The sequence below is a fragment of the Strigops habroptila genome, chromosome 1 (genome assembly GCF_004027225.2).
Source record: "Strigops habroptila isolate Jane chromosome 1, bStrHab1.2.pri, whole genome shotgun sequence".
Lineage (NCBI taxonomy): Eukaryota > Metazoa > Chordata > Aves > Psittaciformes > Psittacidae > Strigops > Strigops habroptila.
This window is the reverse complement of record NC_044277.2, coordinates 135706656-135764870: the sequence shown is the minus strand read 5'-3', so window position 1 is coordinate 135764870 and position 58215 is coordinate 135706656. Positions and strand designations below refer to the sequence as shown.

Here is a 58215-nt window from a genome sequence, read left to right as displayed (position 1 = left end):
CTCGGTAGCAAATGTTACAAGCGAAGAGTTCATCTGGAACAACGTATTGCCTCCTATGGACAGCTTAATATCCATGCCTGAATACACACCCTTCGTTTTTCTGGGAGCTGCTGTAGCCTTTACATCCCCAAATATGTTTTGTGGCGGGTTTTATTTTTGGGTTTTTTTTTTTTTATTATTTTCTTTTTCTTAAAAGACAATACCACCTTCTCCTTTGAAAAGTAAACTAATTACGATTAACCCAGCATTAAATTGCACATAAATAAATTGCCAGTTTCAATTCTGAAAATACGATTGCTGTTTTCACACAGGTGTGTGACTCCCCCGATGTTTTGCTAAGGCCACTCAGGGTGCATTTATGCCTGAAGCTGCACACTGAGTGTTCACAGCGTTACAGCCTCGGCAAACAACCTTATTCTTTCACCTTTTTCTCCAGAGTCCTTAAAAGCCTGAGGAGCTTTTGCTTCCATCAAAGTAAAACCAAAGAGAAAAGTTGTTACAAAGTAGATACTGACTTTGGTTAAATGCCCGAATATTTGTTTACATTTCATGGTGTGTTTGTGAGGGTCTAATGGGAAAAACACTGCCCTATTCCGTACAGTAAGGCACCACTAGTATACATATTAAAAATACTTTTACTGCAGTTTCTTCTTGAATCCTCAAGAGCACAGCTGTCTTGCAATACTATGGCTCTTTTTTCCACCCCGCTTTTTACCTTGCTGCTCACTAGATAACCAGAACAGTAAGTACCAGCCTGTGGCTAGGGATACAGTTACTATAGTAACATTTATAAACATGAAATTCACTACACATGCAGAGCTATTGCTAGCTGGGAGCGGCTTAGAAAGAAATCACTCTGTAGCTGCAAACAGGTAAGTCTTTCTCTTTTTAAACTTTAAGCCTGATTTAAATCATTGCTTTCATCCTGTGCACAAACGTATTATTAAAAAAAAAAAAAAAAAAAAGAAAAAAGATGAAAAAAAGAAAAAGCTTGACTTTGTCTTAAACTGTTCCAGTGACAGGTAAGATATTACATTCAATAATAATGTAAATGAATAAGGAAGGAAAAGATCAGTTGCCGGCTGGATGGGACTATAACTTGGGCTGGTTGACTGGTGGCAGCTCCAGTGAATTAATTTGGCTGTAACAAGTTACACTAAGTTAGGAAAAAATGAAGAATTTATTCTTTGACATCTGAGTGTATACATATCATTCCCGATTTCATATATCCAGGCTGGCTTTTTCTGTTGACTGAATTAACACACAAGCACATGTTAATTTTCTACTTGCGATGCATGCGTAACTGAGCTCAACAGAATCACTCTGGTGCTTACATTAAACATGCACTATGAAGAAATTAAATTAGACTCAAACTCCACCCACTGAAAACCCCTCACCATGTTTCTCAGTTCCTGTCCTTCGGGGCATGTCAGTGGGTTTGCACAAGTGGAACTGGCTCTGGAACCGGTGTTTAGGAAGTGCTGGTGGGAGCTGAGTGAGCTGAGCTGCCTGCTGCCTGCTTCTGCGGCTCGGCTCCCAATCTCGGGTGAATGGTCGGCTGGCTTCAGGAAAACTATTCATCTGGATTGAATTAAGCAAGCCTGGAGCAGGATGAAACACGAGGGCCAGCTCCTGTGATTCTCCTCAAGTCTCTGTCGTTCTGCTGGTAGCCCCGAGGAGGTCCCTGCTCATTGCTCCCAGGAGAAACACATCTCACATTTGCCGCTCTCCCTGAATTCACTGTGAACACCCAACAGGCTCAAATGCAAGAGAGTGTGTGCTATTCCAGCAAAGGAGGCGGTTGCATTCTTGATGTCACAAAAGAGGAAATTAAAATGCAGTTTAGGGTGTGCCTGACGCTTGGTTATTGCCTAGTTGTCATTTAGGGCTTTTGGGGCCTATCTCTGTCACGTAAATTAAAGAATGACTCAACTAATAGCAGCCTTATGCTGAATGCTGAGATGGACCTCCCAGCCCTCAGCCGACTTCTAGGAGCCCACCCTTTTACCCCTCATCCCCATCTCCCAGCCTAGTTGGAGCCCTATGTCCCTCTCTTTTGTTCAAGATGGGACTTTCTTCCTGCTCTCCCACCTGTTTTTATTCTTGCCATTCAATGCAAATGTGAAAAGCGGAGCTCTTGTCCCTCAGGGGAATTTCTCGGAGTATAAAATCCTATTGTGTCCTTTCATTAACACATTCCTTGTGGGTGAAGTGGCCTCCTTCTTGGCCACCACGCACTCAGGACTGCTATCAGTATTTTATGAATCGCTGGAAGTATGAACAGTACAAAAGTTTTGTTCATTATGCTGTCTCCAGCATCTTGTCAGCTTCCCATGGTGCTTACATGTGACTAATAATGCAGATGGCAGACCTTCCCACCACTAAGCTTTATCTGTTATAGGGAACCTCACAACCTAATTACCCAATTTTTAAAGGAAAACATGCAGGAAAAATAATGGAGAAAACGTCACTGCAAGCCTCATGGCCGTTTTCGTAACACAAACTTCTTGTTAGCTGCAGAGCACTTGGCAGTTTTTATTCGCTTCTTATCCAGAGGATGCTCTTCCTGACAGTAGTCAGAGTAGTGATTTAACACAAACCAAGTGAGAAAACTAAAGGCTGGGCTCATGCAGCACAGGAAACTTACTGCCTTTGCCAGTAGAATGTGAGCTATGTTTACCAAGTTCAGAAGCTGCTTGTTAAAGTTATTTAGCCACCGAAAGTCACTGTGTAGGCTTATGCTGTGTTATTTTGTGGTAGTGAGAGCTCTAGATTGCTTCCTGCAAACATGGGATGTACTGTTTGAATTCCCCTTACTTTTTCTCTCTTCTGCCTCCCCACATTATTCATTTCTCTAACATCTTTTTCTCTGCTTCCTGTTACTTAACACATGGCAGAGATCCCTGCAATTCTCTGGGAGCCCATTAGTTACTTTGGCTGTGCTTTGGGGGTTTTGCCAACCACCCCATGCCTATGTAGGGCAGGTTAGTTGGTGCTGGCAGCCTTTTAGACCCCTGGGTGACTGTCACAGGCTCAGCTGGCAGGAGTGGGAGGGAGAGAAGGGGTGTCCTCCTTTCTGCTACCTGCACCCAAGTAGCTGCTGACCAGGCACCCTTGGTATGACACTGATTTAGGCAATAAAACTCTGCATAGAAAATACCTTTTTTTTCCTGTAAGATGAAGTTACACTGGCCAAAGCACATCCGACCATGCAAGCCACTCCTGGGCCTTCCCCATACCTGTGTGGGAGAGCACCTGGCAGTCCTAAGCACTAGGGACACAACTGCACGCATGATGGCTAACCGCTTGGCTAAGCTGCAGAGACTAAACAGGTTAAAACCTTCCGTTTAGGCCATCTATAATTGTGGTGTGTGTGGCTGGAAAAAGCAGAGGCACCCCAGGAGCACAGCGGCAACCCCAGATGTGGGCTTGTGGGATGAGGGAGGCAGGGTGTCGCTGGGAGGAGAGTGCAGGAGGCACAGTTACGTTATCTTTACCCATCTTCCATCTTCTGCCACAGCTTTCTCTTTGTGGATTCCCAAAACCTCACGTACCTCCTCTCTCCTCTCAATGTTTCACAGGCTCTTTGCCCCACACAGGGGCTGGGTTATGAACTGCCACCTCTGGCCCACCAAGACAGACTCATCTACCAGGAACGGGTGCAAGATATCTGGAGTGCCGAATGGTTTTGCCATTGTTCTGCTACTCCCATTTCCCAGTTCAATGCATCCTCCCAGCCGAGGAGCTGTGCTTCTGCCCAAGTGGACAGTGCCATAAATTATAACTCTCACCTAAGAAGACCTAACGATGGGGAATGCTTCCACTTCATAGAATGATGCAAAACCGGTGGGCCTGGAATCTCAAGATTCCAGTTTTGGACAACACTTAGGAAGATAAATAAGTAGACCAATTAACCTAATTTATTCCATAATTATCTTAATTATTAATTGCTTCCTTCTTTCTTGCCTATTATCAGGTCTAGAGGTGGGAGTGTTCCCAAGTCCTGAAGGCAGGCTCTGCCCCCAGCATGCTCCTGTGACTCACCAGGTTCATCTTTATCTCTTCCCACACCTTTCATAACAAGACTTCCTTGAAGCTGCAGCAGTGCTTCTGGGGATACAGTAAGTAGGCTACTATGCACACCTAAGTTGACTCACCTGGGAGATGTCTTGTTCCTTCTGCATCATACCTTTTGCAGATGGTTTTGGAGAATGAGGAGGCCAGCTCTGCTAAAACTGGTTGAAGGTATAGGGCCTGGCTGCTGGGTTAGCAAATGAATTTGGGTTTTCAGGCAAAAAGTTTTCCAGAGGTCTTACTACAAGTTTAAGAAAGGCTCAATAAGGGTTTTCACAAGCTCTTTACTGCTTTGGCCAAAGGTGACCATGTAAAACAGGGCATGCACTGCACAGCACTGTCAAACTGCACCACAGCAAATGGTGGCTGCTTGGCAGGGGCTGATGGCATCAGGCACACTGTGGCTCAGGGAAACAGTCCTGGCAATGCCAGGAGCCTCTGCCATGGTTTCTGTAAGCAGGTGTGAAGCATTCTCAAACAGTTTTCCAGGGGAGGTGCTAACTGTGTGGTAGGGGAAGGAAATCGGGAGAAGAAGAGTGGGGCTGAATGCGTGGAGGCGATGAAGCTGTATTGTGGCGTAACAGGCACATAGGAAAGGGGAGAACCTAGAGCGAAGTGCTGGCTGAGGCATGAGGTAAAGCGGGGAAGAAGCAAACGACAAGCAAGGAAGCCAGTGCTCATTCAGCAAGAATTTGTAGCAGCAAGGGCTGTTTACATGTGTTAGCTGATAATACTGTGATGAGAAGCTCGGGGAGACTGTGACCTCCATTTTACATCGCACAGCCCTTCTCTGCCTCCTGTCACCCAAAGGCAGGCAGGCATCTTCCCTGTGCTGGTTTCAGCATCTGTAATAGTCACCATTTTCTGAGACCACAAGTATGTAGCAAATAATAAGCAATAATAACACCAAATCTCACAGAGGAAGGAGTTCAGGACTAGAGATTGTGTAAGCTAAGTGCTGACTGTGACAACGGTAAGTGAGGAAGAAGCACGATCTGGGTGGAGACAGAAACAACATGTGTCAGAGGGAGATGACTGCATATGGGACTCTTCTGTTTGGATACAAATCAGATCCTGGATCCTCAAAGCTCAGTGACATCTTTGCTAATTAAAAAATGAGACTGTAGTGTTCGACTGCAACAGGCTTACTAGGGTGATGGTATTGAGCTCATATGAGCCCACTGCCATACGAGCCCATGGCCTGCAGCCTCATGCTCTGCCTCAGCTCTGCTTCTCTTATAGACAGGGTAGTGTACAGCAGAGGCAGAGCAGCCCCCCTTTCCTAGGAGCAGGACTAAGCACTTACCAAGAGGCTCTTTGTTGTAACATAAAGAGTAAATACGATATTTTGCCCTTGAAAACACGCAGTCTCAAACTGTGGTTTGCTCCCTATTTTTCTACATCTTCTAATTTTTTTGATCTGCTTCTATTTTCAGCTCAGAACATTAAACAGTGTTGGATTTTGGTTCCCTAAATAGGCACAGAGAAACTGCAGTGAGCTAGAAAGCTGAATTTTATTCTTTCTTTCTGAGGCTGAGAGTGCTTTAGCTTCATGTATTGTGCTGTCAGCCTCTCACTGTTATACCCTAACCTGACAGCAAAAAACTTGCCAATCTGTATCTGATCCTTATGAGGGAGAGAAGGAAACACAGAATAAACTTTCTACTTCATAAGAGATCAACAAAGGAAATGTTTCATTTTTTATTTCGTTTTTACAAGGTTTTCAGCTCTTAACACAAGCGATGTGTGCATACTATAAAAAATTAGGATCAGGGCTGCCCTTTTAATAAATATAAGCAAAATGATTGCAACCGAAGAGTTGCAGTATATCTTGTTGTTCTACATGAATTATTATATATATTATCCTGGTTATTTACACACTGTAATTAAGTAGGACTGTTTCGGTACTCTGAAATTGTGGTTTGTTAGCACTTACACTCACTTAAGAGATATAAACATCTATAAAGTATGTGAGTATAAACAATTAAGTTTACTGAAGTCAAACTAACATTTTATTGAAAGTTTTCCATTTCCTGTCTCTAATCCAAGGAAGTTTTATACACACTAAATGTAAAATCGGTTAATATTTAAAAGGCTGACTAAAAAAATCCCCAAATCCATTTGTATCCAGTAGGTACAGGTTTTATGTATGTATTAGTCCTAACTATTCTCAGGCCTGAATGCACCATCACAATGACAGCAGTGAAAACACTTGTGGCATCTCCCAGTCTCAAATCCAAACTATGCAGAATAAAGGAGAAGAGATCTATCCAAGCATCTCTTTTGCTGCTGTTTTAATCATGTATCTCCTTATCTTGCCCCGCTGAAGTGGTGCAGCATTTCTAGAGGAGGCTGATGCTCACCTCTTGGGGAGGTATGGACTTTTCCATAAACTGGTCCTACAGCAGATTTGAGAGCTGCAGCCACCTGCAAGCTCACCTCTGCAAGGACAAGGCATGTTACAGTGTCATAAGGGGTTTCTGAGTGGCTCTAATACTATAGTAGGTACCATCCTCTGCAGAAGAGATTTTCTTCTCAAAATATATAAATTGATCTACTTCAGCTGATCAGAGGCTTAAATTCTTTAATACACATTAATTGGGGCTGGAGGAGGCTGGGACTTTGTCTTCAGCAGAATTTTGTCAAACAATTGTCATCACAGTTAAAACATGGATTGAAACACAAATCACAGAAATGCTCATAATCCTCAGCTAATGAGCAGAGAGAAGAAAACATACTTCCCAGATGAAATCCTGGAAAACAGTTGCAAAATAGTTACTTTAAGTATCAAGTTTAAAGAGAGAGCCCCAGAAAAAGGATGAGGTTGAAGCAGGATGAAATTACCAAAGGCTACTCTTGTAATGTGGCTGTGGGATATTACTGTTGCCAGCTGATATTACCACAGCTGTTTGCTCTGGTGCAGGATTAACAGCAGGTAAAGATTAACTGGAAGCCAGAAATCTCTGAAGACAGAGTACAATAAAAACCTATAACATATGCTTTTTTTTGTCTGGTATTTGTCATCCATAGGCATATAAATACTAAACACTGAAATAAACATAGCGAACTTAAACATAAACACTGTGTTTTCATACTCAGTAGAGAGATGACATACAGGCTGGCAAGCTGCGCTTCTCACATGGTGTCAGGATTTTGTGTTATTATGGTGTCTGTATACGTGTCGTGCTGATGATCTAGGGGGAGAGGATGTTGCGCAAGCAGCTGTAAGGTTTAGCTATACATCATATTATAGGACAAAGCAGCCATTCAAAGAATCGTTTTCATCTGCTGCCTTAGCAATGTTGATATTTACAAGGTTTCTTTCCCATTTCAAATTACAGGTAGAATTATCAGTGCTGCCTACAAATAGGAATTTCAGTTTACATGTTTTCAGGAACTTGTAACTCATCTGCAAATATTAACTGTTCACACAGAAATTTTCCAAGCCTGAAGGAGAATAATTTGAAAAAATTCCAGGCAATACGGTTTAGCTGTTTCTATTATTAGAAAAATATGTTGTTTCGTATGTATTAGACCAAAATGCTAATAGCTATTTTGTAGAGAATCTCCGATATTGTCAGGTTTTCAGCTAGGGCTTGGAGATCTGTCTGAGATGGCATAAGTGGTACCCCTTTTATCATTGTAAATGTATCCAAAAATCAGAGCTAGTTACAATAGTTAAAAAGCAGCATCAGTTTCCCAGTGCTGAGTGGAGAGATGCCAGGGTGTAGGTGCTGAATGCAGGCAGCTCCCTCTGCACCGGCTGGCCTCCGACAAGGGAATGCCTTGCCAGGACTTGCTCTGCAGCTCTGACTCTTGGGTTTGTAGCACTGGGTGCCAGACCTAAGAATAGTAATACAGCATCGAGGAATGAAACTGAGGAAAGACTGAGCTGGGGAGGAAGGGGAGACTGGAGCAAGGAGCTGAAGTGGGAGGAATGAGGTGCATGGGAACAGGAGGAAGATACTAGCTTCGGCTGGAGAACAAGAAAAGATGTTTGCACTGACTAGACCCTATGATGTCCTTGCAGTACCTGGCCTTGATTCCACGTTTTCAGCCCCATTGCGAGCTCTGTTGCAAAGCGTGTCTCTCCTTCCCTCCTGATGGCTGGAGAACAGAGGGCGTGTGCTGCTGCTGCTCGCAGGTCTCACAGTTCAAGGAGCAGGGGTTACTTCCCACAGACCTAAAGATTCAAACGCTGCTTGGCCCATTTGATAATACTTTTGTTCTTCATTATGCTTTCTTGATTGAGAAACTGACACATTCCAAATCCACCCTCCATTAAAGGAACATGGAACACTGAGAAATCTAGCTCTTGGCAAGCAAGAAAAACAATAGAATATTGTCCACATAAATGTAATTTATGTTCTGTGTGCCTAAATACAATGGTATAAAACAGGGTTTTATTCAACTGACTCCTAAAATCCTCACCACTAAAACCAGTGGCAATCAGAGTGTGATTTGATTAAAGAGCTATACCAATGCTTCTGGCCCCATTTTACATTTCCTATGCAAAATTGGTAATTTTTTTTTTTTTTAAATCTTAATCTCGAAAATGGTGGGGTTTTTTTTTTTCCCCTCCCTCCCCAGTTACCCTTTACTATGTCTGGAAGGTGATGAGTAGATACAGAAAAGGTGATGAGGAATTACATTGTATGTACAGTTCTAACAGTGTGATGGCACAGGGCTATGCATTGAATCACAAGGAGGAAACAACCGACTGAAACCTCACTAGGTACAAGAACAGTCTGAATTGTTGTGAACTTTGTATTTCCAAACTTTTCACTTCTTAAATTTACTGCTGATTTTTAACATAGTTGTTAGTTATGATTTTTATATAATCCCACGTGGCTTTCCCAGTTTCTTGACCACGTATGCATTAGTACATAATGATGCAACTCAGGAGTTTATAAAGGAGCGAGAAAAAGCTTAGGTAGCATAGTATGACCTAATATTAAAATACTGAAATACAAAAATATGAGAACTCTTCATATATTCAACTCCTTTATAGAATGACAAGGTAGCAAAAATCTCAGGACAAAACAAACCCACCTGATTTTGAATTTTGTGGACATGAAGAAGATGACGTGCAGGTCAAAACTGCACTCGAGAATGATGATTCCAAGTACATTTAGTTTTTTTGCTCTGCATATCAACAAACTATACAGCCATAGCACCTTCTTTATCATAAAAGAACCCACAAAGCCCTAGTTTTGCTGGGCTTTGATAGCCCACAAAGACTGACAACAAAAAACTTTCGGCTTAGAGATACAAACTAATTTAAAAGTTGACCAAGATTCCTAAACATTCTGAGACACATTAAGCAGAAGGTTGGTTATTCATTTGAATTCCTTATGGATAATCACACTTCCACATCATATCGTGATCTTGCTATTATTAACAATCCTGCTACTTTTAAGAAAGAAAATAATTATTTACTAAAACCATTATCAATTTGCCAAGATAAAAATTCCACATGGCAGGGAGACAAGCAAGACAGGCTGCTTGTGCTCGACAACTATGGAAATAGATCAGGTAGATGTTTTTGGGGGTTAATTGATGGCTTTCATGGTGTGGCAGCTGCAAACAGTTGCAGCAGAGCTTCCACTTTTACTTCTTGACCAGCCTGCTCCAACAGCTTCCTCCTATGAAAGGATAAATGGCAAGTTCTAGATTCTTGTGCCACACTAATCAGGGCACATTACAGAAAAAAAGAGATTTTTCTCTGATAAACCAGACAATGACAAGACCCATACTTACGAATGGATTCACAAAGCGTATGCCAAACCCTTTTGGAGAATGCATAGACTTTTACCACTGGGAAGGAATGAGGTTTCCAAAGTTCACTGGAGTGGCTGTTCAGCAGTTACCTGCTTGGCAGAAAGAATCTCCAGCAAAGAGACAGACGGCACTGAGGAAAAAGAAAGACGACACTTCAAAAACAACAGACAGTCCATTAGCCAGGATAGCCAAAGGTGTTGTGGGGCACATAGCTAAGAGATATGTACATTCCACACCTGGATTTTGTTTCCTCCACCCAATAACAGGGAAAAAAAAAAATAAAAACAAAAATGGAGATTTGTTGGCAGTAGATATCTGGAGATAAAAAGCAGCAATTGCTTTAACTTGATGATGTGAAGAAGACATAACAAATTCCCTTGCAACTGATACTGGTTTTAAGTTTTAAGCTTATTAGATGAGTAGCCTCAGTAAATATTATGAGTTAAGCAGTAAAGTTAATTTACTAACATGAAAGACAGCTACCAGAAATCAGATTATTTTAGATCTGATAAATCTCTTGTGTCAATGAAACATGCTTAAGATATTATGTTTATTCATTTATTTCATGAGACTAAGTGCCACCGCATTTTGCTACCAGCAAACTGGAAACACAATCTGTGGGGATGTTCTCAATTGCTAATTTCTGAAATAGGAATTGGTTATTATTTACTGTTCTTAAGGAAGATCTATTCAGACCTGTTTCTTTACGACATAGAACCCTGCTTTGCCTTTCTATAGTGTAGAAAATCAGTTATTAATTACAATCAGAAACACTGATACTGCTTCTCCACCCAGCCCTGCTGCAAGCAACAGTAGGCAAAGCTCTTGCAGTTCTTAGCAACTCTAGTCATTGTATCTTCCCACTTGGTGATTTTTGTTACCAGTTATCTTGTGTATATTAGCTGTAAGATTACAAGCAAAATACTTGCTGTTCCATAAAGCAATATAGAAGCAGAATATTTTTTTATATATATATATAAAAAGCTGGTCAGTGAATAGTTTTAAATGGTTTTGTGTCTACAGTTATATTCTGTAGCATTTTCTAGTCTCTGCTGAAGCACATGCCCAGCACTATAATACTTTTCTATCACCTGACCCCCCAGCATTAGTAAGGAGTGTAACACTGCAGCGTGGCACTCCCTCCTCAGGTAAGTGTATACACAAAACTTGAAAGACTTCTTCGTATTTCTTCATATGAATTTGACTGAAATTAAGAGGATCAAAGATCAGTGGGGAAAGGAAAAACCATTTGAGAGGCTTCATGAGGCAAAAAAAATAAACGTATTCCACATTTGGAAAAACTGATTCCAGATTAAAATATATATATTTGCTTAACAATAACATGCAACCCTCTGCCAGTCTGAGGAACACTAGAAACCAACTTGAACATGCACTGACCCTGAACTATGTAACTGGTCTGTCCCGGCTCCCCCTTACTCTCCGTTGTCCCACTGCTTGTTGCTATGATCATTCTTTCTCTACCTCAACCAACCAATTTTGCAGCTACCTGAACTTTACTGCAGGTACCAAAACTGGTGGTTTAGCACTAGCTCAGATACTCTTTCGGGATATGCAGTCACGCCTTCAATGGAATATAGTATCAAGTCACATAAAAGATGGGAATGCTTCCAGATGCATTTGTTTTCATCTCATTGGGGAAGCAACCCATTCTTATTACAATGAGCTGGAGAGGCAAGATAAAGGTAAAAAAATTTGATAAAGAATTCACCCAACCTAAGTTTTCTGGTTCTAGTTACTTGCTTCCATCCTTCCCTCCCAGATGAAGTTTTATGCCGGCTGCAATAAAAGATACTGTAAACTCAATCTCTGCTAATTAGTTAAGGCTTGCAGTTGATAAGAGATACTTTAAGCATTTTATGATTAAAGTCCACATTTTTGAACCACTGCTAAATACACATTTATTTAATCTAATACACTTAATTTTCCAACTGTTATTACATCAGAGAAAAATTATACAACATCAAGCTTCATTTCCCTGCCCCCCCGGAATGTGTTCTTACAGAAATAAAACCACGTTCCTTCAGCACCAGGTAAGCAACTGAAGAGGATCGTCAGACAGGCAAAGCAGGAGATGGTGGCATTGGCCAACTTTGTCTTCTTCATTTAGTCCCACACTGACAGGTCAGCTAGTTTTTGTCAATTCTTTTGGCCTGTCTCTGGTTTGCAGAAAAGAGACTTGCATCCAAAAGCGATTAGATTTTACTCTTCCTTGCAGTCAAATTGTTCCACATGGGATATATTATGCCCTTTGTTAGGCTTATAGCTGGTGGTCTTACTCCGAGGGTTCAAATGAAATTTTAGACAATCTTCTAGCTCTCCATGAAAATCAGAGGAAGGAAGAGGGAGAAAGCACAAGGAAACACACACACAGTATAACTTAAGCCATCTACATTCTATAATCACTGAAAAATGTGTGTCCTCCAGTTTGATATTCTCAACCACCTTCCAGAGAAATCTGCCTTTGCAGATTACATTTAGCAGTCTCCTACACAAGACGCCAATACTGCCCAAGAAATACAACAACTGTATAAGCAGTGCCTACTTATAAACACTTTTCAGAGACCTGTGCCCTAGTCTAGCCAGACAGTATTAAAAATACAATATAAACAAACACACTGAAGCCAGCTTAATGTCTGGAAATTTGCCACCCCACTCAAGTTCCTTCTGCAAGACATCATTTTTGCCCTTACACCAACACATGGGAGCAGACCAGTAACCTCCTCTAAAACAAAAATAGTCTTCTCCCAGCATAGCCAGAGAATCTCAAACAATACAGCACTTTGTTTCAGAGCTGCTTTCCTTTACGCTCTGCACTGAAGTCTGACACGACTAGTCACCTGCAGCAATGCAATTTCTAAGACTTTTCATTCTCATCCTGCAGATTTCAACAGTGTTGGGGGAAAGGTAAAGTACCTACTCTTACTAAAGGAAAGAAGTTAGTCCTTGGCTTCTTATGACCATGAGAACTCTTGCTTCCTTGTGTCCCTTAACTGGGGAAAAGGTTTAAGGCATCATGTTAGTAAACTGTAAATTCTACACGATGTCCAAATTATTTTCAAGTACTAGAAATTTTATACTGCTATATACAGTTCTGAATCCAAAACTCTCGGTTAGTTCATTCAGCCATAGTATTTTGAAAGCACACACTCACATTTTAGAAGGAACTATTTGCAAAGTGGAGTTTCTTAAGAAACTGATGACCACAAAAATCAAACTGATCCAGAACTCTCTCTTTTCAGTACGAATGAAGTAAATTCATGGAACAGACATATAAACCAGCCCGATTCTAGCACGCAAGGTGGTTCTGAAGAACTGAAAACAGTTTGAGGACAGAGAAGTTTATCTATGTAACAGTTTTCCGCCACAGTCACAGGCTGCAGAGCAAGAAAGAGTCACCAATGCTTTCTGTTCAACAGGTCCAAGTTGCACCCATAAACAGCTGCAAGAGAACGTATTGGCAATAGGGTCTGAAGATATGAAACAGCCCCCAAAAAATATAAAAGCACACCTAATTATGACTCAGGTCCACAACTGGCAGAAAAAATGGACTCCAAGATATTTTGTGACAAACCTGCAAGTTACGCTAGCCACGAGCTGCTAAAGACTGTATCACCAGTGGGTTCTAAACCACCACCACAGTCTGAAGAGGACACAAACACATACCTGCCTAATTGCAAATCACAAACTGCAGGAAGAGGCAGAGTCACCTCTGAGACACTCTATGACAACGCAGGAAACTACATTAGTGAAAAACTAGTAAAGACAGCAGTAGCTGCAGGTTCAAGATATAATATTACTATTTTGATGGTACTTCCTAATGGATGCAATAAGATACCCAATTACCTCAGCACTTAAAAATTTATCATAGGATAACTGGAGTGCCACAGTATATATAGTACAAGCTTTTATTTATCTGTGTCATGAATTTACTTGCAATCATGTTAAATGCTAACCCACATCGTAAATCAGACATCTCATCTGGAACTGTGCAAATGCAATAAAACCTTCTGAAATTCTCAGTAAGAAACAGTAATCAAAAATCTCCTTTTTTTTTTTAACCACTTTATTCAAACCTGAGCACCTCAATATAAAACTAAACACTGGTGAACTGTCATTTTCCTTGCTAAATCCAGATTACTGCAAATTTAAAATCTGCACACGTAAGTTTCTGCTATCAGTTCAACATTTAAATAGACTAATTCATCTCCTCTGACACACTTGGTAGATTTCATATAATGAAAATAACTAAAAGAATTAGTGCAATATACTGGACAGATCAAAATAAAATGTACTTTGGAAAACAAAGTTGCAAAGTTCATTACTGACAGACAGCAGTACTTATGTTACAGATACAGGAGCATCATTTATTACTGTTCTAGCCATAAAGGAAGAACTTAGAACCCCCTTTGATTAGAGAGGAAAAAAGTTAGCTTTAAGTAACTGTACATTCTGTATACCTTTAAGCAACTCTTAAATATTACAGAAAGTATTAAACAAATGTAGACTACAATGCAGAGTACCTATTTACAGTACATTAATATCCAAATTTAAAATCAAGTTGGATGTACATAATCGTTAGTGCACTATTTTTTTCCTTAGGGGAAAAACAAACTGTAATGGCCAGCAATGATCAAAATCAAGAAAGAAGTCACAGACACCAAGTTTGTTGTGGTTTTACTTGAAGAGCTCTTACAGTTTGTAGAGGCAAAAAAAAAAAAAAGAATTCCTAAGTCATAAAGTTGAATTGACTGGTCTGTACCCTCTGAACAGATTAGAAATGAAGTTAAACTTGATTTATCACCAATTTCTTTAGATAACTAACTGGGTTGATATAATTTACATACAGTGTACCAACTAAAACTCCACTTTCCTGCAAGCATAGGGTTCTTAAAATTGTTAATGCAAGTATTATTTGTAATTAAATTATTAAACTATGGAATGTATAACTGAACAGTGGATACCTGCAGAAACAACTGGTTGCATGAATACTGTGAATAAGTTTAAGTAATTTTTAAACCCTGTTTCTAAAAAGGTTTTAAAGCACAATTAAGAATTATGAAAAGTCCCAATTCTATTTATTATAACAGTAATCAGTATTGAGGCTAAAGGAACTGGCCAATCAGGTCCACAGAGAGTAGTTCTTCTACACCTCTAAGTGATTTTTAAAACCTTTCAATTGAAGGAAGTTTATTCCGCTTCCTTCTCTCCTCTACTGCTGTAACGTTACAGCCAGTGGTGGATACATGCATGTTAAAAATTTAGGTCAAAAGAAAACCCTGTATCATGAACTTGACTATTATCATAAGTCTCTTCGCTGTTTGGAAGCTGTACTGGGCCAGGTTAAGCACTCCAATTCCATGGTTATTAACAGTTAGGAAGCAGAAGAATATTCAGAACAGTTTAAAGCAATTGATGTTTTAGTTACTACAACATTGACTCTTGGGCTGTTGTGTGGGTTCAGTAAGGTCTACTCCTCTTCCTCTGGCAGAGTTGGCTCCTGCATTCTGTGGTTCACTCTTGGGCAGTTTTTTTGCTACAAAAAATCAGCAAAACAGAGTTAAAACTGGATTAAGTCACCTGAGTACACAGTCAACACTTTATTACTCTATAAGCATATCAATATAATCACTATAAAATCTTATTTGATTCGTTGTGTTGGTAATGAAAGATGACACTTCTTAATGCTTAACTATCTTATATATGATTTTTAAGAGTGAAATGCATTAGTAACTTGAGCAGTAAAATGTATCTGCGCAGGTATGCTATGCCAGTAAATGATGGGTCTTGTGGGAATCCACCTACACAGGCTTTAAGATCAGGATGCTAGTGCTAAAAAATACAAGAAGATTGAAAATACACAAAATGCAGACAGACAGAAATGGGTCAAACTACTGCCGAACTCTTTAGCCAGAATAAGTATTTGCATATAAAATGGCTCTCAGCACTAGATCAAGTCTCTCTCTTTTTCAAGCTCTTTCTTCTCTTTAGCTCTTAGGAGTCAATTGACTGATAATTTCTTTGTTGTCCTTGCAGCTCCAGGATACCCCCTGGATGCTGACACAAAAATAGGGTGACAAATGTTACTCTTCTGAGCAGTAGCTCTACCTAACTTTCTCTCCACCACAAAATTGCTAAGTTCCACATAAAAGGACTTCCATGGGGCTGTCTTGTCCATGCTACTAAGACCCAACAACCACCCGTGGCTGTATGCTTCAACTCCAAGTTTCTTTGGCCAGCTTTTTAAAAAACACCTTTTCCTAAAAGGAATGAAACTCAAGTGTAATAGCCAGATAACCAGCATAGTACACATCAGGGGCTGTTTTACAATTTTGTGATAGAACCCAGGAGTTCATGTGATACTAAGCTGCTGACAGCAGAAAGGGACAAAGCATCAGTACAAAAATGCATCGGAGCACTCATTTTTGATTCTAGAACTGTAAATTAAGGTGAATTACTTTAAGTTCTGAATGAGTTCTAAAGCAGTCAATTTACAAGCAGCTGTAGCTTGCATCCCTCAATTCTGTCCATGTTCATATTTACACATGGTCCTGAGAACTGCATCCATGCTGCTCAAAAGGCCATTCCAAGTTTCAAGCAATACTTATACCCTCAGTAAGATTGCCTTTTGGGGTCCACTGATGCACAGATCTTGTTCTGATGCACTGACAATCTGAATTTCACCCATTGATGTGAAAGAATACTCACACGGACAACTAACCTTGCAGACAAAATACCCAGGTACTAATTAGGTATTGCTTTCTCAAATTTACTTTGCATGCTTCATTAAAATATGGGGAAGGAGAATTATTGCTGACATAACAAATTTAAAAAAACAAACCAAACAACCAGATTTTAGGGATTAATTTTACTGTGTGGTTGTTTCTTAAAAAAAAAAAAAAAAATCCAAAAAAAAAAGCCACAACACCAAAAAAAAAAAACCAAACAACCCCCCAAACCCAAGATGCAAACTGCACCTTTAAAGAAATTAATTTTAAAATTTCACCAGAACAGTGTAATTGAGCATTTCTGTATCATTAAGTGCAGGCCTATCTCGTGCACTTAGGAGAAAAACATACTTTCCACTCATACAGTTATGTGTTCTCCCCCCCAGTATTTATAGTTAATATGAAGCAAGTACTTGTTATAAAGTGTTGCTATAGCAATAATTTAATTTGCATCTGCTGGAAGTTTGAACCACACCACAAATTACCTTCTGCTTTACTGCCTTGGAAAGCAGAAGATAAGAGCTCTTTAAAAACATTTAATTTTGAGATCAATGCTGTTTTTCAGAAAAAGAAGTAGAATAGAGAGGTCACAGTAGCACAAAATAGAGAACAGATCTAATAAGGTTATTTAACACTATATATTGCTATTCCTCAGTAGCATAGCCACTACTGTGATTAAGATTTTATTAAGTAGTTTGGTGACCAGCCTAAAAATGTATGCTTGCTTTTTCCTCCACTTTCAAAATTTTATTAGCAGTGAATTCCAATTTCATGTCTTTCAATGGAATACACAAAATTTAGTGTATTCCACAGTAATTTATACTTACTATGACATGTTAGCATCTTTACAGAAATCCCTAAGATTATGTTAGGGCTAAAAATATAGTAGTAAACTTAGTTTTCATATGCAGTGTCCTTTACTTGGACATTGAAATTAAGCACACATCATTTTGGTTCAACTTCTGGATTTCAGGTAGCTGCATTTGGAACTCAAGCAAAATTTTAACACAAAAGTATATTTAGCAAATATTTTGTTTAGACCAAAATGAGTACTTGACTTTTTTTTTTAAAGCAAGTCCATTATCATTCTCCTATTTTGAAATGTTTCCACCTTCAATTACCACTGTCGCATAAAAGATATATTATTCTAGGTTCTGTACCTATCGAAGGCCGTGTGGGATCTGCTGCAAACAGTGTATTATCAAAAGGCACACATTTATAAACTTTCACTTACATTCTTACATTTACTTGATTAACAAATGCCAAGTACATCTTACAATTAAGAAAAGCTGTATAAAGCTATTAATGGTTACCTATACCATGCGAAAGGTGTTTTTTGTATACAATAACTAAAGCTTAATTTTGCTTGCACTTGAAGCAGTACAAGTTTTCATCATGAAATCAAAACAGGTATAGGTTACTTCTGAATTCTGTCAGCAAGTTCCGTATCTTAGCTATTCCAAGTTAATCCAAGTGTTTTGGTGCTTGACAAAAGAGCTGTGCAACTGTACTTCAACTAAGTTTATCTGACTTCTGAACATCAAAAAGGGTATGAAAGCGCCTAAGGAAGCTTCAGTGCCAGAAATAATTTGGGTGAAAAACAAAGACCTTGGGTTAAGAATATTGTGATGGTATAAATACCATGAAAACAATTCCCTTTAATTCAGAGATTGTTCGTAAACTCACCAATTGCCATGAATATTTCATTTACATTCATAGATGTTTTGGCAGATGTCTCCATGAACAATAAGCTGTTGTCATCTGCATAAGCCTGTGCTTCCTGAAAGTTAGAATAAGAATGCCTTACTTCATTAAGAAAAAAAAAAATAATCACACAATCATTACATATTGTACTTTTATTGCTACTAAGGAACAATTTCTATACCATTTTGAAAGAAAGTTTGTTGAAACACTGGTTTGACAATGTGTTATTCATCAGCTATGAAAGTTACAATTCCATCAAGCAGCTCAACATTTAGAAATGCAATCTTAAAAATCCTTACTCATCTTAAAAATATCCAGACAGAAAAAACTCAGGCAAAACTAAACAATAAAAATATATCTATTAAAAAGACAACCCTGATGCAGAACACTACCTGTGATAGCAAGAACAGATAAGCTCTGGAAAGTGCCACCAAATATCAGAAAGTTTATCACATGCTGGAAAGAAGGCAGTTTGTGAACTATCCTGAATCTTTCAACCATTGAGGCAGATGGATCAGAGCAGTTTGATCATCCTGACAGAAATGCACAATTATAAAACAAATAAGCACTATTAAATATCTTGTAAATATTTTCAGTCTGAATTTGATCTGAAATACAGTTTATAGAGAGTTTCCTATTTTTGCCACTTCCTGTTAGCCAATTCAGCTGAGAATCCCCAGCTTCTTATGGTTACGTAACTGCCTTGGCATTCAGTATGAGATCTGCAAAAAGCTAAACTGTAGAATGCCTATGATGAAGAAAGATCTACAGCATTCTATACATATTCATTTAAGTGACATCTGCTAAGATCTATGTAACCGTACCTGAAATAACACACTAACAAATACCTAGAAATCTAAAATGTGCTTTGCAAAGAGAAATGATTGTCAAGGCTGTGAGGAGCCCATGAATCTACACTAACAAAACACTGAACAGCTGAAAAATATTAAGATTGTAATTGAACAAAAAATAGTAAGGATAGTTCTACTTTGGTAATCAAACGTGATAATGTTTTTGACTGCATGTATGTATGAATCTGTTAAATCCCACAAATTTTTGCAAAACACAAAGGTCTTCTATCACACAGTTTTGTGTTAAAAATTGACATGGAAGTATAGAATTAAAAAACTGAGTTGTTGAATTCTGGCAGAAAGTTACCTAAAACTGCTAACTTTCACAGTTCCACTGCTATAGCTACAAAAAGATTCATTACTATACACAGCAGTATCTCATACAGTGACACCAAAACCAGATTAAAACTGTAAGAGAATTAACTAACTAATAAATATGATCTTAATTCAAATTCAATCAGTCATGAATGGGCCAGAAGCACCAGCAGCAAGTTCTATATGCTTGAAACTTATGTTCTGATGACTTGGTTAAACTTTGCAGAAGATAAAATGTGAAAGCACAGATACATCCACTAAACCAAAAAGAATGCCATGAAAAGCACAATTAAATCTTGAATACTTTAACTATATAGCCTAAGAAAGTTAAGCAAATCAAATCAGCTTTGTATCATATGATAATCAAAATTCCCCCGCTGACAAGTCAGCAAGAATGGTTGGCACTGAGAGTTTACTGCTATCTCATCCATTGAAACTCTAGTTACTGGTAATTTCAGGTAGAAGACAGGAAGAAGTCACATCAAAGAACAGAAATTCAATTAGCATTAAAGATATGCAAATAAATTAGTTATTCCTCAAATTTAATTATTCAAAAAGTCTATTGCTTCATATTACTTGTATAGAAATAGATTTTTCAGTAGCATGTGTAATTTAATTAGTCTCAGTTGATGTTTATATTTAACAGCATGACCTCTATAACAGCTAGCTAGGCTATGCATATAAGCTCCTCCTAGGTTTGTGTATTTTCTATTCCAACAAAATGCTATTTATATAAACAGAAGTTATGTACATACCTGGAAATCCACAGCTCTTTTGTTAGCTAGATCAGCTTTGTTTCCTGCTAAAGCTATTACAATGTTAGGACTTGCTTGCCGCTGAAGTTCTTTGACCCAATTTTTCGCTCTGGCAAAGGACTCCTGTTAATGATTGCAAAATGATGCAACTGAGTTTTATCATCCTTTTGTACTCACCTATTATCCCAATCTCTCTTATCTACACTTCAAGCAAAAGGCCAATGCAAGGCTGTTGCCTTTGTCCAAAGGCACACTCCAACTTGCCAACTGAGCTTTTTAAATGAAACATTCCTACCTTAATTCTCAAGTGTACTTAGTTGGAATAATGCTGAAAAAAATAAGTGAAGATAGGAAGATCTTTATGTAGACAGAATAAGGAAAGAGAAGTGGTTAAGAGAGAAAATGAGAATTTTAATTTCTTCTCTACAAGAATCAAGGTTATGAAAAGGTCTTAAAATACTTTATTACTGAATGCTGTTCATTACAGAACAGGCTTTCTGAGGTTTTTGAAAGTTTCAGTTTTTAAGTCTCATTTTACCAAAAAAGTGAAACTATCTGATCTACACAATTTAACATTACATAGTCCAATATGAAATGAACAACCTTATCTAGTGAGAGATATCCCTGCCCATGGCAGAGGAGCTGGACAAAGGTCCCTTTCAATCTAACCCATTCTATGAAATGATGAATTGATTCACAGAAGTCACCGAGAAAAATTAAGGAAAGATCAATGCAAGACTGCTAACTTCCAAATCCCCCTTGTGCCTTCCTAATATAGTACTTACCTCATTTGTTATGTCGTATACCACTATAGCTGCTTGTGCTCCTCTGTAGTACATTGGTGCTAAACTGTGGTACCGCTCTTGCCCAGCTGTATCCCAAATTTCAAATTTTACTGTTGTATCATCGAGACATACAGTCTGGGTTAGAAAAGCAGCTACAAAAAAAGACGGAGGTGCTGAAACCAGAAGTCTACTTATATCTCTATATTCATACAAAATTATGTTCAGAGATGCAAATATATTTTCCTTAATTCAAGCCTATTCTTAAAACAGAGCAGGTTTCAAGCAAGCATTAGCTGATAGACTGTAACTGATCAACAGAGAACGGTTATTTAAACAACCAGTCTTTCCTCAAATTAAAGACATTAAGAAAGCAGTAATTGGAAACAACTTTTTTGTAATAGTGAATCAGAGTAACCACAAGTCTTAAGTATTCTAGATACATTTCATCCTGCTTCAACAGACTATACAGAGTACCAGTAACAGCATCCCATCATGCTATAATCAAACAGTTCAGATATTTACAGTTCTACATATTTACATTACTTGAATAGTATCTCAAAGCCTTGATTTTTAGCTCCTGACAACTCCAGCTTAGCTAATGGGTATGGAAGGAAAAAAATCACTTCTCAAAAGTTCTTGTTCTTAAAGCAGCCATATTTTTGACTTTGCAAATGATCCCAAGAATTTCAGCATAATTTTGACAGCCTACAGTTTCAGGGAAATGTGCACCCATTGCCACTACAACTTGAACGCATCACCATAAATAATGGTCTTCTAATCACAGAAACCAGCAAATAACTTATTCCAAGTCTTCAAACAGTTACTCCTAGTAAAGATCTTCCATTCAGATTAAGGTACATACGAGAAATACGAAGGTGAGTACCCACACAATGTAGAAACCCGATTACAAAACTAAGGCAGAATCTCAGAAAAGAAAAAACACAACAAACCCAAAATAAACTGAAAGAAATTCTTTCTACTGGGTTCTCTTAACCCTTTAAGTTTTAACTCAGCTGTCTGTTCTACTTTAGCTTTTGAAGTTTAAAAATAAGCACGCAAGCATTGCAGTTGTCTGACAAGCTGTCTTGATTACCTGCTTTATAGTCATGTTGTCTGCCCAGTTATAGTACATACACAACAGAAAATGCAACAATTCCAAGAATTTAGATGAAAGTTTGAGCAATCCAGCATAAGTGCCTGGAGTTGTTTTTCCCAGTCACGACAGACATTTAGTGAAATACTGTGGACTGGCTCGCCCTTGCTCCTTCCACAGACAAATTCCAGACCTTCTGCTTGATGAGATGCCAAGGCCCCTACTTGGCTGAACTGGGGACTGTCATCACTAAGCATATTGACAGATTGTGGCTGACTTAAATCAAATGTCTGAAGAGGCACTGACCTATAACCCTTGCATACCTGCGATGTTACCCTGTCCCACATACTCCACGGCATCATAGCCTATGAATCATTCCAAAACTGCTGCAACTTTCAACTCAACTTGTTACAGTAAACCAAAAGCAAGTCAATCTTGCTTTATAAAGGACACTGTAACTAACATACAGAAGCTGACTAGTTGTAAGTAGTCAGGTGTTCCTGCTTCAGGGGTATAAGCATCCATCACAGGTGAATAGGCAGGTTGGAGAAGGTAAAGGCTTTGATGTTCCAATGTTAAATCACCATAAATCTCTCTAAATGCCAAATATCCAAGCACTGGTAAAACAGGCTCCTCTTGGTAGCTCCCTAAGCAGCCCAGATCCAAAATAAAGACAAAAAACCACCGTAAGACTAAGGGCTTCCTCCTCAGAACCAGCTCAATATTATATTTCTCTAAGGCAGAGACAAGATGTTAAACAAGTAGAATTTGTCTTACGTTCTTTCCAACAGAAGAATGTACCAGCGCTCCATAAATGAAGGGATGTACACAAGAAGAAAATTAAAACAAGGGTTTTATTCTATGACATCCTCATGTTTTTGCTGAAAGGAACATTTCAACCACCATAAAATGCCAGTCAATTTCTGCAAACAAAGTAACTTTCTTCTATCTTGTAAGGACATAGTAAATCGACAATTAATCAGCTGTGTTAATTATCTGAAAGCCTATCATCCTTAATAGCCATACTTTTGTCTTAAGCAACTAACAGGCATTGCTACACTAGCCTGAAGTGGCAAAACCACACCACCACCATCCAGCATGTCTGCCTTTAACTGCACTTTCAGATGTTTTTATTCAGATTCACAATGCACATAAGCCTCTCTTTGTTAAAAGGCCCTTCTGTATACAAAGAAAATTATGCCTTAGGCAACTACGAGCTACAGAGTTTGACAGCTTTCTTTATAGCAAACTTTTTCTGAATCCCAACCTTGCTCCATTTAATATCTCTGAGCTGTATCATATAGCATTTGTTTTGTTTTTATTTTATATAGAAAAGGCACAAGTTAATACAGAGATTACACTAAACTCTATATATCTGAAGTTGAACTTAAGCTCTTGTTTAACCTTTTTATAGATTTTAAAGTGTGTAACAGTTTGAATCATCCCTAGTTCTACCCAGACACTGAAACAAGAAAAAACAAAAAGGAGGTTAAATGAATTGGAGATTGTTGAAATTGAACAATGAATTTCACTTAGTTTTAACAGATGTTTTTCAACTAAAAACCATATTGATATTGGGAAGTTAATTCACTATAGATCTTTGAGAATGCTCTCCATATTACCACATAGCTGTATGAAATAAAGAAACCTTTCACACTAACACCTATTTAAAGCCATTATAAAACACACAAAGCTAGAAGTGTGCATCAGTAAGACTGCTAAAGGAGAAAAAAAAAGTGGTTCCCCATTTAAGCTGACAAATACACAAAATAAATACACGTAACAGCTTGAAACAGGGTAAAAAAATGATGCAGTGAAGTTCAGCTTGTATTTATTTTTGTAAGCTTTGTATATTTTTTTTTACATTTGAACAGCTGTTCATGAGTAAAGAAACATACAGGCCACTGAAAGGGCTTCACATAAATATTATGAAACACACTGATTCATGCAAGCAGCAACAGGCACTACTAGAGAATATTTATCAATAAAGTCTGTATGCCATTAGGTAGTTTTAGGGTAAGTTTAAATGTATCCAAGCAGGAATACAGCTCAAAGCACAAACAACTTCAACATCAAATAAGCAGAAGAAATCTGCTGGGGGTGAGGGAATAAAAATCTGTGCACAGTTAAACAGATTTTTTTTTTTTTTTTTTTTTTTTAAATTCTAGTAGCCAGAACCTGTCTTGTTTCAAGTCAAGAAGTTTAAAACCAGCACATTAAATCTGTGACTACTAACAAAGGTAGGTATATCCAGAAATGCAGCAAGTTCTCCCAAATCAAAAGCAAAGCCAGGATGCACAGATAACACAACCTTTTTGAAGGTGCAGCAGTGTTTTGATTGGTTGTTTTTTGTTTGTTGGTTTTTTTTCCCATAGAGACTAAGTTCTTAATTTCTTAATTCCTATTAAGCAGTTATTTCATTCATTAAGCATACAGCACAATTAAAATAGCCACACATCCCCTCACAGCCAAAATGTAACATCAAGCCCAATGTTTAGAACTATGCAGTTCAAGCATACAATTTTTAGCTTAGAAAGTTATACTTCTCAAAGAAAGACAAAGGACTCAGATTTGGTCCTTGCTGTCAATGACCCATTCTAGAAGTGCCATTAGATTCAAGGTTATCCAAGGCAATGACAAAATAAACTCAACATGAAACAAATTCAAAGGATAAATTTCTCACCTCCAATTGTACTTTCTTGAAACTCATGAAACTGTCCTTTTACAAAACGAAGCACCAAACTGGATTTGCCAACTGCAGACTCTCCTAAAAGTACTAGTTTGAACTGGCAAATTTTATTTCCAGCGTTTGGCCCATTGGGTCTTGTTGCTCCTCGATTAGCCATGCCCAAATTAGAAAGTCCTTTGTTTCAAGGTCTTGAAAGCAAGTTCCAGGATTCAGATCTCAGTGGTGCTTCTGCCAGTAACAACCTGTTTGTTAAGAGACAGTGGGTGATATTAGATTTACCAGGCAAGAAACCAGGCAAGAAAAATCTAATTCACTAATGCAACATGATTACATATAACTTGTCCTAATATTTACCTAATATTGACAGATTATTACCTAATATTACAGCTACCATTGCTAAGATGACAGCTATAGACTAAATCTACGACAAATGAATCAGTTTTCTTCAATACCTTGTCTTCCCATTAAAATTCCAAATGAGGGCATTAAAATCCAATTATGCTGCTTCTTGCAAGACTTCAGTCTCGTATTTCTTAGCGTATCAAGACTGAAGTATAAGACAAGAGATTCAGACTTTCACAATACTAGTAAAATATCAAATTACAAGAAATAATATTTTTTCCATAATTTTGCTATTGGTAAGCAATATTCTGAAGTCAGCACCACTTAAGGATGCTAGAAAAGGCAGCAAATTGGGAAAACTCAATCACCACATCAAGTTCTTTGCAAGTATACTTCCTCAAATCACTTCTATCAAATGCAATTTCCTTCAATAAAAGCACAGAAGATTTTGATGTACAAATCATTAACACCTTCTCTAGTTAACAACTGTACTTTGAGAAGCAAAAATACAAAGCATTCTTTATGTACAAAAATGGATTGTCTTGACCAGTAAGAACTCCAGATCGTTTTGTGCAAACCACCAGAACTATATGATGTTAAATTGCTATTTCCAGTATTAACACGTGTCCTAGCAGATCAGTATTCACAGAGATCTTTTTAAGAACAAGTATGAACAGTGTATTCCTTAGCCTGCCTACTCTTCTTTCAAACTCCTTAAAAAAAAAGTCACGATATTTATTCATATGAATAAGGAAGCCTTTAGACTCTGTTGGTATAGTTTCTCAGGTTTTATTTATTTCTATTTATTTATGCTTTTACACACTTAGCAGTAAAGATTCAACCTTTCTGCAGGTAGGTATTGCTGTATGAAAAACTGGCATAACAATTTTCTGTGTTCTCTTTCCTCACAGTTCCCAGAACAAAATTCCAAGTAAGCCTACAGGAAATACACCTGAGTGATGGTCCTTCAGCTAAAAGTAAGAGAAACATCTGCTTCTGTGTTTCTGCTAAAAAAATTAAGAAAAATCACAAAACCACACAAAACCAAAACAACTCTCCCTCCAAAACCAAAAAAAACCCCCAAAACACACAAAAAAAACCCCAAACCAAGAACCAACCACAAATGAAAAATCACACCCAGCCTATAACTTTTTCCTACTACAGTTGCTTATTTACTTGAATTGTGCACGCTTCATGGGGATACAGGTTTTCTAGCATCTAGGATGCAAGCAAGTTAGTTTAAAGCACATTCTCTTAATGCAGAAAATGGCTTTAAAACACATGTTGTAAAAATGTAAGCAAACCTGCTACTTCCAAATGACTTCTTGCTCTTTCTTCGTTATGGTAAAGCAACCACATTTTAAACGAAGCAGCAGTCTTTAGCCGTCTTCCCGTTTTAAACCATTTAGCACATACATCAGGCACTTGAGCATTCCAGTTTGCTATGCACCTAGCTCAGATACTAGGCCTTCATTCTCCTTCTTAACTCTCCCTTTTGTAAAGTGAGTGCAAGTCCAAAGCATCTTCGTTTCTGAAAAGTGCTTCTATCACTAGAAGAACCCCACCTTCCACTAAGATACTCCCTTACAAACTGATTTCCACGCAATAAATGAGAAAGAAATCTTATCATTATTTATTCACTAACACAACAGTCAAAAAACTGGTATTTTATTTCTCATTGTAAAGAAAATTTGAATATAGGTCTTGGAAAAAACCATTTTCAACATCTTAAAGACACGCCTATCTGCTCATGTTGCTCCTTTTCCCACACCTCTCAAAATAATTTAGCATCTTCCAGGTAGGAATTCCAATCTTGTATCCTACGTGTCCCAAATTTGTGTCCTGTTTGACTATTATGATATCCTTAAATCACCAGATTTTAGATTTTAGTTTTACCACATGATCTAATAAATATCAAATTTTAGATGCATGTTCTTACAAGGATGTGAAAATGTACCACAGTGAAAGAACATTTCTATGAAGCAAAAAAGCCCCTGCATATCCCACCACCATTATTTTTAAGTAAATTTTTAAGTAAAATTTAAGTATTTTTACTCATTAATTTTGGTTGAGTATTTTAGAACACAGGAATGGATCCAGTTATTTTAAAAATACCAGACCTTTCATCTTTACAGCATAAAACAATCAATGCCCAGCTGGTGTGTTGGTTCTCAGGCAAGACTCTTCCCCCCACTCTCCATGTGCTGCTGAAATACACTTCAGTAGTTGTAGAGCAATTTGGATAAAAACAGACCAGTGACAACAGTTGATCTGTCCCCAATTATACTACATGAAAGAAAGCAGCAAGGCATAGCCAAAATATAGGTAGCTGAGAATACTGTTAGCCATTTGTTTATTTTTTCCTTTGGAAAAGTGATGAAAACAATTAAGTTATTTCTGTTTTAAAATTAAACACATCTGTTTGCTGTAGCACTCTAGTGTGTTTGGATAACCCTGAAATAATTAAAACCCTTTTAATCTTAATTCATCCCATGTTTTTCTAGACTCTGCAACATTAATAGACATAAGGATACATCCAATGACCATGAGAGTTAGCACTCTTTGGAGCAAGTGACTTCAAGATGATACACACTGAGGAAATCAACCCACTACAGTGGTTACTTGATACAATTATTTTTTCATTTGCTCCTTTCCATATTGAGAGCAAAAGGAGGTATGACAGAAAAACAGGCAAGACTGATTTAACTCTCATATCTGTTTCAACTAGCCATTTACAGCTTTTAGTTATGCAGATTTATCTCGCTTACAAAACAGTAATTACTACCCTTGCAAAACTCCTTCAGAACCCAAAGCTGAAAGAGGCTGTCAAGAAAAATACTTAAATCAATTTTTACAGATCCCCAAGCTACAGAAGCTGTAGTTATCAGAGAACTTCAAAGTTTACACCCTTGTAACATCCTTTCTCCCTCCCCAGAAATCATTCTAGACACTCAGATACCATGTACAAAAATAACCAGCTGCCAAGCTGATAGAGATCACACTACCTGAGAAGAAGGCCAGCAAGTCCCAGAAACATACTGCAACATCGTTCATTCAATAGTCACGTCAATGTATCTAATAACTGAGTAATAAAGCAGTCATACTACAGTCCTACCACCCACTTTTTAACAGCTCAGAATTATAAAAAAATGCAAGACTGAAAACCTGTAAAGCATATCCAGATGACTTTGATATAGTAGAAAAGTCACTAACACCTTGCATGAGTGTATATGGAAATTACCATATTTTGAAGTTTCAGATGATATTGAAACTCTTCATTAAGTTCACAACATGGCAGCACACAAACACAAAAAATTAGGAAACTATTACATTAATCTGAAGAGAAGCAGTACTACAGTTTGACACAGCCATTACAGAATGTTTTTGACCTGATCTTTTCACATTTCTGTGCTGAATATAGTGCCTCACAAGGATTTAAAAGTAGATTTCAATGCTACAAACCCCACATACACTCCAAGTCTCAGGTCGCATTCATTCTCCCATTCCTTAAATCATCTGTAAAGTACCAGCCTTGAGAACCATAAGAAGAGCACCACAGAAGAGAGGAACACTACATTCAGTAGCCCACATGGACGCACGCACTGCAAACTCAAGTCTTTTTTGACAAATCACTTTCAAGACAATTTTGAACACTTAGTTAAAGGGCTTAAAGCAGCCATACCTAATTTTAATCCTTAGTTTTGGTGAAAACTTCCAGGAAACGACCCACTACCCCTCCCCCATTTTTGTATACTAAGCAAACTTTTGTAATCAGTATGTTTGGAACATGTGAAGAAATAAAACCTTGATAAGGCATTTTCATTCATCTACACAAAAACAAATACACAACCGTGACTTGAATCAAGCTCTTAAGGAAGATATTTAAGGGAATTACTTATATAAAATACTGCTGAGGAAAATACTATGAAAGTGTCTTAGATGGATGGCTACACATGCACAGAAATAAGGGAGATTTTCTTACTTTTATGGAGTTTAATGGAAGAGCTCCATCATATATTAAAAGACAAAGCCCATTCTGCAGTCTTGGGCACTACAAATACATAGGTCTTAAGAAGTAGAAACTTTCACTCTTCTTGTGAGTATCCCCCAAAGGCACAGCAGCTCCATGCTGAAATGCCAGAACAACAAAGTTTGGAGCACTATAGTAGGAAAGTTAATCCTACCAAGTAATTTACCAGATGCTGGGTATTCTCTGGAAGAGAAATTTATATGATCCTGGATAGTCTTTGTTGATGAGTTTAATTTATGAAAGAGAAGAGTCATATGTATTTTAATAACCACCACATAGATTTTATTATGTTTGAGTCAGTGCACAAAATTAGCCAATACCTACAAACTCACAATTTAATAGCATAGTTCAGTCACGTAAGGGTTCAGATCAGTGCCTACTTGAAACTACAAAACAGCTAATAAAGTATCAAAATAATACGAGTGACAAGAGCCAGCCTACCGAAGAGATTAAGTCAGCTCACACTGTTTCTGCAATCAGTGTGATTAAGTGCATTATCAAATACCAACATCACAACAAAAAAAAAAAATGATAAATTTAAAACCATTTAAAACATCCCACCACTTTTATATTTCAGAGCAAACGACAATGTTTCTTACCACGAACACAGTTACTACTGTAGTGATTTCTAATAAACTTTTTCACACTTCATGAACAGAGACAGATCATACAATGCTGAAGTTGCAACCACTATCTACTTTGAATTTATTTACATAGGGCTACCTTGAATGTTTCAAAAAGCAGTATCAAAACCCCCTTAATTTTTAGGCATTCCTATTAACCAGTATTTTTGTCATTCCATTCCAGATTTGGCAGAATCAGTGTGGCATCTTACTGCAGTGTTCAAGACAGTGATACATACAACTATCAAATGCTTGTCACATGTAAGCCAGTTTATATTGAAACATAATGAGACAGTCAGTTAAACGAATCAACACAGTCACTGCAAAAAAATCACAGCCTTCCCATTAAAGATAATAACCATCTCATAAGCTCTTATGGATGATATATAGCACCAATTACTTTCAGATAAACTGGTTTATCATGTAAGTAATGATGACTGTACTATCGTTGTCTCCAGCCATCTGACTTCAGTCAACATCTACCTTTCTCCTGACATTTCTTATTACAGAACGATACATGCAACCTAGCCTGCCTGCAACTCTGAAAAGTCACTCCCAAATTGGAAAAAACAAAGATGCCATGTTTTTTACTTGGTCTGAACGTTATGTGGAAGAAGTTGATTAATTTAGCTGCTTAATTAGTTGTTCAGCCTTTTTTCCATCCCCAGACTCTGAAAGAGACATAAGGTAATGGGAGAGAAAAAATAAATTGAAAACGCTGACAGAATAGCCTTTTATGGCCCTGTTGTTTGGAACATTTTGATAGTTCTTAAACAACTTAGCTCTCCATACCAAGGCATACATTTGTTCCTCCACTATATGCTAGCTTTATATCTAGCAACAATTAAGTCTTATGCAGAGCATACCAACTATACTAGGCCCGTCCTGATCCCCCGGATGGAGACATGTTGTCCGAGTATTTCACTTCCCACCTTATCTAGCGTCCCTCCTCCAGCCACAAGTGAAAGGGAAAGCGAGGAACCCATCACCCTACCTCCCCTTCCATATATCACAAGCGACTCGAAGGGAACAACCCTGCCTCTGTAGCTGGGCCCAGACAGTGGTAATTGACCGCAGGAGAGCCCGCGCGCAGGGGAAGATCCCCGCTCCGCGCCGCGGCCCCGGGCCCAGCCCCTCCAAGCCCCGCCGCCACCACCACCTCCCCTCCCCCGCGACTCCCTTCCAGGCACAGGAATAAGGGGAAGTGGGAAAATCGGGGGCGCCATTTTGAGACGGGAAGGGAAAGACCAGCCTTTCCTCCCCGCACGCCGGGCTGCCCACCTCGGCAGCCCGTCCCACGGCCCAGCGTTCCCGCAGGGCCCGGCGACGGCGGGGCCCGGAGGGGCGAACGCCGGCCGGAGCCCGAACAAGAGACATCCCCCTCCTTCTTCCCCTCCATCGCCAGGGCCACATCGCCCCGCAAGCGCGGCCCGCGGCCCCCGCCCCGCCAGGCCCGCCGCCGCCGTCGTCGTCTCCTTCTCCTCACCTGGCCGGGCCGCGACGGCCGCGCAAGGGGCGGGGGGGACGAGGAGCAGCCGGGGGAGCAGGCGACGGCGCAGCGGTGTCTGTCCGCCCGCCCGTCCGTCGTGGCTGGCGGGAAGCCGGGCAGGGTGGGCGGAGGAGGGGGAAGAGGGGAGGCGGCTCCTCGGGTGGGGGCGAGGGGCGGGGGCGCAGCCGTGCCTCTCCCAGCCCGCCGCCACTTCCGCCACCGCCTCGGCCCCGACCAAAACACACACGCACTTCCGCCACCGGCGCCACGTCACGGCCCGCCCGCGGCATGCGCTTCCGGTTCGCTCGCCCGTCACGTGACTGCCTTGTTTCCCACCTTTTCCCCTCCTCCTTTTGTTTCCTCTTATTCACACACACACCCCCCCCGGGGGGGGCGTTACCATGGCAACGCGCGGCGGGGTGGGGGGGTGGATTACCCCCGCCCCCCCCCATGGTCGCCACGTGCCGTCCCGCGCGGAGGCCTCTGGGAGAGGCGCGAGGCGGGCTACCCGCGGGCCCCGGATGGGCGCGGTGTGGGAGGGCTGCCTTTCTGTCCCCCGGCCGGGTTCTCGGCCTGTGTTTTGTGGCCGGGTAAGTCCCGAAGAGGCGAGTACGTCGCTGCAAAGGTGGCCCGACAGGGACTTTGTCCGTGTGATCTGCTGGATGTCCCGTACCCGCTGCCTCTTCTCAGCACCGAGGAGTGTGGGAGCGCCTTCCATGCCCATCCTGCAGGGACTGCAGGTGCGGTGCAGCTTGAGTGGGCTGCTGGGGTGCCAAATATCGCACGGGCAGAAAGGGCCTGGTTTAATGCTTTGAGAGAACCGGTTTCCAAAGCTATTAGTCAAATGAGTTGAAAGAAGGAACTGCTCAGGGAAATCTGAATTACAATTGGGAATTTACCTAACTTTTTTAAAAAGTGAACAACCGCTGTTACAGCCTTAGACAGGTTTTAGCAGTCCCCTAATAATAAGCCTAAGAGAACAGGTTGCTAACACAGAACAAATCTTGATTGGTAGGTGGATACAAACAACCCAACTTAATACATGCAATTATTAAATAACCTGCATTGCTTTAAAGGTTGTTGGACATACATCATCATTTTTCTGTGTTACTGGTGTATTTTGTGAAGTCTTTGTAATCCCAGGTCCCTTTATATGTCAGTAACTGAGGAGGAATGCTGAAAAATTTGAGGATAAATTGTTAGAAGATAGTAAGAATAGTTACAAGACTGGAAAACTTGCCTCATGGTGGCAGATGCGAAGAGCTGCTGACCTTGTTAGAGAAGGGTCACGGGCTGTAAGTGGGCTGTATAAAACAGTCGTAAGTGTTTCTTCAGTCTAGCGGATTCAACAAGGTCTAATACTTGGCATTTGAAGGAAATAAACAGAACTGGTAAGGCATTTAATAAGTTTATCAGTAATGTTATTTAATCATTGGTACAATTTAATGAAGATAGCTTAGGTACTCCATTACTGGAAATACTGAATCAAGATTTGATCTTGCTGTATTCTCAAAATATGCTTTAGTTCAACCGCATGTATTTAATTGAGGGAAAAATTAAGTTACAGAGAACCTGTGGACAGCGTTAAACCAGACGTGAGGCTCATTATGCCACTCATTCATAAAATATGACTTTAGTGTTAGTTGTCCAGTCAGTCCTCTTGCCAGTGCACATCTATCTTCTGCTGTTGCTGCTACTGTAGAAATATGCTGAGAACAGGAATAAAGGTTAAATCAATCATGTCACAGCCTTTTTAAAAGTAATCTCTGCTTTTAGTGCTGCTTTACAAAAATCTCACTACTTGTAAAATAGCCTATGGCCTTGTAGAATGATAGGGAGATCATTAAATCTCATATCTGTCTGCTTTTGCATTTTCAGTGGGGATTTCTTGTGGTCTTTTTTCCCCCTTCCCCATATTGATATGGCCATATCAATACTTTAAAAATTGATGAAGTGAATGGAATAAGACCAGACTGTTCTTTTAATCTTTTTCTTTTCCATGTATGTTTCTACTGGTAGCAGATTTGTCTCAGAGTAATAATTTCACCACTCTACTTAATAAAGTAAAAGTTAATCACTTACATAAAGCTTTTTGTAAGGTGGATACATAACAGAGTGAAAAAGGCTCTGGCAAGCCAGAGCAGCTCCAGAGAAATGTGGTTGAAAGCATGCAAGTGTTCTGAGCTGGGAGTTTTCTAAAGCTTACAGTAGAGACCGCCTTTAAGAATTTTTGTGAGAGTTGCCCTTTAAATTAGGTAATCTTGCACTAATGCACTGCTCATTTGCTATAACCCTCTGGCTGGTTTCAGTATGTTCAACTGGACTGCAGTATTTGCTGAGCAAAACATCAGAATCTAGATAGACAGATTTTTTTTTATTATATACGTTATGAACATACATCCAAACACCAGCCAGTATCCAACCAACCTGGCAGCTGCTCGCTTACTCACTTAGTCACTCACCTCCCTGCAGAGGGACAGGGGATAGAATAGGAAGAACAGAAGCAAGAAAACGTGTGGGTCGAGATAAAGGCAGTTTAATAGATGAAGGAAAGAGGAAGCAGGAAAAGCAATACTAAAGAAGTCACTCATGTCTCACAAACAGACCAATGCCTAACCAGCCTTTAAGCCATCTTGGAAGCCAGCTCCTTCTTCCTCTAGCTCCAGTTTTTATTGCTGAGCATGGTGCTATGTGATATGGAGTAGCCATTTGATTAATTAGGGTCAGCTGCTCTGGCTGTGTTCCCCTCCCAGGTTTCTTGGCCACCTTCTGTGGGTGGACATGATGATAAAGTAGGGAAGAAGAGAAAGCCTTGACCCTGTGCAAGCACTGTTCAGCAGTAGCTGAAGTATTGCTTTGTTATCCACACGATTTTAGTCACAAATCCAAACCATAGCACCATACAGAAGAAGATTAACTGCATCCCAGCCAGATCCAGTACATACACGAACAGTTTTGGATTCAAAAAAAAAAAAAAAAACGGAAAATTACACTGAATCTTTAGAATGACTTGAACTTAAATTCAATTTAGAGATTAAATGCTCATGTCATACATGGCATTTCATGTTTCGTTTGAAAACATGTAGAGTCAGTCATGGAAGGTATGAGGCTAGTGCATTTCCGTTTCCATCTGCAAGCTTGCACCTCCTGAGTAAGTTGTGATACCCTAGAGCTGCAGAGTTGGTTGGATCAGCCATTGATGTCGTACAGAAATTATACACTGAAAGACATAGTTTCATAGTGGCTCCAGTGACTGAACCAACTCATCTTTGGCTGCAGGCTGCTTAGATCTGGTGCAGATGACAGTGAGTTCAGAGAAGACAAAGAGCCAAGAACCACCTGTTTAGTAGCAAGCTTTGGTTAGGTGTAATGTGAAACCACTTGCTCAGTTTGCCAGGAAGAATGAGAGAAAATACAAAACAATGCATTGATGTTCAGAAAAGAACTGTAACGTTATATATGAGGGATCAGATATTCTGTATTTCTAACATAAATACTTTCTAAAATCAGTATAATCTTTCAGATTATGAATTGTGTCTGAAATTCAAGGCTGAATGGAATATTTTTACAGGAATTACATGATACAGTTAGACTGATGAAAAGAGGGCAAAAATGATAAAGAATGTGTTGCTTTCACATAAAATATTAGAAGTTTTCCTTTTCAAATACCTGTCAGCAGACTTAGGATACATTGCAGTAGGCCATTTTACTGAACCTGCTAGCATGAATGCAAATCTCTCATACTTTTTGTCTGTTGAGTATATAGAGGGTCCATTTTTTGGATGATGTAGTGAATGCACAACAGTGGAGCTACGATACTGGTGTGCCGCTATAACGCGTGTTCATGCATGAGGGTCCTACTGGCTAGCTAACTCCCTGACCACAACACAGAGCTATAGTATGTCTTTCCTGCTTTCAGAAACTCCCAAATTGTTCGTTGCTGCTTGATGCTGACACACAGTGTGAGCAAACAGCAAAGATTCTGTAATGTGTGAAATAGAGGTAGGCAAGCGTGTCGCAGTAACCAGATGACCAAGTTCCAGTTACTGTGTTTTGGCCTTGACAGGTCTCTCTGAATGTTAGCAATGAACGTGAGTTTCTTCTGTTGTAGTCTGGACAAATAGCTATTTGAAAGAAATCTGTGAAATCAACTGGATAGCCCTACCAGTGATGATGTTTTCATATTTTATGTATCTTGGGTCATATGTCAAATACCAAAAGTGAAACTATGTTGGATGATGTTAACAAAAAAAATTATGTTAGTGGTTCATAATTGCATGGGTTTCTATCTATTTCAGCATTTCTCTGCAGAGTTTAATAATATGCTCTCTTCAGGTTTTTTGTGTTTAAATCTGACTCCATAGATGTAATAAGAAGTGGAAACAGATTTTAGAGGACACGCAGAACCTCTTCATTCTGTTTTAACTCCCCCCCCCCCCCCTTGTTTTTTGACGTGTCCATCTGCTATAGTATCTTTTTTTCTGTCTTCTATCTCTGCTTGTGTACATTGTTCCTGTGCATCCATTGGTTTGGTCATATCGTAGCATATAAGGTGCAGCTTATTTCTAACTGTAAATGAGTGGAATAAAAACCATGGAAGTAACCAGGTAATAACAACAGCAAAGTGTATCAGCATGGCTGACATCCTTCAAGAGTTTCACAACATTTGCAGCCTTTTACATTGAGTTTATGCCTTCAGAGACGTCAGGAAATTTTAAATGTAATGCTTTTGACTGCTGTCTATGCCAGCACCATATTCAAAATGAGAACTGTGTTGCAGAACATGGGGTCTTTGTGCTTCATACAGAAAGTAAAATTAAGGGGTTTAGGCAGTTTCCATTCCTCAGTTTTAGCCTGAACAAGACAGAAGGCGGCGCTGTATTTGGGGAATGAGATGTCAGCAAATAGTGGTAACTTTCAAATGAAGTACTGCTGTACAAGGGAATATTTTGTTGAGTATTTTCCAAAACAGATTTCTACAGATATGTATGTTTGGGGTTTTTTTGTTTGTTTGATTGGGGTTTTTTTTTAATGTAGGAGATGAAAAATTCATGCTGAAGTCAAGAAAGTTTTGATTTTTTTTTTTTCCTAAAATGGAGTTAATTTTTGTTAATTCTTCAACTTATCTTTAAAATTTACAGACCCTTCTTATCCTAGAAATATTCTTCCTGTACACCAGTTAACTTTCGATCTGAGAAAGAGTGAATATGGCAGTGGTTCCTAAAATGAACAGAACTATAGGGAGAAGGTGCAGCTCCTTCTTTGGATACATCTACACGGAACTTTGAGTTCGCATTTTGTATTTGCACTCTGGGCTTTAGGAAAACACCTAGAAAATAGAGGTAAGAAACTCTTAACTCTTACTACCCTTTCTCATACCGTGCAACCACTCACAATATGCTGAGAATGCACTTAGCCTGACTTCTACCAGGCTGAATCCTGTCTACTTTTAATGCAATTTATATGGAGGGAAAATATGTCCAAATTCATCCATTACTATTTTAGTTTAACTTCTGTGGCTTCAACATTAACATTTTTAAGATTTTTTTTTTTTCTGGTATGGGTTGAAAATGCTGATACAGTTTTTACAGCTTAATAGTAGATTTTGGTGTGTGGATTTTTTGATGTTTGTTTGCATTATTTACCTTTTTACTAGCTAGCTTTCTACAGTATCCACCCTTCTATAGTAATTCATAATAGAAGCAGCTCCTGTAGATAAAAATGTTTCCTGCTTTCTCTGGCACGTGGATGCATCTCCTGTGGAAAGCAGTCAGTGAGGCATCTCCCTGTTCCACGAAGAGGCTAGCAAATGAGAGCATTTGTAAGAGCAGGTTTTTTGCCTGAGAGGGTTTAGGATTTGCTTCCAAGAGATGTGTGAATGCTGAGAAAAGCATGTATATTGTTAGTAGGTTTCAACTTGATTTATAGGGACCCACATTTCTGCTGAAAAAAACCCAGAGGAGCAAACCAGAGAAGCCTGAGGACTTCTGCTCTACTTGTTTCTGCAATAGGCATTCTTTTTACATGGTCAGGTCCTATTTTTCTGCCTTTGACCCAACCCACTCCGTAGGGGCCGAGTAGATTCTTTTAATCAGCAAGTGTGGCCACCTAGTGGGGGAAAAAAAAAAAGGTAAAAATAAATTAAATAACGGCATGTAGGAAAAACGGTAATACCTTGAGCACAGGTAGATGCCCAGCTAGAAAAACAACAAACACAAGAGTAAAAATTCAAGCCCCAGTGTCTCATGCCTTGCTATTACCATATAATTTTCACAATCCTATATTTTGCTTTTCCTCTGTATAAATAGTTCTCTCTTGTTCCGACAGCTTTATCCTTATCCAGTTAGTCCTCTTAACCAGATCAAATTCATCCCTAATTTCTAACACCTGAACTTCTGTTTAAATCTCAATTTAGCCTTTACTAGATATTGCACCTGACGGATGGATCACAAGGCAAGACATAACCTATCATTTTATTTTGTTTATTAAATTACCAACAATTACTGCTTTATTTGGCAGGCACACTCTAAATTTCAACAACAAATACAGTTGAAATATGAAATGAACTGAACATGTTGAGAATGTGCAAGAGCATCTTTACTTTCCAACTGGTCGTGGATGTTCTATATCAGCGGGGCAGTACAGGCATGTCTACAGCCGAAAAGCACACCTAATTTTGAGGAAGGGCACAGGCATGGCCACAGCTAAATTATAGCTGATGATAACAGCTGTTACCTGAGAACATGAAGCTATGTTCATGCACACTAGAAGCTAGCTGATCATAGTACTGACATGTGCTGTTGGTGCCTCTGGCAGCCAGAGCAGGTAGTCAGGCACCCCTAGCGCCTGGTGGCCCAGTCATCACAGAACAATCGCTGCCCCAGCCTCTCATCTTCCATTTGTAGGAAAGGGTCCTGAGAATTCAGTTTTAATTTAGCTTCCTTCATTGTAAATCCTTATCAAACAAATGTTAGATCCAAGAATAAAATGGCAGCAGCTGGTAATGTTTGTTAATTAATTACGGTTAAGTTCTGTATGTTTATCTAAAATTGGTTTTGCCGTCATAGGGCTATGGAGAATGCAGCAGGATGTGATTAAATTGAGATGTTTTGCTGGGAAGAAGGGGCGAGGTTACTAAATGTCAACTGAGAGTAAAAGTCTTTGTAAGAGTTGAGGGGCTTTTAAACAGGGTGAAACTTTTTCAGTCTTACCCACGCTGCTTTTTCGGAAGAATACACGTCTATTTCGAAAAGACAAACACATTGCTTTAGATACACGATGTGCTGAGACATCAAAGACAAACAGTAAGAGCATTCACATGTCCTCATGGGAGTTTCAGTTTTCTTTAAAGCAACAGTCTCAGTGTAAAATATTTTATTAATACCTTTATACATGGGATGTTTGTGAAAGGGGCTATATTTTTTATTAGAATAATTAATAAAGATTTAGATTGGTCAGACTTCTGACCATGTAAGACCTTTCTTTCTTTCAACCCGAAAAAGAGCCAAGCCACCTGTCTGAAAGCTGGTGGATTTTCAGGGACTTCAATAATTGCTCTAAGAAACATACTATCTCCGCAGTTGCACCCTAATTGCTTTCTTATATCATGAGGGTTACAAAATAGCTTGAGCGCAACTTCTTTCCATGCTTTCTCCAGGGAGTGCCAAGGAGATGGCGGGAGGGCTGTGAGGGGGTAGGACAGTGGGTGCTGGGGAAATGGCGGGGCCATGAGGGGCCCCCCGCCCTGCAGGAGCACTCTCGCCGCCGCTGCCTGCAGGGGGCGCGGTGGCGCCGGTCGCCGCCGTTACCAAGCGAGCGGCGCAAACGGCCGCCGCGGCCTCATGGCGCCATGGAGAGGCAGCTGCGGCCCGTCTACGAGGGGAGGTTCACCGACTGGTTTCCCGAGCTGTCGGCCGTGAGTGCGTTCGCCGAACGGGTCCCGCCGTTGCCGCGGAGCTGGCTGCCCGCTCTCTGCGCCCTTCTGGGGCCGGGGCCTCGCCGTGGGTTGAAGGAAGAGGCTGGAGGATGTGGGGCGGGCAGGCACCTCTCCCTGCGACCCCCTTCTCCCCCTACCCCTCCCAATGCATGTGGCTCCTTTTTTGCCCCCTTTTATCAAAGCGGGGATAGTTAGAAACATCTTGTGCAAGGTGTCAGATCCCCGTTTGCCTAGTTATGCCTAATTTTTGATTGTGTTGTTTAGGCTGGAAAGTTGCTTTTCACTGGCGATACGGCTGCGGGTTGCCTGACTGAGGTTTTACTCAGGGTGAGTTGGTTTTTCAGATGCTCCTTGTGGAACTTTACTAACGATTTCCCATTAGAGATTGTGCTTTGAGACAAGAGTGAAACCGTTTTCGTTTTTTCCTACCTCCCTTCTCTTTAGAAACTACTATTTTTTTTTTTTTTTCCCAAGTTAGTTTTTGTCACATGGGATCATAGAGAATAGCTGGTGGGAAGTCAGACACTTCTGGCAGTTCTTTTTAACTCTGTGTTTTACAAAATCCATCATGCTTTCTTAGATGGGGCTAAGTAGAATTGGTTCAGACAGTTTTTCCCTAGTAATACAATTATAGTGATGATTAGGAATTGTTATTACTTCTGATGGAGGTCTTTTACAAAGATGCTGCTCAGAATTGTTCTTCCCACCTGCCTCTGAAGAGTCAGAGGTCACTGAGACACAAACGGATCCCTTGAATAACAGCTCTCCCTTTAAATGGGTGGTTAAAATAATTTTTGAAATTGCTTCATTGATGGTGAATCAGGTTGAAGGTTTCTGAAATTGATAAATGCCGTATAAATGAAGCTTCATGAAGTATACATGAAGAAGTGGTGGTTGTCTTAAAGGTGGAACCTGATAACTGAAACTTAGCAACTCTCTCATTACTTCTGTTGCTGGTTTGATAAAATTTCGGCTGAACTATGTCAACCATATGCTCAGAAGATCAGCATCTGCAGGAACATATGCATATGTTACAGCCCTAAAACATCCTCATATTTTGTTCTTACCTTGGTGGAATCACACCGAAATGGCTGCAGTATGTTTTCTTTAATACACTGTGAATATCTGGTGTAAAATTGTTTTTGCTTTGCTTTATATGTAGCCCATTACTCCACCTACTGTGCGAAAGTTTCGAAATACAACAAATCCAGCTCCTGGTGTTGAAAGAATATTCTACGGCAGAGCAGATGATCCTGACATTGCATCTCACTTGACACATGGCATAGAGTCACGTCCTTCACACAGTGTAAGAATGTGACTTGTTTACTTTTGTTTAAGAATGGACTGCTTAAGAATGCTGTTAATAAGAACAACTGATTTCTTCATAGTCAGGGATAAAGTTACGCAGCTGAGTGATTTACACTGCAGCGTTTCACTGCTATTGTGGATTATCTGAATTCTGAGGTCAATTAATAGGGTTTAATTAGCATGATTGAAATAGGAAAACACTTCAAGTTCAGTGGCTTCTACCAGTGACAACTTTGCAATGACTACTGAATTATTCATGTAATTTCAACATTTAAGCTAGTGAACAGCCTTCTACCCACAAATTTTGCTGCTTTCTTCTTTACTGATTACAGAGGTAAAACCTGTTGAGCTCTTGTCAAGAGAACTGCTGAGAACGTGCTTATGGTTCAGTGTAATTATTATGTATTCTTTCTTATGTTTGAGTTGAAACTGACTTTGTTAGCTAAAAGTGATGTTTTGGATATGTCAGACCATTTTGTGTGTATTCTTCAGAAATTATTTTTGTAATCTGTATTCAACTGAGGAGATCATTGGTGTTTTTTATCACATAATTATTGTTAAAATCCCTGAAAATAACAATTGTATTAGTAAAATACACTGTTATGATACATTGCATCAGCAGAATTGGGAGTAGCTGTTTAGAGGATAGTCTTCACCAGTAGATAATAGATGTTTTTAATCATAAGCAGCAGGAGACTGCATTCCAGAGATGTTATTATTTGTTTTCATACTTAAGGTTTGGTCATTATTATAATTTGACTGTAGTTTATAATGTACATTAAGAAAAGAAAGGCTGCAGTCTGAAATGCCATCCAAGGTAGGAAAATTCAGTGTTAAAACATTTTTCTTCTAAGTACAAGATAATCTGCAGTTTAGTATCTAGCATGTGTTCTATGCTTCCCGCATTTCCAGCTTAATCGGAAAGCTTTTTTATAGCAGTTATTGACAGGCTTAAAAATGTACTAGTATTTTTCAGTTGTAACAAAGAAACAAGCAACTGAGAACATTTGGTAGCTAGTAGGGCTTTTGGCTGTGTTCCAGATCTGTCTTTGGAGACTTCCCTGGGGAACTGTTTAGGTAGCTGACAACTTACCTTCCCAACTATTCTAATAGGGCTAATAAAAGATACTACCTTGACCTGTGAATCTGTCTTCCATAGATGGGAGCAAACGTTGACCATGTAGCTCTCTTGCAACAGTTATGTTTATCTCAGTTTCTGTGATTTTTACTTTTTTCCCTAGTCCCATGTCATTATGCTGTAAGATTCCTATAGATTGACTAGAAACGTGGTAAGAAGTATCATTTTTCCACAGTATTAGCATATTCATTAACAATGTACTGTTTAAAATTAAGAATAAACCAGACAAAACACCCATCTCCCTTACCTTCCCCAACCGTATATTTATTCCTTACTTTCCAGATGTATCAGGTGGAAAGCTTATAAATCTACCAAAAACTTTTGAGGAAGTAGATAAAGAAGCCAGAGAAGGACATGATCTGTACATTGTGTCACACAGCGATTATTATGTGGGTAAGTTCAAAAGCTGATAAAAAGTTCTAATATAAATAAAGGTAATTTTTCCTCTTTGTATGTTCAACACTTACTGTAAACTATTTTCTGAGATATAAACTATTATTTCTTATTACTGTATTAATAGAATATTCCTTTTAAAAGTAAGGATGTGAAGAAAATACTTACATGCAACTGAGAAGGCATGACCTGTTTCTATAAATGTAGATCACTCTGTGGTGAGTGCATTAGACAGTATAGGAACTTAATGAAGGAGTTGGAAGCCTGATTTCTTTTAGGTGCTGTTTGAAAAACAAAGTATTTCCAGGAAACTAGAAACTCATAGATGCCCTGGTTGCTTATTGAGTTTGGCATTGTCTATGCCGCTGAGAGCAATCTCAGATTTAAAGCCAAAGCCCATTCCAGTACTTTCACCTCTGGTTCCTCTCTTGTCAGGATCCGAACAGAATTTCAGGGCAGCTAGACTTTTTGATGGGGAGCTCAGCATCATGCTCTGGTTACAAGGAATTTCAGGCTGCTGACTGGCTTTCTGGAATGCAGGTTCCTCAGCCTACAGCACCTTCCTGTGAGTCTGTCCCATGGCTTCTCTCTCTGCCCTTCGAGTGGGCTGTGCATCCACTGCTTCAGCCTCTAGGGGCTGTACCTGTGTGGTCTGCTCTGGGATGGTTACCCTTTATCTCATAGGTCTGTGCAGGATCAGAGTGGCAAACAACAATCTGAAGTCCAGTACGTATATTACTTTTGCAGCCACTTCTATTTTTCCCAGTTCCATCATTTCCACTTAGGCTGAGAAACTTACATTTCTGCTCTATAAGATTAGTGTTACAATAAAATTGTCCATTGCACTGGTACCAGCAGTTTTGTAGGTATAGCCCAAACATGTGAGAAACTGCAGTACAGGTATTTCAGTTGTAGTAATGTAAATTTGATATGGAGGCAGTTACATAAAAGTGAAATTATAGTACTGTGTTATCTCACTGAGAGATTCTGCTACAAGTACTATTTTTATAAATTGGCCAAACTTGTAATTTCATTTCTGCAATTTCACACCTTTCTTAGGTTTTTTAGTGGAATTGTTCATTATCTGTTTCTGTCTCCTTTGTAACTTCCATCCACAAAATCATGGAGAGGCCAAGACAAAACCAGACAGACATCAGGGAAAAAAAAGTCACTATGTGCCCCAGTTTTGAACAATAACATGAAAATTCCAAGCTGCCTTAGAGCCAGAGGATGCCCTTATTAGAAAGCGTGCAGTGAATAATGCTTTTTGAAAGTTCTAATTGCCATTCTTTTCAAAAGATGATTGAAAAGAGATTGAAGAAACAAAATTATATTTTTTTCTGTGACAGGAAACGTGCTTGCAGCGAGCACTTATGTGATATTCTTGGATGTGAAATTTCCTTTTATAGGCAAGACTGGATTAATAGATGCATGAACAATTAGGTAGTATCTTGTTTACAGTGAAGTCAGTGGCAAAACTTCCATTGAAGTCAACATAGCAAGAGTATATCTGAAAGTGCAGCACCTCAAAACCACTTTGTTTCCTTTTAGCTTTTTTTTTTTTTTAACAAATAGTAAATTAAACAGTACATGTCTCTGCTCAGCTACGGATATTATCAGGTGGTTTGATTGCATGACCCTTACTACTTAGGCTACCTAGTATTTTTGCATTAATTCTGTTGAGCTTGCCTTCATTCAGACATAAAAGTACATCCAACTATTTTACCAGTGAAGCAGTTTTTGCTTTTTATTTTTCTTTTTATCTTCGCTTTTAACAGTGAGATTATTCATAAGTACTTAATAAACATGAGGAATGCAAATTACTTATCTTTAATTGAACAGAATTGTTAATTAGTTATTTGCTTCTGTTTCTTTATTGTTTTGTCTTAAGAATGAAGAGACTTAGTACATTTTTCTTCCCAAAAATACAGGTTGAAATGCTTTCTTTTTCCACAGGGGAAGCAATAAATAGGAAGTATGTCTCTCCAAACTTCAGTGAGTCTTTTGTTTATGGAATAAAACCCCCTCACTTTAAAGATGGGCGATACGTATCCAAATCCTTAAATTGGCACTCTGCTCCGGAATCGTAAGTTGCAAAGAGTTAACTAGTTACATAGTGGTGTGAGTTCTCAAGAAGAGTGAATCTTCATATTTGAAGATAATTTTACATCTCAGAATACTGTCCATAGCTATATTAAACTGAATAGAAATTGCAAGGAATAATTTTCAGAATAGTTTGCCCAAATCAGTTCTAGCATATTACTACACTTTATGTCTTTAGCATTATGTAGACGCTTTTGATTTTAAATGGGAAGATTTTTCAATTACTAGATCTGTGTTTGTCTTGCAGAGGTTGCTGTTTCCTTCTAACATATAATATTTCTAATATTATTGAAAAATGGTTGAGTATTGTTAAATAAATATGTGTGAGAGTTATTGTCATGATTTGTAAGAAGACAGCAGAAAAAATCGTATCAAAACAGTAAAGATTTGAAGGAAAAGATTTCAGCCTCATCTTGGAAAAATCCTTATGTAAGCAAAACCAAGAACAAAATTCACTCATTTTTGCAAAGTCTCCAGTATCTCTTTCTGTCTTGCTTAAAAATGATAATTGTGTAATCAGTACTTCCATTGCACCACTCAGTTACAATAAGGGACTTTCTGCTTGCCCTTATTAGGCTGATAAGTACACTAGTTACTAATGAGGGCTGTACTGTGTCTGTGCAGTGAAGTCTTACTGTTGAAATGGTCTGTGTCTGAACTGATCAAATATACATATAGCAAATTACAAGCACACTCTAACACTTTATTTCCCCTGTCTTTTGTAGTTAGGAAGGTTTGAAAGAACTGTAATGTTTCACCTACTTGAGGACTTGACCATTTTGCTTACTCTGACACTACTTTTGGTCGTATTTGTTACATCACCTGTATTCTTACTTTATTACTTCCTTGGAAAAGGACATGGAACTAAGTTGTGGTGTTACCTAGCATCATGTCTCAATCTCAGTTGAATCATTGCAATGCCTTCTAAATCTCAGGTGATCAGGAACAGCTTTTTAGTTTTACAGAACAGTGCTTATGAAAGGCTACAGTAGTCCTAAGGTACTGTGTGGTCAGGATCCAGCTGTGCCACAAATTTAGGGTTCCTAAACCTATACAAAAACTGTCTTTTCAGATGCTCTAGATTTCTGCAAAATCGTATCTGAAGACTCACAAACAACATTACTGATTTTGTAGCAAAATTTAATTTTAAGCTCAAGATCATGGGTTTATGTGACTCTGGAGGACATGCCCATAGTACCTGGTAAGGAGTGAACACAGATATGAGCCAGTTTCTCCTCTCCTCTTCACTGTGTCCCAGAATGCTGTGAAGTAGACCTGGAGTGTGAGCAACACGAGGCACTATGGTCAGTCAGTCAGAGAATATGGGTTGCAGTGCAAGCTCAAACCCAGCACTAATATGACAAGTACAAACTAACATAATTTTATTTAGTGAATTTTATACCATCCACATCCTGCGCATAACAGGAGAAAAGAAAAACACACAGTAGTTTTTAGATTACAGTGCTTCCATCTCTGTGTGGTTGTGGTTTTTTATGTTTGTTTGGTTTATATTTTAGAACAAAGTACTGATTCTGTTTTCAAATTTGATGGAGATTTGATTCATGTGACAGTTTTAATTATTAAACATAGAGATAAAATGAACATTGCATCTTTTTCAAATTAATGGACGAATAGATCTTTAATGTCACCAACAGCATCTTAATTTTCTGGTAAATAAAACTGGGCCAAGTTTTCCAGATGGATATCGGCTTGCTTTCTGGTTTTGGTAGACACGAAATTGCATGTGAAAAAGCGGAGATGTGATTCCACTTCAGTTAAAAGTAGTTTATTTGGAGACATTATTTCAATTGGAGATCTGTTTTGTCCTAAACATTCCTATTATTTTACTAGTATGTTACAAGGACTTTTCTCACTCATTTCTATCATCGTAGGGAAAAAAAAAATTAACATAGAATATTTTTCCTTTTAATGAGTATAAATATGTTCAAAATGTTAATGTTTACATTTGGTTCTGTTATATTACAGACAGCAAATGTTCCAAACAGGTTTATAAAGGGATGCTTTTCTGGAATAGTGACTTCAAAGAAAGTACTGATAAACAAATTTCAGTGAACATAGGTGAACTATGTGTATCATCCCGTATTATATAACAGATCCAATTAATTTTTTAATAATAGCACAGGGTTTATTTTGGCTATTAAACTATTTGAAAATTAACAAAGGAATGTGCTTATTAACAGTATAGCAGAAACTAAGAATGTTCCCTCAGACCGTACATTTGGAGTGTCACTCTGTCCATATAAATATGGTAAGTTCAGGGGCAGAATAAAATCTTATCATGTTGAAACTATGCTGAATTAATTACTGTTGGTTGTATAGTATATAATTTTCCCAAAATCTTCAGGGAAAGGTACAGAAATTTAAAAGTGATAGTAAAGTTTTGGAGGGAAAATTTGAGATGAAGTGAAATTGCTAGTGAGAAAAAAATGAATGTCAGAAATAGAGAAACAGTAGAAAACTCATATTGACATCTAAGTGACAAAGTTAAAATGGTTATTTAAATCAGTGAGGTGTCTTTCTTCTCAATTATTTTTCCAGCATTTCTATAAAAAACATAAAAATAATTAGCAGTAAATAAGAATATGTTTTTGAAGGTAGCAGAGAGGCGGGAAATGGAAATGAAAATAAAAAAAGTATTATCATTATGACAAAATTTTGAAAGTCAACTCAAATAGTCAGTATTGGGATTGATGGTATTTTAAAATTGTGTTTTACAACTAGGGAACATAGCGAACAGGCAGCAAAAAGGGGAAGTGGCTCAAAGTTATTAAATAAGTCAAGACCAGAGAAGGCTTGTTCAGATTCTGCATTTATACATTTATACACGCTTTACCATGTAGTGTAATAAAGTTAAATATTTTAAATATGTAGGTATGCTTGTCCTATAAGGAACAGCAGAAGGAACTGAACAAAAAAATTCATTATTAACAAATAGAAAATGTATGTCCATTTCTGCTAGAAGGGGATTAGATGGGCTACTCATATTTGTTACTGGACTCTGAATGAAATTCCACTCCAGAAAGTGACCTTGGTGCTTGGGGACCTGGAGGAGGACTATAGCTCAGTGTGCCAAAGTGTTTAAAAATACTAATAAACTTAGGATATGTAGAAAGTGGGAAAAGTAACACAAAAATAGTGGATTGTTTTTCTAGAAATCAATGGTATATAGTTATCTAAAATATTACATTGACTTTCACATTGGTTCTGGTAAGAACCGCGATACAACAGACAGGAAGTGACAGATTAACAATAGATGTTCCTTTGTTCTCAACTATTTGGACATTGATAACCCTCTCTGCTGCCAGAAGCTTTTGGAATCAGTGGATGGATTTGTGAAGCCAAATATTTTAATTTGAAATTAAAATATTTCAAAAGTTTGATATTTACTGCATATGGGTAGAGAAATCATCATATGGACTGTTTGATCTTTTAATGAAATGTATCAGATGTTTAGCAGTGCTTAAAATCAGCATCTTGAAACTGAAATTTTCCTTTTAAAAAGTGTCAGTTTTCTGTATATGCACAACTAATTGAGGAAGTATTCATTTTTGTAGGAGTTGCTGATCTTATTCACCATGGGGTTCCATGTGAGATCCTCCATGGTAAAGACAGAGGGAGAACTCTTTTGACTGAAGTTCGGCAGAGTTTGAAGAAAGCTAACTATGAGAATTTTGACATGCTGCTAGAAGCATTCAGGCATTATGATAAGGTTAGTGCTTTGAAGAAGTATAAATGTGAAGGAATGTGTGACACAGCGCTCCATGCTGTGGAGATACAGACATGAAGAAACACAAGCTTAGCAAGGCAAGTATAGATGAAGACTATAAAGACAAGGTAGCTTAATAGTTATTCTATGTTCAATCTACTGTGATATGCTGTGGAATTAAACACAACAGTATTTACAGCCTTCCAGGTATATCCAAACAGCAAGCAAGGGGCATGTGAGCAGAAATAATCTTAGCAGTTTTCGCTCTTCAAAATTTGGTATTTCTTTTTAAAAGAAAAACAGTTGAAGGGATTATGTTCATATTTTCTTCCAAGCTATACTTTTTGACCGAGTCTCCAAGCAGCAGAATTTCAAATCTTTTTTTCTCTCTGGAAGAAAACGTATAACTGACATTTCATATACAACATAAATTGTAATGTATACAGAATGATTGATGCCTCACTTTCAAAAGAAATCTTGCTGAGGCTTTGCCTCAACATTTATGATCAGATTGTTATCTTGTCATAATACTCTGTCACACTCTTTTACTCTCAAATCGTTGTATTAAGTTGAAAATTATTTTTTGACACTTTTATATTCAGATTTTTAATTTCTGAATTACTAAGGGTTTCTTTTTGTATTCAGCAATTTTACTCTTCTGAAATGATGTGTCTGGTGCTATATTTATATATATATGTAAACACGAATGTGTATGTGTTCTTTTTGATGGAGCCATTTTATAATGGCTGTTGTAACAAGTGTTTTGTTTTATTTATAATAGAATGGTGATGGAATGATAGACAAGGACAGCCTATGAAAATCCTGTTTTCAGCTCAGTCTGAATGTAGATGATGAGCTCCTGGATTCCTTATTTGACTGTTGTGATTTGGATAAAGATGGTCTGATTAATTATTTGGAGTTCAGAAACTTTCTGAACTGGAAAAACAGAACAGCTGTTAAAGAGTTTGAAGAAAAAATAATTACAAAAGGTAGATGACTTAATACTGGGAAATTGTGGAGATGATCTTGTTCTTATAATAGCTATTGAAAGGACATTGCTGTCATTGGCTGGGTGCTCCTTTACAAGGGTAGGATTTAGAGAGTGCCTACCACTGACAGAGCCTCAAATACAAAGAGTTTTTCAGAACCCTGGAGTTCTGTGTTGGGTGTTGAGAATGTCGCATAAATTAGGAGAAAGTAAAAAATGTCTTAGAATCTTTATCAGAAATGCAGATTAATTATGTTACCTACTTTACAGTTTTTCAAGGATTTAAGCAATGATTTTTACGTCTTAGTCTATAATGTGCTGATAATAAGTCTTGGCTGTACCATAACTTTTGCTTATAGCAGAAAAAATGGATGCTCTTTTTCTGCCTGAAGACACAAAGATAAATGAGGAGCTGAAGCAGCAAGATCTTGTGTTAAAAGAACTGGGAAGCTCAGAAAAGACTCCAGAAATACTTACAAGACCAACAGATCATGTATTTGCAAATTATCAAACAACTTCTTCTCAGTACAATGCTGTAGTAGGTGGTCTCCCAACAACCTGTAAGTACGGTGAATGGTACTTCTCACTTCTGAGCATTATTTAAGACAAAGTCAGCAACAAGTTGAAAAAATATTGCTACAGGTTCTACTAACGTACAGTAGTGAATTAATTTATCTAAACTAAGCTTGTTTAGGATTGTGGCTTGGAAGTTGCTTGACGTGGGTATTTTGCATGGTTAATCGATTCAAAACATGATAGTTAATCTAGATGTCTTTGAGAAATTAAGCTAGTAACTTTACAACAATATTGTGTTGGAATCACCTAAAAACATTTTCATCTGGAAGTTCTGGGTAAGTACTAGAATATTACTGCAAGTTTTCCTGCTGTCATGCTTCATGATGTACCTGAAGCTAGAAATTCTAAAAATAGAAAAAAAGAGATGAGGAAGAAAATTATAAGACTTGTTATTGAACCTATATGTGACCAAGTATCAAATTTGTTCTTATTTCATACAAAATGTTTTTTTCCTCCTTGGCACTGTCTTTACATACAGGCTTTTCCATTCTGCCTGTTGATTGATTTCCACAGGTTGTCCAGTGCGTGGTGTTCCAAGTATTCATTCAGATCTTCCTGCTCCTCGAATTCGCCGCCTCAGTGACAGAACTAATTATGGTGACGATGCCAGTGCTTATGCATTATTGTTCCCTTCTGTCTTCAGTCAAAAGGGAGTGTATGAAAAAGACTTTTTAAGAACAAGACCGAAGGCAGAGGTACAGTACATTTCTTCAGAATAGTCTGAAGAAGAGGGCCTAGAAGGATGCTGGAGAGGGACTCTTCATCAGGGACTGTAGCGATAGGACAAGGGGTAATGGGTTCAAACTTAAACAGGGGAAGTTCAGGTTAGGTATAAGGAAGAAGTTCTTTACTGTGAGGGTGGTGAGGCACTGGAATGGGTTGCCCAGATAAGTGGTAAATACTCCATCCCTGGCAGTGTTCAAGGCCAGGTTGGACAGAGCCTTGGGTGACATGGTCCAGTGTGAGGCGTCCCTGCCCATGGCAGAAGGGTTAGAATAGATGATCTTAAGGTCCTTTCCAACCCAAACCATTCTATGATTCTTCCAAGATAAATGTACCTCTAGCCATGTGGGAATGAAAAGTCATATTATCAAATAAAGAGTTTGTAAAACTCACTGGGCCAGTATTACCATCTTTCTTTACATCCATTCAACTATCTGGTAAATATATGCTTTTCACATTCAAAATTATTCATAAATGTGATAGATACTAATTTTATTGAGATCCAACTTCAGTAAGTAATATAAGGAAGTACGTCAGGTTGTTGCTACTATCATGCTCAAATGCTGTGTCGAATGAGGGTTGGTAATTAGTCTGGGCTTAAGAGTCTGACAAGAGCAAGGCAGTGTGAAATTTCCATCCTTGCACATATTCAAATTTCTGAGCAAGGTCCTAAGCAACATCGTTTAATGGTAAATGGTAAAGTTAGTCCTGCTTTGATTACGTGGTTGGATGGATTATCTCCAAAGATCTCTTCTAACCTAAGTTATTTTATGATTCTCTGTCTTAAAAAAAAAAGTAAGATTTTTACAGGTGTGTAAAACTAGCTTCTATCACAGAGGGATGTTAAGTGGAAAATTTTACCGAAGGTGCCTCTCCTCAAACAAACATGCAGGTTTTGCTAATGGCAAATTCAGCAAACTGTTTGAATATACGTTTTAAGTGCTCTGCCGAGCCATGGTCGTAGGCTCAGATCTACAAAGGACTTTTACAGTGGTAGAGGATAAGAGGGAGTCACACCCCAACACTGTGTCCTCTCATATTTCTGAAGAGAAAGATAGGATGTGGGGACTCTGTGATTTTTCTATCTGATATCTCTGGGCGCTGCTACCACCCTATTATTTCACAGTCCAAATGCTGTGAACCCCACAAAAATGCTAAAACAACTTTTCTACTTTGTCAGTATTGTTTATTCTTTTGCTTCTACATTTTTATGCATTTTCTAGTGAAAAAATATTGAGAACTTCATTACCTGAAAGATAGTTTATGAGACAGTTGTAACAAAATGTGAAATTTCAATCTCAAGTGAGAAAAGCCTTGACAACCTCTACCTCTCTACTAGTGAATCTGGAAATTGAGTATGCATTTTATAGAAAAGCATGTTGCTAGTTAGTGGCTGGAGATGTAAAAGGTCTGGTGTCGTGTTTTATATGTGTCCATAAAATGGCTTGTCAGTGTGTTGTATACGTGAGCATTTACCATTTTATAATCTAGCTCTGAAGTGGGAAATCTGTGCATGAAGAATATAGCTAACAGTAAATAGAATTCATGCTTCCTTGAGAAGCCCATTATACCTGTCAGGCACTCTTTGAAGTTATAATGTTGCCTGAGATGTCATACTCCACTGCAGACTCTATGGGCTATGCAGAGTTCAGTACAGAACCACCTGTGAGTGTGTTAGATCACCCTATACTCATGTTTCAGTATTTTAGTGATGGTCTTTAATTTATTTTGATATGGAGCATTAATATTTTCAAACATGTAGTAGGTAATAAAATTATTACATGAAAGCCTAGAGTCATTTAATACTGCCAGGTTCGTTTGCATTCGTTTCTTAGAAATGAATGCAAATTCTCAGTAGAAAACAGTTTCATGAAGTGACTCTGTGTTACAGAAGAACAAAATAGTTCTAGAGCCTGCTGTTTTCTTTACTGGAATTCATCCCAGTCTACTGAAGAGAACAGAAATTACATAACTGAGTAATAGTGTGTAATTATATTCAATAAGATCATGCTAATAGTAGGTAAGGGTCAGTTTAACCCCATCTGTAAATCTGTGGTTTAGTCAGTGATTATTTTATGGCTGTTGATGAGTCAGGGCAGAGTTGTATTTTAATGTGGTGAAGCCAATTTATGAGAGCATGTAGTCCTTTATTTCCTTGGAGTGATATCCAGTAATGGAATAGTACTTTTAGTTTAACTTTTAAATTTTGCTAGCTTGTTGAAGACATTAGATCAAATCTGGTTTGTTTTCCTCATGAGTAATGTTATTGATTTAACTGAAACAACACCTATGCCTAAGGAAACAAAATTTAGTTCATGTTTTCCTCTTGTAATTTCAGCTGGCATAAACTGTCTTAGATTTATTGGCTAAGCTGAAGCTGTAGATTTGCTGTACTGTGAATCAGGCGTGTATTTATACGAAAGACAGTTTTAGAGAAAGATGAAAACAAGGTTGATTTGACTGTGTTAAAGGTCTTTACCGAAGCATGCATAAAATCTCCAGAGCATTAATGTAACACACATGTACACACACGATACAGATGAAGAAGCCAAAAGTTTGCTTATACTAACAAAGGTGCAAGTTACATCAATATTCTTCTAAAGCCGTCTTCCTCTAATGAGTCAACAGGTCAGCGTGCGAGGCATGCAGCAGGAAGCATCCAAGTGAAAAAACATGGGAAAAAAAAATACTTCTGCTGAATTGCTTTGGTGTAGAACTACAGCAAGACCTAAAGTTGATGTGAACCATTTCACTTTAGTCGCTTGACCCACTTCTCTATACCAAATTGAAGATCTTGAGTATAGTACTCTTGCTGTGAAATACAGGAAGTAATATGATCTATGTTGGTAACTGTGAACAGTAAAAATACAATGGATAAAAAGGACTTGACTTACAGCTTTTAAAAAACATTTATTTTTCCCTGAATCTTCTGTGTTTGGTTTTTCCAGTGTTGAAGTTGCATCAACATTACTTTATTAACTAAAGACAATTTTGTGCACCACAGCTTTCATCCCAATAAGATTCAGATTTCATTAAATAGGAATGTCTTTGGTTAAGGATGTAGGATGTGGTCTGTAGTTTTTATTTAAGAGTGGGAAAATATTGTTTGGCAGGTAGAGATTGCTAATATATGCAAAAGCCAGACTCTATATGCTTGAAAGAAAAATCTGACCAGAATTACACAAATTCTATTATTTTGTAGATTGCAGGAATTCTTCGCAACATTGGTGTGAACATTTCAGATGAAAGGTTTGAGGAGATATGGAAGCAAGCCTCTATGAAGCATCAGAAAGAAGAGGTTTGTGTAGAAAGCATCAAGAATGTACTGGATGTGATACATGCATCACATACAGAAACTAGTTGCTAATTCTAGTCTTTGGGCATTGCATTTATTTAAATTGACATTGCTTATAATTCTGGTGCTGAGAAAAATAAACATTTTCAATAACATGTTTACAGAACTCGAATTTGTTGTTAATTGTCTTTCTGAACAGTGGGTTCACCCCATGTATATGAATCTTACTGCTATCGTTGTGATTGTATGGAACTGGTATCCATAAAGAGGATGCAGCATGTTTTTAAATGGAATGAAAATATTTATCTTACATCCTTTATTTTATATATATATATATATATATTTTTTTTTTACAACATTTCTAAGTCTAAATAATAATATTTTGACTGTGGACACTTTTTGCATTTTTTAATTTATTTTTTTCTCTTATAAACAGAAGGACACTTTTGAAAATACTGAAGATAAATCTTTTGGCTAGGCAAGACCTCTTAAATCAGTGATCATAGAATGGCATCTTGCCTTGCTTCTAAGGTTCCATAATTTCTCGTCAATAAAGTAGTAGCTAACAGAGACCTGGTTTTGGGAAGTCCACAATTTGCATGAAGAAGTGCTTTACAGTAAGATACTAAAGAAACTGCATAGTCACGTGTATGGGATCAAAATTGTTGTCATGAAGTGTACTCCATAAGAACCCCTAGATTAAGAAGAGCTGAAATAAATGCCCAGTTGTGTGGCAAAGGGCTCATATTCTTTATGCAAGCTTATGGCTAGTAGGTAGTAGTAGTCAGCTTTCACAAACAGAATGGATATTTAGAGGTGTATGTGCACATTAAATAAAAACACAGGCTAGGTAGTCAGAAAAGTTTGGGAGGGCTTTCAGAGAGCTAACCTGTGACCACGGCAGTTTCTTGGTAAGAGGGATCTTCATAAATTAAAAACCCTTGAACATCGTTATGGAAATCTCAATGAATATATATGAAGTCCAGTAAGAATAAACAGTGGTAAGCAAGTAATATTAAAATCTGCAACTGTGAATTGAGATGTTCGCTCTTTACCTACAGTACTGAGCTTGCTGTAAAACAAATGGAAATTGTTTGGTATTGACAGTGGGAATGATTACTTTTAGACTTGAAAAGAAAAATCCTTGCTGAGTTCAGGCTTAACATACAGGATTTCAGGAAGGAGATCACTTTGTCGCCTATTTGTGCTTTAAATACCTTAGTAAAATTTGGAGGATGTTTCCAGCCAAATGTTTTACTGAGTTCTACAATGTAAGTAAAGGTTCTATATATCTTAAATACTAGGAATGTATGTGTAGTGCCAGCTTACAATTTCATTGTAATTCTAAACTCATGATTGTTAAGATTCCTGTTTGCCAGTGTTTAAGGAGCCTGTAATTTACTAGCTTGTACAAGCTAGACTTTTTGTACATTATTATTGTAGCATTAATATTAGCTGCCTTACATTAAGTAGAAAGAATTTGCTTTCTGGTATCTCCAGGGAGCAGGTGGTAGAAATGCTGCTTGATGAAGGCAGCTTCTTTCCTGCTGTGAATGTAAGTTCTGTGTATTGCGTTGCCTTTCCATCCTTCTGGAACTGTGCACGCATGGGAAAGCATGCAGGAAGCAGACTGTGACTGTCCCAGGTGAAATCATGATAGAAAGATGAATGTACTGTGAATTTCAGTCGAATTTATTATGTCAGGATTTCACTACCTCCAGTGAAATTCTTTAAAGCTCCTATTCTGCTCATATAATGTGGGAGGGAAGAATCCTTTACCTTCATTGTGGGGCACTTCAGAAAGCATCAGACAAAATTACTGTAAAAAAAAATATATATCATTTTGTCCTTCAATAGAAAATATTAAAGATTGAAGATCACTTCAGGGGGAAAAAAAAAATAAAAATTACCTGATCCTTGTGTATGTATGTATGAAATCTGTTGTGTTTGTTCAGCAGCTAGAAATTCTGTGTACCCATTTTTTGAATCTACTGTAAAGATACCCATTTTCATTCTTCTTTCAGTAGAATCTTTTTTTTGTCAGTGAATAGGAATTAACATTGTTCTTGGGCAGTCTGCTAAATAAGTCCAGAATAAAGAAGACTGATAAATCATGGTTTAGCTTTTTTCCCAGTATGTTTCTAACCAAAGGCCAAAGGTTTCCTTTTGAGCTTGGGTTTGAAATGAACTGGAAGTGGTGTTCACCTAAACTTACCTCTTCTGAAGCTTTAAAGGATTAATCACTGAACAGAGCTACCTGTAGATGCTTGTTTTTCATCAGAGTATACATAGGAGGCCCCTGAAAGATATAATTGCTGTCACATGGACAGTTACTTCTATGGAGTTTCCCAGTCCTTTTGTTTTCCTTTTGTTAAACGCTTTGTGCAGGCAGAGTCTTGGTGCAGATTTTTGTATTTCATTTCTGATTGCAATGTGAGTGAATTCAGTGATGTGTTTATAACCTTTAGAGCTGCAAGTTGTATTTTGTGATTTTTATGGTTCCCTTAATATATTTCAATTGACAGAAGGGAAAAAGTTTGTTTTCTTCTGTCTTGCAGCATGATTGCCTTTATCTAGGTATGGAGTTGATGTAACTGGGACAGCACACTATCTCACTGTCCTGCAAGCCATATCCAAGGCAAAGTTTTCCAGAAGGGGTGAGCAAAACAACCATCACTATGACTCAAAACCCATGTGTTCTAGGAGCAAACGTACAAATTTAGCACTTGAGTGAATTTATTCTGTTAACAGTTATATTACAAAATCACAGAGACTGTAAATATGTTGACTGAGACTTTGTGGACAAAACTAGTCAACAGCAAATCCTGTCATATTCTATTTTTGTCATAGAAGCCAGTGTTTTCTTCTCCCCCCAGAGCCATGCCAGGGGTACTGCCTTTCAATACTTGAAAACACTTACCTGTTAAAGATAAGGCTGAAGGTTTGAATATGCAAAATTATTTCTTATTAATTTTCTATTTGTGGCTCTTAATCTTTATAATGTGAATATCAGCACTGATAAGCGTTCAGCTAATATGACTTATTTGGCACTGACTTGTGCTATGTAGGGCAGATGTTGGACTCAATTACTCTTCTTACAGTTGTCTAATGGAAAAATTCATCTATGCAATGGCTTGTGTTTGAGATGCTGGAAGATCCAGCCCACTGTCTTCTATAGAAATATGTGTACAAATAAATGTAGACCTTGCCTTCATATTATTATTACGTAACTTTAAAATATGTCTTAAGGAGATTAAGTATTTTTTTCAGTAAACAGAATTGCTGGTTTTCAGTGTTTTATCTGACTCAAGTAAATTTCCTGGTTCTGCAACTCAGAAGTTAATGGCCAGTTTTGTTTGTTTGGTTCATTTTTTAAACAAATGCATGTAATTGTTTGGGCACTAAATATAATGCTAATAACCCTTTATGCTAAGAATACTTCAAATGGTTGTCTGAGCAGAAAAGGAGGCATTGGGGCAAAGTGCCCAGAAGTATGATTTAAGTCTTCATCATGCCAATAGATATGAATAGGTAGGATATCTTTGGAATGGCTTATCCAGCCTAATTAGTAGGTGTTTGCCGTTACGAGGTATTTCTTTGGAAATCAGTTATTTGCATTTGACAGTTTGTCATTGGGCGCCATCTGCCTGCATGGTTTCACCTTGCTGAGTGGCCAGATTGCTTTTCTGGCAGATGGGTATGAGTTTAGGCTTGCCAAAGAAGCACTAAACGCTGCAGGGCTGAGTAGTTGGGATAGGATCTGTATTTCTTTATTCCTCTCTATATTAATTTTGAAAATGCCAACATAGATTATGCAAACGTGTAGGAAATGTTCTGGCATATTTGATGAGGATTAATCTTCAAAGGGAAAGGAGTCAAAACAGTCTTTGCTGTGTTTGGATTTGCTAAGGTGGGTGCTTGTTGATTTCTGCCAAATGTGTGTGGCCTCTCTGAGCAGACTGGAGTAGCTACAGAACTTGTGCATCCCGGACCCACATTCCTGACTTCCAGATATCATAACCATGGAAAATTTATATTCCTTGGGATACAAGTATGTTCAGCTGTGTTGTGAAATTATACTCTAGCAGATTAGGTGGTAAATTCTATAATACTTAAATCTTTAGTGTATTCCACGTTTTCAAAGCTCACTTCTCCTTCCAGTGCCTAGATGGAAATGAAAATGGCAAACCTAAGATCTGATCTGAAAAAAAGAGAAGGGCCTGAGTGTCACTAACAGATTATTATATCTTTAATAATAGGGATCGTACATTCTACGTCCTAAAAAAATAATCTTGCCTGTGGTGTATACTTGCTAGATAAGGTTCTACCATGTAAGTCAGATCAAAAGCATAGAGAGTAGCTTAAGAACACATACTTTGAGAAATAGCTTTTCTGTAAGCCTTGAATTTTTCTGCAGATTCTAGAAAATGTTAAGCATTTCTTTGAATCTGGGGTGCAACAAAGGAGTGAAATAAGAGCAGAAGGGTTCTCGAATGGTACCAGTTAATCGGGGGTTGATTTTTGTTTCTCCAGCAGTTTTCAACAGATTACAGAGACATATGCAGTCTCGTATGAATACTTTACTAAAAATGTGTCCCCACAGTGAGTGGCAAGGCTGAATGTGTAACAAAATTTATAGCTATTTTTTGCTAGTGAGCGATGAATGTAACATAAGAATGTAAAGCATATCCATAGAGGGTAGCTCAAGGGTTCTGTCCAGCCCAATATCCCATCGACATGGGGATGGTCAT

At 38.3% G+C, this 58215-nt stretch overlaps 3 protein-coding genes and 1 long non-coding RNA gene across 9 annotated transcripts; 3 read left to right on the top strand and 1 right to left on the bottom strand.

Annotated features, from left to right (window-relative positions):
- Positions 1-5270: 5270 nt before the first annotated feature.
- On the top strand, positions 5271-13747 carry PP2D1 (protein phosphatase 2C like domain containing 1). The gene is given in 10 exon segments (XM_030485360.1): positions 5271-5321; positions 9249-9303; positions 9306-9394; positions 9396-9658; positions 9660-9721; positions 9724-9787; positions 9789-10049; positions 13035-13191; positions 13193-13390; positions 13393-13747. Coding segments are annotated over 10 exon segments (1539 nt in total). The 3' UTR covers positions 13732-13747.
- Positions 11393-31544, bottom strand: RAB5A (RAB5A, member RAS oncogene family). Of its 6 annotated transcripts, XM_030477025.1 has the most exons (7): positions 31275-31524; positions 24788-25035; positions 21012-21184; positions 20227-20349; positions 18288-18381; positions 17087-17155; positions 16409-16594 (listed from the first exon to the last, which is right to left on the bottom strand). In XM_030477025.1, exons 2-7 carry the CDS (start codon positions 24948-24950, stop codon positions 16590-16592), a joined length of 627 nt encoding a protein of 208 aa, XP_030332885.1. In that variant the 5' UTR covers positions 24951-25035; positions 31275-31524; the 3' UTR covers positions 16409-16589. The 6 variants fall into 6 exon arrangements, with proteins under 6 accessions (XP_030332875.1, XP_030332854.1, XP_030332885.1 ...); XM_030477015.1 differs by lacking the exons at positions 16409-16594; positions 17087-17155 and adding an exon at positions 11393-15409 and having other exon boundaries at positions 21012-21163; positions 31275-31544; XM_030476994.1 differs by lacking the exons at positions 16409-16594; positions 17087-17155 and adding an exon at positions 11393-15409.
- On the top strand, positions 23928-30480 carry LOC115604178. The gene is made up of 3 exons (XR_004389883.1): positions 23928-24344; positions 26047-26112; positions 29973-30480. It is a non-coding gene; the product is annotated as an uncharacterized LOC115604178 (long non-coding RNA).
- A 7536-nt stretch (positions 31545-39080) lies between the features above and the next one.
- On the top strand, positions 39081-53630 carry EFHB (EF-hand domain family member B). Its single transcript, XM_030485234.1, is given in 12 exon segments — positions 39081-39192; positions 39478-39540; positions 40376-40519; positions 41875-42052; positions 44009-44139; positions 44881-44888; positions 46339-46424; positions 47731-47885; positions 48664-48871; positions 49230-49430; positions 49960-50141; positions 53372-53630. Coding segments are annotated over 12 exon segments (1587 nt in total). The 5' UTR covers positions 39081-39126; the 3' UTR covers positions 53537-53630.
- Positions 53631-58215: the final 4585 nt, after the last annotated feature.

What these genes read in the sequence shown, in the direction of transcription:
- RAB5A (XM_030476976.1), bottom strand. Translation starts at nt 24,950, where the DNA reads ATGGCTAATCGAGGAGCAACAAGACCCAATGGGCCAAACGCTGGAAAT. An exon ending in TCAAGAAAGTACAATTGGAG is followed by an intron (nt 21,185 to 24,787) that starts GTGAGAAATTTA and finishes TTCTGGTTTCAG; the next exon opens with CACCTCCGTCTTTTTTTGTA. An exon ending in TGAAATATTCATGGCAATTG is followed by an intron (nt 17,156 to 18,287) that starts GTGAGTTTACGA and finishes TCTGAAAAACAG; the next exon opens with CATTGATCTCAAAATTAAAT.